Here is a 72,089-nt window from a genome sequence, read left to right as displayed (position 1 = left end):
AAGATGTGGAGGGAGGCTTGTGCAGGGATCACATCCTAATTAGGGGTGATTCAATGGTAGTGACGATAGCTAGGTCCAAGACTGACCAGGGAGCTATGGGAAACAGTGTTGTTGTCCAGCGCGTGCGAGGGTCCCCCACGTGCCCAATAATGTGTATAGAGGAATACTTGGTACTGAGGGCGGATACATGGGGGGGGGAGTTTGCTGAGGCACATCGATGGCACCCCACTGACGAGGTTTCAGTTCCAGAGGGTGCTAGCACTGACAATCGCTGCGGCGGGCATGGACCCGTGCAATTTTGGGACCCACTCCTTTAGGATAGGGGCTGCTACTGAGGCTACAGCCAGGGGTCAGAGTGCAGAGGAAGTGAAACAGTTGGGACGATGGTCCTCGAATTGCTTCAAAAGGTATGTGCGATTGCACATGTTGTGAAGTCAAGTGACATGCACTCACGCTTGTTGTCTTCTGTTTGATTTACAGTTTCGTGAGCATGTCATGCGGGGCGGAATTTGCAGTCGACCCAGTACCAGGGGACCAGCGGTCATGGATCACCGTCTGAGGAGAGAGTGGTTTGGGTCGTGGGCCACTCATACGTGAGGCGGGCCGAGGACGTATTCAAAGCAGGTGACGCGACTCGCGCAGCTGGGGAATATGGGTACAGAGTCGCTTTCCACGGAAGGGGCGGGCTGTGTATTGACCAATTCGAATCTTTTGTTGAGGGTCTTTTAGGGTGGCAGAGGTCACCGCCATCTGTAGTCATAGTACACCTGGGGGGCAATGACTTGGTGACACTGGGTAGACGAGTATTGCTCGAGCAAGTTTTGTCGTCCGTTAGCTGGTTGGCAAAAAGAATCCCGGGGTGCACGATTGCCTGGTCCCACATGATTCCCAGGAAGGTATGGCGGGGGGGGCCTTTCGGTGTCAGCACTGAACCATTCGGTGAAGAAGGTTAACAACAAAATTGGTAGATGTTTCGCTCTGCGCAGTTGCATAGCATTCCTCATGGGTGTATTCAGGGTGATCACATGTATCTGAATGATGGGGTTCACCTGTCCCGGGAGGGGAATGTTTCACTCATAGGAGACTTCATAGCATGGCTAAGGGGTTTGAGGAAGCATGACCTTTAGGAGGAGTTTGGGGGGGCCGGATAGCCGGTCAACTATCCGGCCTGTGGCGGTAAGGTCATGATCGGTGAGCAGTAATTTCAAGGTCCCTAGAGGGGGGCGCCACCCACTATGGATGGGAGCGCCCGGGGGGAGGCGGCCATTGGCCCCTCCCACTGGGAGGCGGCACCCACTAAGGATGGGTCGCCTAAGGGGAGACGGCCATAGGCCCCTTCCAGGGGAGGAGGCGGCTATATGCCCCTCCTACGAATGTCCCGTGGCCCGGTTATCAGCGACGCCGGATATGATAGAGAGTGTGGGGATGGGGGTGGAGTCCACGCTGTCCTTCCTACAGATACCTCACACGGGAGCTCGGACGACCTTTAAGATGGCGTGGAGCGGAAAGGGGGGCCCCCAACCAGACAAGGGAAATTAGAGTTGGCAAGGAGGGTACAGTCCTCTGCGCGGCCGCCACTCACACCGTGAGGGCGAGAGTTTTGGTAGTAGGGATCTGACACCGGTTAAGACCTTGCCGTTGGCCCATTAATGCTAGGATGTACAATTTTAATTTAGAATGTATGCATTTGCAGGATGTTAGACTCGGCTAGGAAACCTTTGTATTAGAGATTTGTTAAGGTTAGCCAAAGAACATGTCTTCATCGAAATGTAATAAATGAAAATTGTACATGATTATGAAACTTTTATTTAATGTTTTAAATTTTGTTTCATATTTTAATAAATACGGCCGGGAGGGTGACTACCTCCCGCCTTCCAAAAGTTCAGAACTGCGTCCGACTTCCCATCCTTGGGGATTGTGTTGGGAGGAGGGTGACGGGCATCCCGGCCATATGATTATACTTTTTACGGAGGCCCAAAAAGGAAAGGCTCCATCTTCATGGCAAGATTCAGTAATCACTGTCTTTCTTAAAAAAGATAAATCCCCTTTATCCCCGTCTTCATTTCGACCTATTTCATTGATCAACGGGGATAGCAAGATATATTCTAAGATTTTAGCTTCACGCCTTTCTAGAATTATCACACCGCTTCCAACATGGGTGTATTCCCGCACACAATACAGCTGATCATATCCGTCGTTTGATTACATTTTTAGACTGGGCTCAGGCAACTGGCTCCACTATTGGTATAACCCTGTTGGATGCTGAGAAAGCATTCGACAGGGTTGCCTGGGCATATATGTGGGACATCTTAACTAGAAAGGGATTCGGTCCAGGTATCTTAACAGCCTTCAAAACTATGTATCAATACCCTAATACTGCCATCCGTCTGAATGGTCAACCATCCTCGTAGTTTTCAATCACTCGTGGCACGCGGCAAGGGTGTCCGTACTCACCGTTACTTTTTGCTTTCTATATTGATCCTTTTTTTAACCGTTTAAATTTTGCTGCAAATATAAAACCAATACATTTAGCCCACACAGATTATCATACCCTTGCCTGCGCGGATGATATTGTTGTAGTTACAACAGATATTGAAGCTGCATTCCCAGCTATTAACGGCTTATCGGTACAGTTCGGGTCCTTTTCAGGGTATAAATTGAACTTATCAAAAACTCAGACTTTGTATGTGGAGATAACCCGCCCAGTACTATACCAACTGTCCCAGAAGTTACATATCTGAGAATTAAGATCTCACTCCCAGTCTCCAATATCCCGGAATTAAATATCAAGCCTGCAGTGGTTAAAGTCAATACGATATTGGAAAGACTTGTCCATCTTCATTTATCTTTACATGGCAGGGCGAACGTACTGAAGATGTTGATACTACGTACATTTTTATATATGTTTCGTACAATCCCTATTGAATTCCCTCTTGCTTTTTTAAAAAAAATTAGAGAGGGTAACCTCCAGATTTTTGTGGGGTTATAAACGGCAACGCAGAGCCTATAAAAAAATGATTCTCCCTAAAGAGTGCGGCGGGTGGAATATTCTTACTTTTTGTTCTACTATATTGCTGCAACTCTACAACCTATCAGCCTACTTATAATTGGGGACAAAGCGCGAATCCCTTCTTGCAATGCTCCATCAATCTATGAATTAGCTATGGGCGAAGAGATGAAATGATGTCTCTTGACGCTAGTGGAACCCAGCTACTTCAAGAAGACTAAATTTAAGATCCTAAAAGCGGCATACGCAGTGTGCAAATTAGTCAGGCGACATTTGGGCATATCACAGTTAAATGTATATACACCTTTCACCACACCTGATTTATTACCTTATATTTTTCGAGATCAGGTTGCTAGTAGGTGGGGTACCAAAGGGATTTGTAGCTTAGGGGATTTGTTTAAAGAGGGCCATTTAGTTTCTTTTCAAGATTTACAAACCAATTTTGCTTTGTTGAATAATGACTTTTTTAAATATCTTTAAATCTGTAGTTTTTTTACAGAAAACAGGACCTTCACTAGAACATCAAATGAATAAAATTACCCTTATTGAATATATGGGGAAAAAGACATCAATCGGCCTATTTTACTCCTGTCTGATTCAAGAACTTCCAGATGATTTGGAGAATTGTCATTTAAAATGGGTTACCAAGCTTGGGATACCTGAAATCAACATTCCTGAATCTATTATGTTAGCCAATCGAGTTCTTATAACAGGGATGATGAGATCACAATATTTTATGTCTATACATGATCTATATTATACCCCTAAGAAAATCTCCAAATGGAGCACGACAACAGGGACAAAAGGTAACAGGTGTGGTCAACCCGCCGCTGATGCGGTACATATGTTTTTTCAATGCCCTAAACTTTCTGAATTTCTTGGGTATAATTTTGGGGCCTACGATTAGTATTTGCATGGCTGTGATACGAGCTTGTATTACAAGAGATTGGATAAATCCCGACCCCCTCTCCTTTTTTAGTTGGCGTGAAAGACTACTACCAATGCATATTCTGGAATTGGCTATTTATAACACTAAGGGGGTAAAGAGGAGGTCTATGAGATTAAAGATATGGGCACCTATTACGGAATGGATCTAGGAAATGGTAATGTCTTAGGCTCGATATGTATCATTATTGATTTACTGTCTTTAATGAATTTACTCAATATTTTTGTAACAACTTGAAATATTTGATTTGTAACTGTTCTCTTTGTCATTCCTTGCATAAAATAAAAAAACGATAAATAAACAAATAAAAAAATAAGGGAATGCCTGCACTGTATTCCTCCTACTATCTGGGTTTGCATGCACAGAACATTTCTTACTATATGGGGATGCATCAAAGCATGCCCCCTACTATGCAGATATGCATGAACAGTAATGCAAAAAGCCAAATAGGCACTGTCTTTGAATCAAGGCATCCACAGGATCTTAATAATTATAGCAGTGATGATTTTTTACACATTAAAAATGTTGTGGTCTCGTACATTTTAAATATTATTTCATGTTCCACACAGACACACAGAGTGACAATGGTGCTTCATATAAGCTCTATACCTGAAAAAGGAGAAACATGTAATTTAGAACATACTTGACAAAGCTTGAAATTGCACATATACGGCAGCAATCTAAAAGCCGTAAGAGAGTACGATCAATCAGTTAATAGCACTAAGCCCAGCTACGAACAAAAACAACAATCCCACAAAACACTAGAAGATTATTCAACTACGAACGGACCTCCTCATGAAACCTAGCAAACCCTTCACATGGCAAACACAAAGAAATTATCTTCTGCTTTTCAGAACAAATCAAATTCACCCCAAAAATATCAGCCTCAACTCGGCCTCCTCTGACATACCTTGAGCACATCCCAAAAATATGGAATGTCTTCTCCCACGTCAGACAAGGCAAATTGTCCAGGTTGTACACCACCTAAAACTCACCAAATACCACTTTGATATTCTTTTAAACTCAAACATCAAAATCAATTTTCACCTTCTTTACCATGCGTGGTGGGAGATAATCAACACTTTCTTTCCCAGAGAATGTTGTAAAAAATGTCAAGCTAACTTTTATTCCTAAAAGCTCAAACATTGATCAGAAACAACATAAATCCCATCTCTAAAATACCACAGCTTGCATCAGTAAGAAAATCTCCCAGCAGACTATTGATCTGACTTTCACACTAGCAGTGGTGTTGAAAGGACCACTCTATGGATGCTACAGGATGTACACTACATCCGGGAAGAAGACATTTACTGCCCCTCATCCTTCTCAAAATCACAGTGGCTGGCTTTTGACATATCAATTCCAAGAGATTAATATCAACATTAAAGCATGCGTTTTCGAGGGCAAGACCTGTGCTGTTTTATATTCTTTATATCCAATAGTGAGGAGGTGCTAAAATGGTAAAGTACACCCGCAAAATAGCCTGGATACCATGCAGTTTTTTCAGGGCTCAGTCCTATCACCCACACTTGTCAACCCAAAGTGCTCTGTTCTACCGTTTCTATTCATCATTATGTGGATGACACAAAAAATCTACTTGACAACCTCTACCATCAATATCACACTATCCATTGTTCATGCTTGAAAAGCTTCAAACATGGATGTTGGACAACGTTCTGAAGTTCCCAAAAAAGTGGGTTCTGAATCACCATGCCCAGGCACAAAAAACTCTGGGGCATATTACCAACAACTAGCAATAATTATCACTATGCTGGTTTAGCGGCGATATTTTTATCGCCAAGCTGTGGCGATTTTTATCACTTAGGAACCTTGCTATTATCAAGGTATATCTCCTAAGCGATAAAAATCGGCCGAAATGCATGAATATCGCTGAAAAGTCAGCGATATTCATGCATTACCGAGCTAATGTTCTTAGCCATGTTATCCACCTACCATTGGATAACATGGCTAAGAACTGCTCAGGGGCAGGTGTTAGCTTTTGTAGATATTCGTGCTTACCAAAAGTTCGTAATAGGAGATAGCGATGTTAGCGACTGTTTCCAGTCGCTAACATCTTGGCAAGCCCACTTTGCATGTCATTACTGATAAATATCACTGACATGCAAAGCGGGGCCCAAGATGGTCGCTATCTCCTACTAGCTGTCGCTAACTGGTGTTAGCGACAGCTAGGTAATAGGGAGATCATTTTATCTCCGCTTTCTTGGCTTTTAAAGCCAAAAAAGCGGAGATAAACCCCCTTGATAATATGTCCCTCTGTTATCCCTCATTCATCAATGCACTAAAGGTAAATGGCTTAACCCTTACCATTGCTTCATCACTGTATTTTACTACCAGATCAGGAACACTGCAGAGGCTGGCAATCAGCACCTCCACTTCCTGTAATAGGATCATGTGTGTACTCATCCGTGACCACCTCTAAACCACGGCATACACACTTTTCATTTCTCACCTTGATTTTAGAGGCTGATAGCTTTGGTGTCCCAATGCAGCTGTCAGGGTCTATTTTCAGCCTGCACATTTTCTGTTTACCAGCATACATTTACTGCACATTGAGAGATAATTTCATCCAGTGAGAACACTTTTCTGGCCATGCATAAAATCAATGAGCATGGCAATTAGGAGCAAAGTCAAATCCTAAAAAGGGCTAGAAAATGACCAGTTTCTATCAACTATTGTAAGTGAGACTATGTCTTTCCAAAAGACAGTTACTACAAAAAAACAAGCATTGGTGAAGCCAATAAGTCTAGCTTATAAATGAGATATTTGCTTTGGGGGTGTGTTTTTGCTAGGCCTGGGCGGAGTTCGCGGAGTGGGGCTTCGCGGAGCTACGCGAAGTGGGCGAGAAACTACGCCCACCTCCGCACTCCGCGTAGCCCCACTCCGCAAACACCACTGGCCGCCAGCCCCGCCACCCGCCTCCCTCCCGCCCTCCCTAAATACTTTGAAATAAAAGAATCACATAATTTAAAAGCACTTACCTTGCCGCCGCTGCCCGCCGCGTCCCCGGGGCTTGCGATCTTCCGTCTTCCGTACTAATGCGCATGCGCGGGCGGCCGCGCATGCGCATTTTCTCGTGAAAATGCGCATGCGCGGCCGCCCGCGCATGCGCATTAGTACGGAAGACGGAAGACGGAAGTAAGTGAGCCCCGGGGACGCGGCGGGCAGCGGCGGCAAGGTAAGTGCTTTTAAATTATTTCATTTCTTTATTTCAAAGTATTTAGGGAGGGCGGGAGGGAGGCGGGTGGCGGCCAGCTACGCTCCGTCTGCGGAGTGCCGCCTGGCTCCGCCAACTCCGCAAAATGCGGAGTAGGCGGCACTACGCATACTCCGCAGACGGAGCGTAGCTGGCCGCCCACCCCTAGTTTTTGCCATGTTGTATTCCAGTGAGAGTGGTGTTCAGTATGGCTAAAAGTTAGTGATGTAGACTGTATTTGTTGGAGGAGAGTGCCGTAGAGTGGAGTAGGGAGAGTAGAATGACATGGAAATGAGTAGAGGGGAGTAGAATTCAGTGGATCAGTGGCAGAGAGTGCAGTGTCAGAGTGGAGTGGGATGAATTAGGGTGGAGTGGGTTAGAGTGGATTGAGCGAGTGGGGTGGGTTGAATTGGAGTAAATTGGAGTGGATTGGGGCAGGGTGGGTTGGATTGAGGGGAGTGCGATGGATTGGCGTGGGTGATGACATGGGGTGGATTGGATTGGAGTGGTTTGCAATGGGGTGAGGTGGATTGAAGTGCTGTAAATTAGATTGGTTTGGGGTGGGGTGGATTGGGTTGGGGAGGGGTGGATTGGATTAAAGTAGGATGGTTTATAATGAGGTGAATTTGATTGAAGTGGAGGGGGTGGTTTGTAATGGACTGGAGGGGTGTATTGGTTTAGAGTGGTGTGAATTGGAGTGGGGTGAATTGGACTGGAGTGGGGTGTAAAGAAGTGTGGAGGGCTAGATGAATTTGATTGAGTGGGATGGACTAAACTAGGGTGGGGTGAATTGGATTGGGGTACAGTGAGGTGAATTGGAGTAGAGTGGGGTAGATTAGACTCCATTGGAATGGAGTGGATTAGAGTGGAGTGGGATGGGTTTGTTTGGGGTGGGGTTGGTGGGGGAATTTGGGGTGGTAGACAAGAATGGATTGGATTTGAGTGGAGTGGGATGTATTGGATCAAGTGGGGTTGGCTGGAGTGGGGTGGAATGAAATGAGGTGGAATGGAGTAGGGTGGAATGAAGTGGGTGGAATGGAGTGGGGTGAATTTAAGTAAATTGATATGCAGGGGGTGGATCGGATTGGAGTGAGGTGGATTGAATTGAGTTGGGTGGATTGAATGGGGTAGGGTTAACCGTATTGGGGTGAGGTAGATGATATTGGGCTGGGGTAGGGTGGGATGTAATGGAGTGGGGTAGATTGGATTTGGCTGGATTGGGGTAGATTGGATTGCAGTGGGGCGGATTTGAGTAGGAAGGAAAGAACAAGGGAACCCTACTCACTCAGGAACCAGGGTGCATACTTTATATAAAAAAACAGAGGTTCCAGTGGAGCAATATTTTCAAATGCATTAGTCAAAACAGAGATTAAAAGCGATATTAGGTAAGGGTTTGGAGGGATGTTAAAGAGAGAGAGAGCTCAAAACACCAATGGTTGGCCTCCACTTTCACCATCTTGCTGCATGCTGCCAATCATCAGTGGGCATTGGCCTGGCCCATGTGACCCCGGCTACTTAGTCACCATGATGGCCGCTATAATTCAGGCTGGATGGCAGGGTAGGCGAGACAGCAGCGTCCGATCGAATAACCAAGTGTCCCCCAGTGTGATCGGGACCCTCCAGTCCTCCTTTGAAGAAGCAGACACCTCAATTTGAGGTAAGTCACGAATGGGCTACATGGCACTGTTTTGCCTTGATGCCATGGACAAGAAGATTGCCTGTCTAACAATATTTTAATCAGTCCCATGATTATTAGATGCGTTGGACTCCTTTCTTTCTAGCTCCTTTCTAAACCTTGACAGTTATCCTCTACCTTGACAAGAAAATTCAGTCACACTTGTGACACTGATAGTACCCCTGGTGACAAGGGGTGGTGGCCTGTCCGCCATCACTGGCAACTCTATGACACCCTGTCCAGAAGTTTTTTTTAACACAAGATTGCTCTTGTATTGGCTTTTTCCCTCACTGTGATACACAGAGCTCTTATGTTGCTTGTTTGTTTGTTTTTCTACCACCTTTGTCTCCTACTTTCTTAGGTGGAGTACTTTGCCGGCTTCAAGCAGGGAATGCTGGCATACATAACTAAGTCATCCTTGAGTAGTGGGGAGACTACCAGCCCCATCAGGGGGCTTCACTGATTGTTAGGGTCCTGAAGAAGTGCCACCCCACAGTTGGGCTTAGATGGCACAAAACATATTGACCGCATTGGACTAGCACAATCCTGGTACCTAAGGACCACAAGATAGCACCACTGTTTTTACCTAGTCCATATGTGATTAAAGTGATTGCCTGTGGGTTCCAGTGCCTATTTTAAGTCACTTTTTACACACTATAACTCACCACTCAAACTGCCCACTGAACTCTTAGCATTTACAGCATCCTCAGATCAAAAGACCTCTGCTAAATCAGCCACCAGGCCCGTCCGGCATTGCAGCGCCGGCCTGACGAGGAGAGCCCAATGATGAAGCATGACACCCCAACGGGTGTGTGAGGGCAATTTGATCTGAACTACAGATCTCCCAGCGACACATACTCTGGCCAATTAGCACAACGATGTGCGTCTGTCTAGCAGATGAACTACTCCCCCTTTCTGATTATTATGGTATCATATTTAATAATTATTATTTCACTCTATACTACATTTGTCTCTTCAGGAGGGAATTAATTTTTTTAATTTAAATGTCAGAAACATATTTTAATTTAATTCATTCCCATTATTTAACATTAAGGACCTGAATTGTACATCTTATTTCTTAGAACCTAGCACACTGGAAGATGTTACCAGGAAAGACCTGAAAAACCCGTGCTTAACCCATCTGAGAGAACTACGCCTCTCACAAGAAGCAATGAAATCCTCAAATGTACAGATTCTTTCTGTCCAGACTGTTTTGGGTATTCAGCCGTATTTATCTTTCCACGTAACTAATCATGAAAAGTATGTTTTGACTAGGTTTCGCTTTGATTCCTTTTTCCGCCTAGTTACTTTTCCAACAGTGAAGGACTGGTCGCATATTCTCATGAAATGCCCTTGCGATGGTACATCATCTCAATCCACAATCGATGTAACACTGTTCTGCAGATACTATGAGATTCCTCGCAAGCGCTGGATCATTCCTATACTCCGGAAATTGGGTTTGAGAACATGTCGGCCTGCCTATTTGGCTCTGCAGTTCCTGGATTCTCAACATATTACCAAATGTGTAGCTTGCTTTTTAAAATCATGTCTAAAAATCCGCTGCAAAAAATGAAGTTTTTTATTTACTTGTCCACCTGTTTGGTATCCCAATGAATTGTTTTTTCACCAATGGTTTTTAATGTTTAATAGTTTTTTATTGTTTTTTAATGTAACATACATCGAGTTCTTTACATGCACTGTAACATTTTATACTTGTACTTTTTATGGTTACGCTATATGCAACCGAATAAAAGTTTATGAACTGAACTGAACTGAACATTTGATTTCAAAATTAATTTAATAGTGCTGTAGCATTTTTTGTTTGACTTTTAAAGTGAACATACATTGACTTTATATTAACAAAAATAGGTTAAACATTTTTTTTTTGAAATAACACATTTTTTTAAATTTTCTCTATGCTTTACTATAGAGAGACTCCGCAGTCGGAGAGGAGTTCTCTGGCAGAAACAAGGCTTCCTAGGACAACTTGTCAACCCTGGCATTTCCTCTAAATTCAGTCTCAAAATCAGTTGAATAAATGAACACAGGTACAGCAAGGTATGTGTGTGCAATAGTGTTAGAACCTATTACAGACCCTGGAGGCTAATTGTGAATATCTGCTTGTCATCTCCTAAGCCACCAGTCCATGTTACTGCTCCAGTTTGTTAAGTGAACACCTCTTCACTAGAGATTTAACAACCATCCAAGATCTTGTGTTATTAAACACAATTACCACCATCCTCTGTGGACCCTCCACTCCCTCTCTTGGAATCACTGGGTGGTATAATAGAGCACAAGGCACCTTATAGAGAAAGAAATGACCGCTCTGTGAGGCAGAACAGCTACATTGTATTAGGAAAATACTTTTTAGGCTGAGAGTGTGACAGCTTTGCATTGATATTTTCAGCTTCAATATGACAGCCCCTCACTGAAGAAAATATTCTTTCCGCTAATAATTGATAAATACACATGAACTTACATAAAGACTCTCATACTAATACTAACACACACACATGCAAATCATCCACTCAAACTTCTAATAATAACAAACAGTTCTATTCATTTGTACAGTACATTGACTCTCGTTTGGTAATAATGTATGAGAATTACCTGGAGTTGAATGTGATGATGCAATAATGTGATATGAGCAGACACATGGCCTTAGCAAGATATAAAACTAGCACCCCACCTTTAATGCCCCAAGTACACTTCCATATAGCAGTGTTTTAGATCACAAATTCATCAACGCAATGGACAAGACATTTCTTCCCACAAGCAGAGATATGACATTGATGGCCTTCATCAACAATCTTCCGGGCATTGGCACAGTCGTGCACCTGCTCTTGTGCTGCTTCATGCCAGTTCCTGTTGCCCACACCATGGTGCCCGGGTGCAAGCTCAAGAGAGGCAATGTGAGTGGATTTTCAAGAAATGGAGACATCTTGATTGGTGGGATTTTGCGGGTCCACTTTTCTGTGGTGCAGAAAGAGATCACCTTCCAAGAAGAACCTGAGCCAGCCCGGTGCCAGATGTAAGTCCATAACTTCTCACTAGTAAACAAAGTGTTTGCCTACTTGTTTCAACCAAACACAGGAAACCGTAGAGCCCTCAGTGCTCTGGTGAATTACAAGAGTGACAGTAACAAGGTAAGATGGTGGTGTATGGACCTAGCACTCTGCATGCTCAGCTGTCATGAATGTGAAATTCCGAAAGGTGTGTGAAATCCCAAAACTTTGGGGAAACCAGGGGTTAAGTAGGTCTCTCTATTCAGGGTACTTAAATAAGCATATCAACAAAACTTAAAAAATGATAATAATTTAACTAGACAACATTGCTATCAAGGGATGTGCAGGAGGTTGCCACAGCAAGCACGCTCCAACAATATATATGGTTTAATTGCAGGTTGTTACCTTTAGAAATGCACTATAGTATAAGAAAAGCAACACAAAACAGGAAAGACCAGTCAGAACTTTATCATGCAGTCATGTATGCAATATAGTGTGCCGCTTGAGGTTTACTGGCTTGTGATGGAAATAAAACAAGTCCCTTCAAATGCTTGATGCTAGCTTTAATAGCAAAATAGGGGGTAGTTTAAACACACTGACTAGTAACAAGCATTGGCAGAGCCCATATGGTACATCTCTGAGAAATCTATTGGTTTTGTTGATGTATTTTTCAACATGTTGCACAGCAGCATGCAACATGACTTAAAAGGAAAAGAAAGCACTATGATGCGGTCAACATTGGCCACGTCAAGCATTTTGTTTTACTTTAAGCCCTGTTACACAGCAGAACAGCTCGGGCTGCTGAGCAACAGTCCAAAAATACATTGGCCAAACCAATAGTTTCATTGAGGTAAAAGCTATTACCTTCGCCAGTGCTGTTTTTAGGTCTCGGCTAGACTACGCAGATGCTGTGTTGAAGAGAAGTCTTGTGTTCTACCCGTGGGCTTTCAGGCCCCCATCTCAATAATTGGTCAAATTCAGCATTGCTCTCATTTTCTTTGATGACATTTGTCATGGCCCCCCCATAGCACATGGACCAAGTACATGTCTCCTTCAACTGCTCCCAGTTTGCGGAGCTATTTGTTTCTTTGTTTTCAAGCTCTCCATAGGAGTACTTTTGTTTCCAGGCTGTCTCCCTTGTACACATACACACATACCACAACAATTCATGCAAATGTACATAAACAAATGCATTTCTCAAAAAGTTGTTAAAACACTTGTTCATTTTTTTTTGCACGGCCCAACTGTATTGAAGCGCTCCGAGCATTTTAATGCTCACCAGTTACATGACAGATTCATTTCTGTCACTTATTCTGCTTCAATTAAGGTTTTTTCCCTGTCATTGTTTGGCCATCTCCCCATCCCCTCTGGCATCCCTGCTTGACCCATCATTGCTGCTGCTTTTTCTTTTTTTTGCACGATCTGATGGTATTGGAGCGCCTGTTCCATTCTTCCTCTTGCAATAGTGTTTACACGAGACAATGGTATTGGCGTGCTTTTTAGTGCTTACCAATTTCATTACACAATAAATACATTGTGTCATAGGTAGAGGGGATCTTAAGGAATTTGCGCCAGAATCACAAACTGTTCCGCTGACCCAGGGATTTGAACCTGGTTCTCAAGTTCCCATGTCAGAAGTGTTGGCCTTCACACCACATCTTTGCTTCACTTCTAAGCTCCTCAACTGTTTCTCACTGTCCCTTCCACATTGTTTCAGCAGGATCCTCTCAACACTGAACAAACATTGGCAAAGCCAATAGATCTCAGCAATGCCCACGCTTTTGGCCTTGTCAATGTGCATGTCTTTTAGGCATGTTGTCTAGCAGCACATCTGCTGTTCAGCATGGCTGAAAGTCACTGAAAATAAGTGCTCTTATGCAGTCAGCACAGTCCACATCATAGCGATTTTTTGTGTTAGTAGGGGCGGGATAACTATTCAACATAGCGGGGTAAGAGAGTCAGCATTGGTTCAATATCCTGTGATTTTGTGCATTCAGTAACTTTGAGCCATGCTGAAGCGGACATGCTGCTAGAGATCATGGCAACATTCACATTGGCATGGCCAATGGATTAGCTCGAACATTTGTGTGACGTTTGCATTTTTCATAATCCCTATAACTTCAGTGATGTAACATTGATAGCAGCATTCTCTCTCTGAAAATGGTACCAGCACCACTGTTGAAGTGTGCCAGGAGTAGCCATAAAGATCCAAAACATGCAGTAGGCAGCCACACATGCACAGCACTAGGAAAGAGGGGAATTGTGTCTTATCTTTGAAAATATGACACAATTTTGCCCTTTCCCATTTACGCACATCACTTGCTTTTTTGAGTTGCATCAGATTTTTGTAAATATGCCCCACAATCCTATGATTTTTGTGACTTCAGAAAGAAGTGCCCTAAATATTTTAAGCAATAGGCCTTTTCCATCTATTCACCTAGGATCTGGAACAACATCCCCATGACAATCACGATAGCCCTAATGCTACTTCCATTTAAGAAAGAGTTGAAGACACTCCTCTTTAAAGAACACTATATCACAATGCATTAACCATCCACAACACAGCTACTTCTCATATCACTCTTCACTTTATGCCTGTCTTTGTCCCAGTAAAGTGCTTAACTACTTTTTGGCTAGGTTTACCCCATAGAAATACCCTTCATACAGATACATAAATACACACTTTAAGATAATATACTACAATAACGGTAATAGGGGCATGTTATATCTAGTCTTTTCCATATTGTACATACAGCAATAACATGTTTCAAACAGTACATATCTGGAGGCATGCTGAACAGTGAGCGAAGGCGTAGAGCACAGGAGTATTTTGGTGATTTGAGGCTTATGAAATCAGAGATACATTCTCGATCAAAGTTGAGTTCCTTAAGGGTAAATCTGAGTTGTTTGCAAGATTAATATATGGAGAGGGAGATAATAGGGTCACCCCTGAAAATCTACTGTTATAAGATGTAGTTAATGGGTTGGATGGCATGGAAGTTGTTAAGATCTAGAACGGTAATCCTCTATCGGAGTTGTCACTAATTGCAGCCAAAGGGTGCCCCAGTCACCACTAACTGGCCATCTCCAACTTCTTCTGTTTAAAGGTATGTACTATCAGCTTTCATTCAGCATATTAGGTGTTAGTGATGACAGACTTTAATGTGGTATCTCCCCAAACCTTTTGTCTTCTCCCCTCTTGTTTGCTGAAGTTCGCTTTTGTTGGCTTTAGGACCCAGTACAAGTTATCTCTGCTAACCATGCTCAAGTGCGTGTGCTCATTCCTAAAGACATGGCAAAATTGGCATACTCCTAATTGGCACATTTAATTTACTTGTAAGTCCCTAGCAAAGTGGTACAACATGTACCCAATGGCCTGTAAGGCAAATGCTACTAGTGGGCCTGTAGCACTTATTGTGCCATCCATTTAAGTGGTCCTTTAAACCATGTCTAAGGCCTTCCTTTTCAGGCTTTGTGCAGTTTTAAAATGTCAGCTCAACCAGGAAAAATAAATCTTTTGTCAAGTTTAAACCTTCATTTCTAATACAAATAAGTCACCCATAAGGTAAACCCTAAACATCCCATTGGGCCAGGTGCAGTGCATTTAACAAGTTGCAAATGTACTTTGAGGTCTTACATGTCTTGGTAATGACAAACTTTTAAATTCAACTTTCACTACTGAAAGGCCTACCTCTCCCATAGAAAACGTTGGGTTACCTTATAACATTTAATAATAGCTGACTTTTGATTGGGTATAGGCAGAAATGTCATGTTTGTTCTCAAACAAACTGTAATTTAAAATGCTCTTTAATGGTATAGTCGGATTGTAAGTCAAAGTACTCAAAATGTCACTTTTAGAAAGTTCATGTAAATGAATTGAGAATGCACTCCTTTCCCTGTATTGATTCATTCATCGATGTTCTATCGTCCTGTAGTGTGTGCGATCAGATACTGTGATCCATCCAAGCTCACAGCTCAGACTTCAAGTATAGCTTAGGGCCCACATCTCGCACCCCATCTGTCGCACTGCGTAATATGGAACTTTTCCCCTTTTTTAATCCGAAGTCATCATATTTTTATAATTGTTATCATTGAATGTCCATCGTAAACCAAATCCTTCTTACAACACTCATCCAGACTCAATAAGCCACTGCGGAGACAGCGTCATGCCACCTTTTGTATTTATTGTGATTTTTAAATGCTTCAAAAGAATACTGAGTGACCATCCAGGCTTTTCACAACAACACGTATATCCAAAAGGTGGGGTGTACATCAGAGAAGGTTCATCATATCTTGCCCAATACATTTCCAGTCTATGGATGAAATTGAGCATTATGCATGAATCAGCTCAACAGTTATCAATTAGAGTAATGGGTGAGTCCAATTTTTTTTGGTTGAGAAAAAATATGATAGCTTCTTTCGTCTATGGTAAATAACATACATTCAAGAAGAATTGTGAGCAATTTTCTGTATGCTGCTGGAGCAGAAGAAACAGTAACTTACTAACTTGCTTTGATTTATAGCATATGTTGGTATTGTAGACATGGATACTGTATAGGAGTTAAACATGATTTCAACAATGGCCTTTTCTTCGGTAAGTTGGCATTTCATAACTGCTGAATATATGACATGCTGGTAAACACATGTCTCTGCATATTCCAGGTTTGGACTCCAGTATTACCAGATGATGCAGTCTATGCTGTTTGCCATTGAAGAGATTAACAACAACCCAAACCTTTTACCCAACATTACCCTGGGATTCCAGATCTATGACACTTGTGCGATGATCCAGCGATCACTGAAGGGCACTCTATGGATTCTATCAGGACATGAGGAGCCGATTCCAAACTTTCATTGCCGGAGGAGTTCACCACCAGCAGCTATCATTGGGGAGTCCAGTTCCACACACTCAATTAGTATTGCACGCATAATGGGTCTATACAGATATCCACAGGTAAGACATTGAGATTATTACACATCGTTTAAATTGATTCATTGTGGAGTGCAGTTATATCACAACAATAGTAAGGCTTCTATGGAAAAAAATCTCAGTATATAAAGCACTAGTTTTCAAGATATAAGTTCCAGGTGGCTTAAAGTCCTAATCCTGGAAGACGTGGAACAGAGAGATACAAGAAATATATTAAATGTGCACTTGTTCCACCTCTGGGTCCTGAAGCAGAAACACTCATTCTTTAGAGCATTGAGCACACAGAAACAAACTCTGCATGCTTTGAGTCCTAGAGTAAACTCACAAAAGTAGTAGCATCCCTGCCTAGTGCTGAACATTAAGGGTTAGTGTAACGTACTTTAGTGCATGTCCTGCACCACTGCACTAAAATACACTGGCATGCTCCTCTTCATGGCCCGAGATGCTTTGCTCTCACTGCAGCATGCGTAAAGCATGCACTTGTCTTATTAATCACATTTTTTAGAGTGCCCCAGGCAGTGTGAGTAAAGTCTAGAAAAGAGGTGACTATAGTTTCCCTGAAAATTAGCACTGGGTCCAGGTTTTACAATGTATCTCTTCCTTGGAATCTGGCCCTCTGTGCTGTGTAGTGCAGTGCATTGCTGGATGTCATGAGTATGCTCTATCTTGTACAGACAGGATGGTAGTGTGCAACACCAGAAAGATCACAGTGGCTTACAAACAGCACATAGCTGTTCCCCTGAGCAGCGTGGAGGACTCCGAAAGCCTCCTTGATTTCAGGGCCAGTTTGGTGGTGAGCGCTGCACCCAGGACCAGAGTCCTGCCAAGTACCCAGCAAGGCCCGAGGCCCGTGGCAGGGAAACATCCTTTACGACGCAACTTGTACAACGCAGTACCTTTACAACGCGGTATTTACAACGACATCCATTACAACGCATTGGGCTGGGGGGCGCTCTAGGATAGGGAATAAGTTTAATTTACTATCCAACACCTTCCCTAGTGTCCACGGGGACTGGAGTTGGAATAGTAAATTAAACTATTCACTATCCAGCACCCCAAAGCACTATGCGTTGTAAAGATTTTCGTTATAAATACCGCGTTGTAAAGGCATGCGTGGTAAAAGTATGCGTTGTAACGTCATACATCCCCCTTGCAAGCTTGAGGCAGGCCAGGTGAAACTTTCAGACTGAGAAGGACAATCATACAATGGAAGTTTGGCTGGGGCTCCCAAACAGCAGCAGGGACTTAGTTAGCCAGTGCAGCTCATATCAATTTCTCAACAATGACTCTAAACCTTTAAGGGAATACATTTTAGCAATGCAGTCTGAGCCTCTGTTTACAGCACGCCTGTTGATCCTTTGTTTCTGTAGTTTGTTTCCCATGGAACATGTGACTCTTGCATAGTGAATAATGTGAACTGAATCACCTCTAGGTGTTTGGGTATGTTGAGGTTATTGACCGCTGAGGGTGACAGGGTACAACTGAAAGCTCTATATTTGACATGGAAAGCAATCATAGTTTCTCACTGTGGCAATGGATGATGGTGCTCAGACCACATCCTCATCCAGTTCTTGGCCTCTCTGCCGAGAACACAGATCGACTGTCATATATGTGCCAGTCATAATTAATATTTTACATTACAGTGTGTAAAACAGTTACACACTTGTCAAACATATACAGAACAAAGGAAAAGAAGATGGTGTGTTTACAGGTGAAGACGGAATATGGGTACGAATGTGGTGAAATATGCATAAAGCAAGTAAGTACCAAAGGAGACCAGAAATAGGTAGATCATGTTCTTTCTATTTTAAATGGAGGTTAGTTGTTGTTCATTGTGTTATATGTCTGGATACAATAACTTAAAAATCCCAGGGAGTCACCCAGGTTCTGGCAAATTACCTGGATTGACAAATTCCCTGCATGATGCGGACTGGGAGGCTGCAATCAAAGCAGGATGGCTGCAATGACTCAATCATTCACCCCAGTGTGGGGTTGGTTTGCGTAGTTTTTTTAGGGCGGCTTTTAGGTTCCATTTGTTTACTTACTGCAAACTTTCTAGACATAATGTTGTGACCATGTAATGCACAGGTAAGATAAAGGTCTGAAACATAGATGATGTAGCCACCAAATAAATATATAGAGTGTACCATTGGCACTTCGGGGCATACACTTATCCATGGCATGATGGTCTTCCTTTTGGCATGTTGGGGGCAGGTGACAGTTTCCTGGATCACATCCCAGAAAGACATTAAGCACACATTGCCACATCCAGACATGATCTTCCCTCGCTCAAAACAGAACAAAGACAATGAAGGGCACATAAACAAAAACATTGAAACCCTTGCTATCAGCAGTTACAAAACTAGAGCAGTGCATAGGACCGGAGGAGTTGTATCTCAACATCCCACCTTCTGACTTAAGTCTGACGAAGTAGAGCATCTTGACACCAGCATTGTTCAGCACAGAAGCCCCTTTCAGGCCACTATGCACCATTTTTGTTCAAATTGCACAGTTCCCCTGCTGTTGAGAAAGTGCCTGAGCTACAAAGTACATTGGAAGAAGAGTGAACCAAGGCCAACTGAGTATACATGCTGGTCCTACAGGATTCTGGGTACTTCTGCCTTCCAATTGAATTGCAGCTTATATGCACTCACTTGGTGTTTGACTGGTTCGATTTGCAGTAAATAAAGGCTAAGAACAAAGGCATGATCATGATACATTCTGAGGTAAAAAATAAAAACAAATAGGCACCATGACATCTGCATCCATGCATCCAGGATCTGGAGCAACATATCCTTATCTATCAGAACTGCCCGAACCCTGTTCCAATTTGGGAGAGAGCTGAAGACACATCTCCTTTAATAGCTGTAGTTCATGATGAATTAACAGTTCTCATTTGCTCTAAGACCCTAGCAACCTCGTCAATCACACATTCACTGTGTCTTTGCCTTTGACTGCTCTGAGCGAAGATTGGGTAGGGTAGGTAAGCACAGGCTAATTTATGGTTCCATCTGACTTACCCTGTCTAGAATTGTGATTCCTGCTTTGACACAGTGCATATCTCTGCCAACCAGAACCCTGCTTCTAAAAGAAGTCATGATAATTGCCAATTTTTTTTTTAAAACTTTATTTTTATCACAACAATGATTGGCTTGTATTCACTTTGGGCTTCCTATGTAACACAATCCTACTAAAATCAGCAAGGTAGCCCAAAAAATAAGCTAAACTGTATAATTGAAGTTTCAGATTACTATATGAACAGCTAAAAGACACATTTATGGCCACATGATTATGTAAACCAATAAATATATACATAAAAAATACAATAGTTAAAAAGGAAGAATCACATTAAATCTGATTGCTACTCTTTAGTTAGAGTTAGGATTGAAAACAATAGGAATTCCTTGGATATTTAGTCCCTAATACCTTTCCACCCATTTAACAAATTACCAGAAAACTTTCCAGACTTTAGCATTTCTACATTTTGAAATTATGTACATTTTTGTGGTGAATCCCTAAAAGGTGAAAAGATAAAAAGGGTCCAAAAACTTGTTTTCCGACCAATGCACTTTCCGTAGACGACTGTGTTTGATGTAGCGTGAAAATGGCTAAATGGATTTGTAAAAATCTTTGCAGGATTATACATTATGGTACAGAGATGAGGCTTTTGGGTACTGCAGTTGACACCTTAGCCGCGGCCGTTATTTTGCGGCAGTGCAGGGGTTTCGCGGAGCGGGCGGGGCCGCGTCGGTCGTTGGATGTTCGCAGCACCAGCGAGGTAGTACTCGCGATGGGCAATGGCCTACGGCAGCAGGGAAGGGGTTAAGTATGGTAAATATTTTTAAATTACAAGGCATGTAAACTTAATGATGTCTATCGCAGTTTTACTTGTTTGCAATTTCACAACATTTTGTGAAACTACCCCGGCACATGGCTGTAAAATTTTTTAAAAATATAGAAAAAATGGAAATAGATTTCCATACCTAATTCTACTTTAATAAAATGGTAATATATAGGGACCTATCCCTTACCTATATCTAAGGTCCTAACACGTGTGATAAAAAAAATATGGCTCCCTCTTCATTCTCTAAAAACGGCAATTACTCAAATATATACTGGCTTGTCATCGCCGTGTACCCCAGTACATTGCAAAGTTATCACGGCATAACATGGCCCAATATATAAATAAGGCCAAGCTGTATTATTAGATTGCAGAACTTTTGCGTCACACATGATTCTGCATGGGCAACACCATACTTAAGTCCAATTTACAAATGAAATCAAGGCCACCATGCATGCCATGCATTAATACATTTGGAGAAATGCAAGGCAGTGCAATTGGCTCTTTTGCGTTACTCTGCATGTCAGAATGTACACTGCTGCTAAATTTCACACACATATGTAAGCCACACCACTGTAACCTCTCCACTATCTGCTGTTCCACTCTATGCCTCTCCTCTGTAACATACGTCACTCTATGTCACTCCACTCTACACTATTGCACTCTATGCAATGCCACAGTATACCACTATACTCTACACTCTACCCTCTTACACTGTACCCACCTCTACTTTATGCTAGTCCAGTCCTTGTTGCTCCACTCTACGCCTATCCACTGGACACTACTCCACTATGGTCTATTCCACTCTACACCATTGTACTGTATGCCACTACACTCTACTCTATTCCACTGTATGCCACTCCCCTCCACAACAATCCACTGCATGCTATTCCACTGTTTGCCACTCCCTTCTACAACACTCCACTGCATGCTATTCCACTGTATGCCACTCCACTATACGCTACACAACTCCTGTGTATGGCACTTCACCCTACATCATTTCATTATTTGCTATTTCATTGGAAGTCACTCCAATGTACTCTACTCCACAGTATGCTAATACAATCTACCACATGCCACTGTACTCCACTCTAGTCTACACGACTCCATTATACCTCGCTCTACTGTACTCTACTCAACTACACATTATGACACTCTACGCTTTTCCACTGTACAACACTCCACTCTACGCTATTACACTGTATACAGCTCTACTCTATGGCAGTCCACTGTACACTATTGCACTGGATGCAACTCAACTTTACACCTCTTTAATGTACACCACTCCACTGTATGCCACTCCACTATATGCTACTCTACTCTACACCAATGTACAACTCTCCACTCTACTCTATGCCACTCCATTCTAAGCTAGTCCAGTGGATGCTACCCACTCTATGCCATGAGACTATATACTATTTCACTCTATCCCACTCCACTGTATACCACGACAGCCTCAACCACTCTACTGTACGCCACTCCACTTTACGTTATTCAACTCCAAGCTATTCCAATGTGCGATATTGCATTGTTATTTTTTGCCACTCCACTGTACTCTACTCTACGCTATTCCACTGTACTCCACTCCACTATATGCTAGTCCTGTCTACATCACTCCACAACATGACAATTGTCCACTCTGTATACCTCCACTCTATAAAAGTGAACCACAATTCATGGCACTCTACGGCATTCTACTCTACTCCATCCCTGTACATTCCACTCTCGGGTTCTATACTCCATTCTATGCCTGCACATTCTAATGTACAACAATCTGTTCCACTATACAATTTTTTTTTATATGACACAAAACTCTACTCTACTGTACGAGACACCACTCCAATTTAAAACAGCGTACTACCTATGCTACACCTGTACACAACACTCCATGGCACTATACTCTATGACACACCAATATACTCTGTTGTACTTTACTCAACACTACATTACACCACTCCACTCAACTCTAGTTCTCTGTATGAGACTTTCCCTTATTGGCCACGAATATCAATAACGTTTTTTAACACTTTCTCATCTTGAGATAGAATTATGCCCAAGTGGGCAAAAAGCGCTTGTGGCTAATTGTATCAATAAAGTTCTTCATTTCACATGGGCAAGATTGCGTGCTGTTTCCTTGTTACATGGTTTTTGAAGTTGATACTAATTACTGGCCAATATATAGACTTATTTGGATATGTTTTTCCTTCTGGAGAAGTGAAGAACTTTATTGACACAAGTAGCCATAAGGGCTTTTGCCCACTTGGGCAGAATTTCTATCTCAAGATGAGAAAGTGTGGTGAAAAACACTTGTGAAATGAAGAACTTTATTGATACAATTAGCCACAAGCGCTTTTTGCCCACTTGGGCATAATTCTATCTCAAGATGAGAAAGTGTTAAAAAACTTTATTGATATTCGTGGCCACGGACAAGTGTGTTGACAAAATATCATCTATAAGGAACCAACAATGCGTTAATTCATTGCTTTGTACTTTGCCTCCTGAATTAATTTTGTTTCAGAAGCACAGTTTAGCAGAACAAGGAAAGATACACATTTCGGCAAGTTAGCAAAACTTAAGTGCTAACGATAGTCTTTTGTTTATGCTTATTTTTGTTGTGCTCACATGTTTGTCTATTTAAACCAATTGAATTACACACATCTTGACTCATGACCAAGGGAAGGCTTTCCCGAAACGCGTCGAGTTGTTACTTTGTTGCCGATGGATTTTGCCAAATAAAATCACTTTGATGCAAGTTGGTGTTCGAGCTTTCATACTACCCTTGAGGAGCAAGGAACTTGGAGTGTGATATATATATATATATATATATATATATATATATATATATATATATATATATATATATATATATATATATATATATATATATATATATATATATATATATATATTACCTACTGGCGATAGCCAGTAGGTATATATAGTTAGAATTTTTTCTCTATGGGACTTCTGAAAATTCTATGTCTAATAACTTTGGCGTTTGTGGACGGAATCGGCTGAAATTTTCAGGAAAATGGCACATTTTGATTCTGAGCAGCCCCTGAAAATTTGGTGGAGTTTCGTCAAGGGGGGGCTGAGAAAAAAGGGGGGTCTCAAAACGCGTTTTTCCCATTCATTTTTCCATAGGGCGGTTGGACTCACTTTTAGCTCGAACGGCTGAATGGATTTGCACGAAACTTGGCAAAATTGTAGGGACTGTTAGCCCGATGTGCCTTTGCTAGGTCTCAATATATGTGCTCCAGTAGTTTTTGAGAAATTAACGTTCAAACCAAGATATATATCTGTAACAGCGCTCTGGGCAGCGATCCGGTCCGCTTACTTTTCGCTTATCGGAACTTTGCGCGCAGAAAGCTGATTGGCTCTCCGGTGTCTGTCAACATTCTAAACAGTCCAGAGCGGACGCCATCTTGTCTCTCGGTAGGATCGAGAGAGAAGAAGAGGTGGAAAACGAAAGGGGAATTTAATGAAAGGGGGCAATGTATCCCCCTCTTGACCCCCTAGGAATGTTGTTGGGGTTATTAAAGGGTCCCGTGGGGAAAATAAAAAAAAAATGATTTTTCACGGTAGAAGCGCGGCCGCGAACTGGTAGCGAAACGGGAATTCGCCATTTTGTGCTTCGTTAATTAAATTACTAGTTATAAGTGGGTGCGGGAGACGTATCCTAATCCCCTATGTTTCCTGAGGGTGGCTGAGGAGGCTGATATATGTTGATACATCTCTTCCAGCGGCTGTGCGTGAGCTTTTTTTTTTTTTTGCTGCGTGACAGTCCGGAGCGGCCGCCATCTTGTCTCTCGGTAGGATCGAGAGAGAAGAAAAGGTGAAAAACTAAGGGGGAATTTAATGAAAGGGGGCAAGGTATCCCCCTCTTGACCCCCTAGGAATGTTGTTGGGGTTATTAAAGGGTCCCGTGGGGAAAATAAAAAAAAAATGATTTTTCACGGTAGAAGCGCTTCACGGGCCGCGAACTGGGCCGCAAACTGGTAGCGAAACGGGAATTCGCCATTTTGTGCTTCGTTAATTAAAGTACTAGGTATAAGGGGGTGCGGGAGACGTATCCTAATCCCCTATGTTTCCTGAGGGTGGCTGAGGAGGCTGATATATGTTGATACATCTCTTCCAGCGGCTGCGCCATCTTGCCTTTTTTCGAATGCCACAATTTTGTCGTGCACGGCAGCCATTTTAGATGCCAGGCTGGTCCCAGGCTATCACCTAACCCTGCGGATGTAGTTTATGGCCCCAGCTGTAGAGAATTCAGACATGCCAATCCTCCTGATTCAGGCGTGTGACTACTGATTTCAGTGCTAGTCTCCCGCCTCCCGATTTCTGCAAGCAAAAACCCGGGGGCATATTACGAACAACTAGCGATAATTTTTGTCTCTAACTTGTTTAGAGACAAAAATTATCGCCGCACATCGGCGATTTTTATCGCAGATAAACCTTGCTATTATCGCAGAAAAGTCAGCGATATTCATGTATTATCGACCTAATGCTCTTAGCCATGTTATCCACCTCCCATTGGATAACATGGCTAAGAACTGCTCAGGGCAGGTGTTAGATTTTGGAGATATTCGCGCTTAGCGCGAATATCTCCAAAAGTTGGTAATAGAAGGTAGCGATGTTAGGGACTGTTTCCAGTCGCTAACATCTTGGCACGCCACTTTGCATGTCATTAGTGATAAGTATCACTGACATGCAAAGCGGGGCCCAAGATGGTCGCTATCTCCTTTTAGCTGTCACTAACTGGTGTTAGCGACAGCTTGGTAATAGGGAGATAATTTTATCTCCGCTTTCATGGCTTTTAAAGCCAAAAAAGCGGAGATAAACCCCCTTGATAATATGCCCCACGATTCCTTGGGGGTTTCAGCTGACAGGGCTTGGTATTGTGTTACATGGTAATTTTTCCATGAAACGTCAGAGGGTCGATGCAGGGGTTCTAGAAGAGGTGATAAACCATTTAAGCCTCATGAACAAGCGCATGGTCTTTTAAAGATTTGTGAAGTACTCGGGGCGGCGGTGTGTGTGTGCCCTCTTTCAGGAGCGGGCGGGGGGGCACTGCCAGCAACTTGCCAGGTCAGGTAGTGTTCAACACGTGCATCACCCTTTCTCTGCTTGCTATTGCGCTCCATGCTTCGGAAAGGTAAGAAAAAGAACGTGCATTTGAGTTTGAAATGTCCGATCCTGCAGCAGCACACTTCCAAAGCCCACACATGACAATAACCCGATTCAAGGCCCCATTCACCCGTTTTTAAAAAAATAGATAACACTCCAACAAAGTAAGGTTATAAAACTTTATTAACTACTAACTTTAACGAACGGAACAAAAACTAAAAACATTTAAACATTTCTCAACACAAAAAGCAACAATGGTTAGAAGCTGTCTTTTGTGCGAATAGTCCCAAGGCAGCACAACGTGCAGAGTTCTGGACGGCACCCAGGTGATGTCGCCTGGGTGCCGCACTGGTTTAGGGATCCTACAATGCTGCTCCGAAAATTGGCGTGGGGCGTCCCGGGTGGGGCGGGGGGAGGCCTCGTCAGTAGCGGTCTGTTGTGCGAATAGTCCCAAGGCAGCACAACGTGCAGAGTTCTGGACGGCACCCAGGTGATGTCGCCTGGGTGCCGCACTGGTTTAGGGATCCTACAATGCAGTACAGAAAAACAGCGTGGGGCGTCCCGGGTGGTGCAGGGGGAGGCCTCGTCAGTAGCGGTCTGTGTCCAGTGTCACATGGCTGACACAACATGTACGTCAGGCACCCAGGTGATGTCCAGTAAACTGCCGCACTGGTTTTGGTATCCTACAATGCTGCTCCGAAAATTGGCGTGCGGCGGCCCGGGGGGGGGGCGTGGGGGAGCCGGCGTGAACGGGCCTTCCCAGGTGGCGGCCATCTAGCTGAGTTGCGCTCGCTCTTGCGGCCACAGCGTCTCGCTCACCATGTTGTTGAGTTGCTCCCACTCTTGCAGTGCAGCGATAGGCGGCTGCCACATGGCTCTTAAAATGGCGGACAGCTCCTCGGTTTTGGGCCTGGTCCACTGAAATGGCCCTGGGACACTTTGGAACTCGGACGCTTGCCTGCTAGGGCTTGGGCTCCATTCTCGAAAAGCGTCCCCTCAGCCGTGAAGATTGTATAAAAGTCTTGGGGGCCCCCGACTCCCGCAGGCTTCCGGTGGGGAGCGGCTGCCATGATTGCTCGCGGAATGACCACGACGGAGCCACGAGATGGTGGTGCTCTCATGCTGACGCCAGCTTCAGTCTGAATGATCCAGAAACAAGGTGGGGCTTTCATCGTTTGGGAAAAAAAAAATGTTCTAAACCAATGAAAAGTGTTATTTTTAGGTCATATGACCAAGCCTTCCATCTTTAGGAAACCAAAAGTAAAATGAACCAATGAAAAGTTTTATAAACAAGTCACATGACCTGTTATGCGGCATAGGGCTACAAAAAGCGTAGAAAATCCGTTGGCACGTGAGGCGGCGTCAGTAGCGGACCGATGTGCGAATAGGCCGAAGGCAGCACAACGGGCCGAGATCCGGATGGTACCGAGGTGGTGTCCAGCAAATTGCCGCACTGGTGTGGCCATCCTACAATGCTGCGCCGAAAGACGGCGTGTCCAGCTGAGTTGCGGTCACTGTTGCGGTACAGTGACTCGAACGCGCCGAGATCCGGATGGCACCGAGGTGGTGTCCAGCAAATTGCCGCACTGGTGTGGCCATCCTACAATGCTGCGCCGAAAGACGGCGTGTCCAGCTGAATTGCGGTCACTGTTGCGGTACAGTGACTCGAAAGCGCCGAGATCCGGATGGCACCGAGGTGGTGTCCAGCAAATTGCCGCACTGGTGTGGCCATCCTACAATGCTGCGCCGAAAGACGGCGTGTCCAGCTGAATTGCGGTCACTGTTGCGGTACAGTGACTCGAACGCGCCGAGATCCGGATGGCACCGAGGTGGTGTCCAGCAAATTGCCGCACTGGTGTGGCCATCCTACAATGCTGCGCCGAAAGACGGCGTGTCCAGCTGAGTTGCGGTCACTGTTGCGGTACAGTGAGTCGAACGCGCCGAGATCTGGATGGCCCCGATGTTGTGTCCAGCAAGTTGCCGCACTGGTGTGGCCATCCTACAATGCTGCGCCGAAAGTCGGCGTGGGGTGCCCCGTTGGCTTATGAGGTGATGTCAGTAGTGAACCGATGTGTGAATAGGTCGGAACCAGCACAAGGCACCAAGATCCGAATGGCAAGTCCTGGATGTTGAGTGCCTCAGTTGAGAGTTCTGAGCAGTGCTTGTAAGACTGTCTGAAGCTTATTTGCACCTGCTGCAGCTTCACTAGGTCCGGCGGAACTTTTTTCCTTTTCCTTTCTGCTTCTTTTCCTACAATGCGTTTCATCTGAAGACACGACCAGGTCCCTGAATGTGTGCAGGGGGACGCTATTGATTGAATGAAAATGGCGGCTTGACACAAAGCTGACTCAAGCGTTACTGTTGGTGCTATACAGACAAAAATTGGTTTTCAGTTTGTACATTCTTCAGGTTTTTTTTTTCCATCCAAGTCTGATTGAGAGTTTGTAGAAAAATGGCTTCAGATTTTCCACATACTACTCTTCAACATTCTTCCTAAATGTAACAATGTGAAACTCACTAGGAGAACGGCTGTTTCTGTTTCCTTTCAAAATGCTGCCACCAATATTTTCTGAATGGAAGACACCATCTTGTAGCATAAAGGGCCGAAAGGGGTTCTGGTCTGGCCGATGGTTGGTGGAGACATTTTGACTATATCTTGGACCTGCCCGGCCTCGCCCAAAATAGCGCCGGTATAAATGGGACTCGTAACTCCTTGCCCGCAAATGTATATCTAGAAAATGTTATTGTAAGTGGCCCTGTTGTATTTTAATTACAAAATGTACGTCCACCGATTCCGCAACTGTTAGACACCTTTGTTCTTGTCACCTAATGGCCCGCTCGTTACGTTCTTCTACAGTGTAAATGTCTCCTCATCATATACGATTTCAGTTTGCTCCGTGGCCGGCCCACGTGGTTATAGGCCCGTATTTGTATACTGACATTTTCACAATAAAGGTTTTTAAAACAAAACACGGTAGTAGTATTTACATTTGTAAAGTTTTTACTTTTAGTGACTGTTTTCGAATCAGTAAAAGGCAAGTGAAATAAAGCAGTCCAATTACATGACGGATAAAAGGTATAATATGTAGGAACGCAGTAAAGATAAATGGTCAAGGGCAGTTGTGTTTTTCATGTCTGCAACATAAAGTGATCGATAAGAATCTGATAATCAGGCGTATCGGCGACTAAGACAGCAGGCCGAATCTCTTTTACTCAACGGCTCCGTCATGGAAGGAAGAAACGCCCTTTTTCTCGAAAAAGGAATATATTTTACTTGCAAGACAGTTGTAAATTTTCCGGGAAAGTACATTAGCCTGGAATATTATAACATATGTTTGAAAAAAAAATATTGTTCGAAAATAATAAAAAGCATAATTTTTAGGTCATATGACCAAGCTTTTCATCATTAAATTAACAAAAGTAAAATGAACCAATGAAAAGTTTTATTAACAAGTCACATGACCTGTTATGCTTACGTTACGCGCTGCGCGCCGCGCCTCGGATCACTTCCGGGTGCGCTAACGCGGCGTGTCATAAAACGCATTACGCGACAACGTAGGTCAAGAATATAGTCTAAATGTCTCCACCAACCAGCGTTCGGAACACAACCCCTTTCAGCAGTCCAAAAAGTTCTGTTAAATGACAACAGAGGGGACAGGCAACAAGAACCATCAGTCAAAGAGGGGAGGGCAAGTTCTTCTCTTCCGGGTCATGTTGGGGCGCTACCGGAACTGATCGAATTGGTAGTCTACAGTGTTTCTGGATGTTTCAGACTAAAGCTGGCGTCAGCATGAGACCACTACCATCTCGTAGCTCCGTCGTGGCCATTCCACGAGCAATCATGGCAGCCGCTCCCCACCAGAAGCCTGCGGGAGTCGGAGGCCCCCAAGACTTTTGTAGAATCTTCACGGCTGAGGGGACGCTTTTCGAGAATGGGACCCAAGCCCTAGCAGACAAGCGTTCCAAGGTGTCCCAGGGTCATTTTAGTGGGCCAGGCCCAAAACCGAAGAGCCGGCCGCCATTTTGAGAGTCCTGTGGCAGCCGCCTATCGCTGCACCGCAAGAGCGGGCGCATCTCAACTACATGGTGAGCGAGACGCTGTAGTCGCAAGAGCGGCCGGTAAACAGCTGAATGGCGGAAGAGGCACAGTGTAGCTAAAGCGGGCGGAATGGCAACTAAAACGATAAAGGGGCGCCCCACTACAGCTTGTCTTCAGGTCAAACGGATTGTGGGACAAGGTCCAGAATTGAAGAGTCATCAAAAGGCAAAAAGTTCCGCCGGACCCCGGGAGCCGGCCGCCTATGTCGGGGGCGATCTCAGGCTACACCAGTGCTATAAGACTTGGGGAGGGTGTCGGATCCAAGCGTCTTCTCCGAGTCCATGGCCATCACACCGCCCCTCAGGGGCCTCCGTCAACCTGTTTAGGAAGGTAACATATCACATTGTTTTCAAATGCAGTCAGGTCCACAAACGACACTCACTTACTTTGAGAATAGTGAAGCTGCAGTAGGTGGAAATAAGCTTCAGACAGTGTTACAAGCGCTGCTCAGAACTCTGAACTATGGCACCCAACATCCAGAACTTATGCTATTTGAGAATGGCAGTGACATCGAAGCATCTCAGGGACCAAAACCATTAACGTACTTTCACGTATGAAAATCTTACTTGGGGAGGGGGCAGAAGCGAAGCGCCCCCTCCCAGTCAGCGCCACCACACCGTATGTTGAAAATCTGAAGCCATCGTTCTACAAAGTCAACCAAACTTGGATTGAAAAATCTAGAAAAATGTACAAACTGAAAACCAGTTTTGGTCTGCATAGCATCAGTAGCAACGCTTGAGTCAGCTTTGTGTCAAGCCGCCATTTTGATTCAACAAAGCACAGGCATTGAAAAAGGCTGAAATTCAGAACTCTAAACTATGGCACCCAACATCCAGGAGCTTGTCATCCGGATCTTGGAGCCTTGTGCTGTTTTCGATCTATTCACACATCGGTCCACTACTGACATCATCTTATAAACCAACGTTATGTAAATAGTTTTTTAATAAAATGTTTTACCCTGTTTCTTTGCTGGTGTGTTGTCTATATTTTTAATATTTGCATAGGGTTTGTCGTTATTTTGTGCGGGATGGGTGATGGAGCCGAGCTGTCTTGCAGCCCTCATGGTGTGGAGCTCAGTTCATCTCACTATTTTCGTATTTCTCATGAAGGGTTGTTCCTAATATTTCTATTTTAGCGAGGTCAAAAAGAGATCCAATTAGTGGCCTACTGATTTTGCTCGATTACTTTTATTTTTTTACACGATTTTTCACTATCTGCAAAGACTAAACAGAGTATTGCGACTTTGTGCTTCTTTGTAAATAGAGAATGATCCAAAGAGAACCAATTCTAAAACAGTAAATGCTTGGACAACAATCAATCAAATGGAGAGACAAGGAGGCACGACGGATTACAACGGGGGTAAAGGCCTGCGTTAACTACCCTTCAGTATCTGCAAAGAGAGAGTACTACTAAGACAAAATAGGGGAGGGGGGGGGGTGCAGCGTTCAAAGCACATCAGCGTGCATAAATACGAAAATGTTTTTATCTATCACGTACTTGACATTTTAAATCTTTTCATATTTGCTGTCAAAAAACCAATGAAATTCACAGAAAAAACCATAGGTTATAGTGGATATATAGTTAGGAATTTGCATATAGAAACCCTTGAAAATTCAATGAAAAAACCATTGGTTTTAGGCCATATATAGTTAGGAATTAGCATTTACAAAACCTTATTTTACTCGCATAAAACCATTGAAATTCCATATATAGTTAGAAGCGCTAACTATATATCGCGCACCCGCAATCCACTGCTGATGATGTCACATATTACATCATTCATGACATGGTCAGTGACATCACTGATGACATCACTGATGACATCTGAAATGACATCACTGATGACAACTCAAATGACATCACTGATGACATCTCAAATGACATCACTGATGACAACTCAAATGACATCACTGATGACATCTCATTTGTCATCACTGATCACATCACTTATGTGATAATACAATGAACCTCTTCAGACTCTAATATAACCTTACATACACTCAGTATAAACAGACACTCACAGACTGTCACTCATCCATGGAGTTACTCACACACCTAGTCAGTCATGCAAAGAATCAATCACACCTCCATTTCCTCAACTATAAAGTTATACACATCTTACTTATTCAAACATATAATAACACATATTTATTCTCTTATATAATCCCTGATACAAGCTCACAGTGATCGATACAGCCACTCACACATTCACTGGCTCTTATGTTCAGTTATTTATATATCTCAACTCTCACATGTATTGTGTTTTACATACGTACTTACTTGCACATGTAGCAATGAGAAATCCATTCACTCACCAACACACCCATGCATAGTCAACCGCCCATATAGCTGTTTCCACATGCACTCTTGAACTCATACTCCTAGTGAATCAACTGCTTACACATCTATGCACAGAGTCACGCACCTCCCAGCCACCCACACACACACTCAGCCTCCCATTGAAATACTTGAGCAACCAATCAATAACCCATATGGCCACTCTTATAGCTACTGATCAACACATGCAGCAGCTTACACAACAACAAACATACTGATGCACAAATTAAGACAGTTTAGTCACTAACCCATGCACTCAGTGAGACACATTTAATCACTCACTCATACAGTCAGTCATGCACCTACTAAATTCTTCATCCAGACAGTTATACATCCACTCATTCTTCAATATGTGAAACATATTTAAACTTTACAGACACATACAATCACTGGATGTTGTGATCAGTGATGTCATCAGTGATGTCATTTCAGATGTCATCAGTGATGTCATCAGTGATGTCACTGACCATGTCATGAATGATGTAATATGTGACATCATCAGCAGTGGATTGCGGGTGCGCGATATATAGTTAGCGCTTCTAACTATATATGGAATTTCAATGGTTTTATGCGAGTAAAATAAGGTTTTGTAAATGCTAATTCCTAACTATATATGGCCTAAAACCAATGGTTTTTTCATTGAATATATATATATATAACCTACTGGCGGTCGCCAGTAGGTATATATAGTTAGGACCTAGTTACCATAGGAAATTCCGAACATTCTATTGGGAATACCTTTGGCGCCGATTGAGGGATCTGCCTGTAATTTTCCTTAAATTTGCCTTGCTGGCGCTCCGCTCCTTCCCTGAAAGTTTCGGGGGATTCATCAAGCGGGGGCCGAGAAAAAAGGGGGGTCCCAAAATGTGTTTTCCCCATGTTAATTTCCATGGGGACATTCTGACAAGGCTACAGCTCGAACGGCTGAACGGAATTACACCAGATTTGGCAAAATGGTAGGGACTGGTATGCAGCAGTGCCTTTTGTATGTTTGGTGTAAATCCTTCTAGTAGTTTTTGAAAAAATGTAATGTGAAATGTAGCCCAATGCAATTTTCCATAGGACCTTTAGACATGGCTACAGCCCGAACGGCTGAATGGAATTACACAAAACTTGGCAAAATGGTAGGGACTGGTATGCAGTAGTGCCTTTTTTATATTTGGTGAAAATCGCTCCAGTAGTTGTTGAGAAAATTAAATTTCCCCAAATTATATATCTATGGGTGGGACACCGTGAGTGCACGTAAGCTTACCGTACTCTGTACCTTCCGAGTATGAGCTGCATGCTGATTGGCTGCCACTGTCTGTCAACACGCCAAAACAGAAATTGTTGGCAGCCATCTTGTGCCTCGGTAGACTGAGGCACAGGAAAGCAGAAAAACAAACGTGTAGAACTCAAAAAGGGGGCAGGGTAGAAGCACCCTAACCCCGTAGGCCTGATCAGGGAGTCCCACAAGGCTCCCTCAGGCCCCCAATTTATTTTTATTTTTTCAGAAAATCGCGAGGGTGCGCGCACCGTACAGAGTACAGTAAGCTTACAGTAAGCTTACTGTAAGCTTACTGTACTCTGTACGGTGAGCATATCATGTCATGAATGATGTAATATGTGACATCATCAGCAGTGAATTGCGGGTGTGTGAAATAGTTAGTACAACTAACTATATAGGAGCAATTTCAATGGTTTTTTAAATGCTAATTCCTAGCTATATAAGGCCTGAAACCTATGTTTTTTTCAGTGAATTTCAAAGGTTTTTTATATGCTGATTCCTAACTATATAAGGCCTGAAACCTATGTTTTTTTCAGTGAATTTGCAAGGGTTTTTAAATGCTAATTCCTAACTATATAAGGCCTGAAACCTATGGTTTTTGCAGTCAATATATATATATATATATTATATATATATATAGCCTCTGACATGGAGCAGAGGTGCTGGATCTGAAGACACACGCAGACTGGGGCTCAATCTATGAGCTTGAATTACCCACAGTAAAGAAAGATGCAACAAGAATGAAATGGATGCAAATAATAATTTTTTCCGACCACAACTCCCACAAAGCAGCACGCAGTCTCATCACGAGCAGCCCATCAGAGGGCGTGTTATCAAGCTTGAAAAGGGACTGTGGTTGGATATTGCACGTTGCTTTCCTTTACCATCAGCCTCTGAGGAATTCGAAACGCGTAAGGCTACGATGGTAGCTGGACTGTGAAAATAGGGAGCAGCGGCTGGTTCCTTTTTACCTGTTTATTGGAGCTGAGGCTTGGAGCCCTTCACCTCTCCTCGAGTGCACCTCGCACGACGACACCAAGCTGGGAGCAGTAATATATATATATGTATTTTTTGTACTCTAATAATGTGCAGAGTTTTACAGTGTATCCAATAATAACGAGAGAATATGCTGTTTTTTATTGTGTAACATATATAATATACAGGCATTCATGCCGCAATTATTTATTGTGGAAAGTTTAGAAACTTTGATAGTATCTTTTCTGTTTCTAACCCACGTGATGGCACATTGCACTTTAAAAGGGTGATCAGCCCTCGTGACGTTGTCATGTGATCAAGGCTATCTCTAGCCGAAACGCGTCATGGCGGACTGGTGCGGGCTAAAATACTAAAATAAAAATATTTGCACCAAACTACGGGTCTTGCTGGTTCCTGTGTCTTCAGATCGGCTGAGTGCTGTGAGTTGTCTAAGGAGCGCCACGTACCTCGTATCTCGGCTGGGAAGCTTCCCTGGCTTGTTGCGAGACCCCTCCTCGTGCTGGGCGAAGTTGCAGCAAGAAGCAACCTTCCTTTCAGGAAATTTCGCAAGCTCCGTGTACGGAGAAGCTGCCACGCCCCAGGGTTCACTGGATCTGAATGCTGCCGCGATCGTGAGGAAAACCCGGAAGTGGTTCGGAGGTTTCGAAACCAGCGTCGGTTGGTCCGGACTTTCTGAGCCTGCTGAGTGAGTACCAGGAGCGGCTGCTAATCGGACCATACGATTGCCCTGTGAGGAGTTCCAGAAGCGCTACTTTCACGGACTACCGGTAGGACGTGCTTTTGAGTGTGCTTGTTGTTTCTATTGCCCGAGAACACCATGTCCGCGGACACGTTAAGGGGGCGCATGGAGGCGTCTAAGGGAATGTTCACGGACCACCCGGCTGGGGAGTCCGTCGTGCGTCCCAGTTCCATTGCTGCACCGGAGCATTGCCCCGGGCTAAAAGAACTGTTCAAAAAACTGGAGAAATGTAGCAAAAGTGAGCAGTCGAAGTGGTGGGAGCACACATCGCTGTCGGGTTACCTAGAAGTGGGACGGGTGCCAAGGGGCCTGCGAATCCTATTAGCCCCATCATATGAGAAACCGGACCCGCAGATGCTAACCGACTGGGCGCAGTGCAACTTAGAAAATTCGAAACGCTTGATGGGGATCCTGATACAATACGCTGAAAGCGATAGGGTCAAATTGTTGGAAGAAATCGACACCATTAACGCTGAAATTGATAAATTTCCCCCATCTGCCGAGATAACTAAATATAGAGAAGAAATGGCAGTAAGGCTCAAACGCGAGGAGGAAATTATAAAGAAGAGGAAGGCATACAAGTTCCAGCGTGACCGGCTGGACTACGAAAATGGCCAAATCTTCACGTTTGCCAAACGATATGACAAAATCAAGCAGCGCCATGGTAAGGAACTTTCCAACACTGCCGCCACCACTAAGGCTGACAAGAACGCAATTTCAACAACACGACAAGAGGAAGTATCTTCTGTTTCTGGTGAGAGTTCACAGTACGAGAGTGAGTCTGAAACGGAAATCAGACGTCAACAAATGTCGGGGTTTTGCAAATTTACCCCAGGGGAGGAAATGGAGATGGTAACCCAAGACCGAAAACTTACCCTCCGCTCTGGGACACAATCGGCCGGCGCCAGCGCAAAAATAGGAAACGCGCAGAAAGGCGGGCCTGCAACAAACGCCGCAAATGTAACTGGCAAACCGCGAAAACAGCGCGCGAAAAAGCAGTGGAACAAACCACCGGTAGCCCAACAACAGTAGCTACCCTTGAACCTCCACATGTAAACTCGCAGGCGGTTATCAACCTTTCAGATGTGAACCTTTCACCTGGGGAAATTTCTATACTCTCGTTGGGATTATCGTATAGTCCAAAAGCCAATTTTGACTATGCAACCACAAAAATTGATGTTTTTAAGTTTGTCCGGAAGCTGAAGTTACGTAAACACTTCGCATCCCGGACTAGCTCCAGCGGGAATCTTGCAAATATCAGTGAGGTGACTGCACCTACCACCAATCTAACTGGTAGTGAGGCTGATACTACTGTGTTGGGTGCAGCATTAACGCAAGAACTTTTGGAACTGCATCAAGTTGAATTTGGTACCAACACCGAGAGTCAAGAGGCACTGGGGGGCGAACCTTTGCCAACATCTTGTGCAACTAATTTCAAATTAAAATCGAAATTTTGCCCTCTGATGCTTAAGGATAATATAGATATCTTCCACGATCGTGTTGTTTCACAACTCAAGGAACTACAAATCAGAACTGCAAACCAAACCAAACGATATGACCACAGAGACAAGGAATACCATATGTTAATCAAAAAACTGAAAGCCAACAAGAACCTGGTGATTAGACAATCAGACAAAGGGGGTAACGTGGTCCTTTGGCCACGTAAAATGTACCTAGAGGAAGCCCACAAACAACTCAACGACAAGGAGTGTTATCGTCGTATCTCCATGCAAGAGGCATCTAATTCGAGGAACGATATTTACCTCAAATTATCCGCTTGGAGAAGCAAGGGCCTCATCACAATGGATGAATATAAGTTCCTGAAAAAAGACCATCCGGTGACTCCGGTGATATATTTCATCCCTAAGGTGCACAAAAGCATGCATAAACCCCCTGGCAGGCCCATAATATCTGCTTGCAACAGTTTACTGGAAAATATGAGCAGGTATATTGACTTTTTTCTCCAGGAACATGTGAAGGGCCTACCGTCTTTTATTCTTGATACCAGTGACTTGTTGAGTAAGATTCAAGACTTTATTTGGAGCCCCAATTATATCCTTGTATCGATGGATGTAACCTCACTGTATACCAGCATATTTCACATTGATGGTTTGAGGGCTGTGCAGCATTTCTTGGAAAAACATAATCAGGGTTTCCATGATCACTCCAAAATGTTGCTAGATATGATCAATATATGTCTTGAGAACAACATCTTTCTTTTTGCCAATCAGCTGTTTATCCAGACCAGGGGAGTGGCAATGGGGGCCTGCTTCTCTCCCAGTTACGCCTGTCTTCACATGGGGTACTGGGAGGAGCAGGTCCTGAGGAAGCAATATGCCACCGTCATGAATACCAAAGTTAAACTTTGGTTAAGATACATAGATGACCTGGTTTTCATATGGGATGGATCTGAGTCAGAGGTAACCTTGTTTATAGAGGAATTGAATAACAACAACCTGAACATACAATTCACCAATACTGTGAGTAAAGAATCCATTGTATTCCTAGATGTGGAACTATATGTTTGTGACAAAAAATTGCATACTAGACTATTCCGTAAACCAACGGCAGGAAACACATTGCTACATGCTGGAAGTCATCACCCAGCACACCTGATACGTAGCATCCCTTATGGGGAGATGCTGCGTATCAGACGAATTTGTAGCAGTGAGGATGAATGCCGACTGGCACAATTAGCATGCAGGGCCAGATTTGTTGAGCGGGGCTATAAAACAGATACGATAGATAAGGCCACTATTAGAGCTAATAGGATGGATAGAATTGCACTCCTGGGCTCAGGAAAGGCACAAACTAATTCTGTAACTGACAACACCAACAGTGAGACCAGACTGATTATGGCTTACAATAAACAACACAAATGTATCCATAAAATAATTAAGGATAACTGGTCTTTAGTCTCCTGTGATCCTGTAATAGGACCACTTATCAGCAGAAATCCTAGCATTACCTATCGCAAAGCCCACTCCATGAAAGATAGTCTAGTATCAAGCAGTCCTGAAGTGGTTTCTGGCACATGGCTAAGTGACAGTAAAGGCTTTAAAAGATGCTCAAGCTGCAAAGCTTGTAAGCACGGCATCAGTAAGACTGAGGTATCCACTCCTCTCTCACCCTTTCCAATAAAAATCCAACAACAACTAAATTGCAAGTCAGAATTTGTTGTATATGTCTTGGAGTGCCCATGCGGCTTAAGATATGTTGGCAGCACTAGGCCACAAGTGCATAAGCGCATACTTCAACATCTGCGAGCGATTACTCATGCAGATCAGGCTTACCCAGTAGCCAGGCACTTCGAGAGTAACCATGGAAAGGATGCGTCTTTACTGAAATATTTTGCGATAGACTGTGTTCCTCCCCAAAGGAGAGGCGGTGATAGAGAGTCACTTTTAAGAAAACTGGAGACTCGCTATATAATCCTTTTAGTATCTAAGGTACCGTCTGGTCTTAACACAGGGGAGGATTGCCACACCTATCTATGATTCTGTTCTTTAATATGCAAGACCTGTTAAATGTGCCATCTATGAAAATGTTAGTTGAGTTGTTTAAGACAAGTAACTGCATCTCTAGTAATTGCATTCTCATTAGAAACTGTGGATTTTCCATTCTGCACTGACACACTTTATCCCCTTTTTCCCTCCATGACCTACTGATACAATTTTTCAATGTTGATTTTAATTGATTATCATGCACTTGGTAGCACTTTTCATGCCATCACTTATGTTGCACATTAAGCCAATTTTGCACAATATCGGGTATATATCTCAGGCTAAGGGACTTGCCCACTGGGGCATTATTGCACTTTAGGTTCGATCCGTGATAATGTATACAAGGATCAAATGTGTAGATATATGAATTAATATTTTAGTTATATTTTATATGTATATAACTATTTATGAGCTTTTAACTTTTATATCAATTTTAAAAGTTTATATTACCTGTGCCTGTGTTTGTACTTGTATTTAGACATGTATTTTTTGTACTCTAATAATGTGCAGAGTTTTACAGTGTATCCAATAATAACGAGAGAATATGCTGTTTTTTATTGTGTAACATATATAATATACAGGCATTCATGCCGCAATTATTTATTGTGGAAAGTTTAGAAACTTTGATAGTATCTTTTCTGTTTCTAACCCACGTGATGGCACATTGCACTTTAAAAGGGTGATCAGCCCTCGTGACGTTGTCATGTGATCAAGGCTATCTCTAGCCGAAACGCGTCATGGCGGACTGGTGCGGGCTAAAATACTAAAATAAAAATATTTGCACCAAACTACGGGTCTTGCTGGTTCCTGTGTCTTCAGATCGGCTGAGTGCTGTGAGTTGTCTAAGGAGCGCCACGTACCTCGTATCTCGGCTGGGAAGCTTCCCTGGCTTGTTGCGAGACCCCTCCTCGTGCTGGGCGAAGTTGCAGCAAGAAGCAACCTTCCTTTCAGGAAATTTCGCAAGCTCCGTGTACGGAGAAGCTGCCACGCCCCAGGGTTCACTGGATCTGAATGCTGCCGCGATCGTGAGGAAAACCCGGAAGTGGTTCGGAGGTTTCGAAACCAGCGTCGGTTGGTCCGGACTTTCTGAGCCTGCTGAGTGAGTACCAGGAGCGGCTGCTAATCGGACCATACGATTGCCCTGTGAGGAGTTCCAGAAGCGCTACTTTCACGGACTACCGGTAGGACGTGCTTTTGAGTGTGCTTGTTGTTTCTATTGCCCGAGAACACCATGTCCGCGGACACGTTAAGGGGGCGCATGGAGGCGTCTAAGGGAATGTTCACGGACCACCCGGCTGGGCATTGCTGCACCGGAGCATTGCCCCGGGCTAAAAGAACTGTTCAAAAAACTGGAGAAATGTAGCAAAAGTGAGCAGTCGAAGTGGTGGGAGCACACATCGCTGTCGGGTTACCTAGAAGTGGGACGGGTGCCAAGGGGCCTGCGAATCCTATTAGCCCCATCATATGAGAAACCGGACCCGCAGATGCTAACCGACTGGGCGCAGTGCAACTTAGAAAATTCGAAACGCTTGATGGGGATCCTGATACAATACGCTGAAAGCGATAGGGTCAAATTGTTGGAAGAAATCGACACCATTAACGCTGAAATTGATAAATTTCCCCCATCTGCCGAGATAACTAAATATAGAGAAGAAATGGCAGTAAGGCTCAAACGCGAGGAGGAAATTATAAAGAAGAGGAAGGCATACAAGTTCCAGCGTGACCGGCTGGACTACGAAAATGGCCAAATCTTCACGTTTGCCAAACGATATGACAAAATCAAGCAGCGCCATGGTAAGGAACTTTCCAACACTGCCGCCACCACTAAGGCTGACAAGAACGCAATTTCAACAACACGACAAGAGGAAGTATCTTCTGTTTCTGGTGAGAGTTCACAGTACGAGAGTGAGTCTGAAACGGAAATCAGACGTCAACAAATGTCGGGGGTTTGCAAATTTACCCCAGGGGAGGAAATGGAGATGGTAACCCAAGACCGAAAACTTACCCTCCGCTCTGGGACACAATCGGCCGGCGCCAGCGCAAAAATAGGAAACGCGCAGAAAGGCGGGCCTGCAACAAACGCCGCAAATGTAACTGGCAAACCGCGAAAACAGCGCGCGAAAAAGCAGTGGAACAAACCACCGGTAGCCCAACAACAGTAGCTACCCTTGAACCTCCACATGTAAACTCGCAGGCGGTTATCAACCTTTCAGATGTGAACCTTTCACCTGGGGAAATTTCTATACTCTCGTTGGGATTATCGTATAGTCCAAAAGCCAATTTTGACTATGCAACCACAAAAATTGATGTTTTTAAGTTTGTCCGGAAGCTGAAGTTACGTAAACACTTCGCATCCTGGACTAGCTCCAGCGGGAATCTTGCAAATATCAGTGAGGTGACTGCACCTACCACCAATCTAACTGGTAGTGAGGCTGATACTACTGTGTTGGGTGCAGCATTAACGCAAGAACTTTTGGAACTGCATCAAGTTGAATTTGGTACCAACACCGAGAGTCAAGAGGCACTGGGGGGCGAACCTTTGCCAACATCTTGTGCAACTAATTTCAACTATTTATGAGCTTTTAACTTTTATATCAATTTTAAAAGTTTATATTACCTGTGCCTGTGTTTGTACTTGTATTTAGACATGTATTTTTTGTACTCTAATAATGTGCAGAGTTTTACAGTGTATCCAATAATAACGAGAGAATATGCTGTTTTTTATTGTGTAACATATATAATATACAGGCATTCATGCCGCAATTATTTATTGTGGAAAGTTTAGAAACTTTGATAGTATCTTTTCTGTTTCTAACCCACGTGATGGCACATTGCACTTTAAAAGGGTGATCAGCCCTCGTGACGTTGTCATGTGATCAAGGCTATCTCTAGCCGAAACGCGTCATGGCGGACTGGTGCGGGCTAAAATACTAAAATAAAAATATTTGCACCAAACTACGGGTCTTGCTGGTTCCTGTGTCTTCAGATCGGCTGAATGCTGTGAGTTGTCTAAGGAGCGCCACGTACCTCATATATATATATATATATATATATATATAGGTTTATACTTAGTTGTTGTTAAATCTTCAGTGGTTTAGACTAGGTGGTGATTAAGGAGTAGTTGGTTAGACTGTGGTGGTTCAAGAAGTGGTAGTTGTTCCATTATACAATCGTGCACTGACCCTTAAGTGCACACTGTCCTTATAGTACAGCGCATGGCTCAATTATAATTTATTACCATTGTTTTAATGAACCATTGGGTTTCACCTCACTGATTCAAAATCACAATCTGGACACCAAAGTGGTAAAATACTGACCTTACTGTGTACATATTGTAACACGTATGGTATTATTATTATTAAAAACCTTTCATTGAAGATTTTTTTTATATTTATTTAATAAAAATGTATTTCACACCTTTTAGTATAATAAACCTAAATACACGCACACACACCCACCCACACACAAACACACATATCTCTCTCTCTCTCTCTCTCTCTCTCTCTCTCTCTCTATGTACATATATATATATATATATATATATATATATATATATATATATATATATATATATATATATATATATATATATATATATATATATATATATATATATATATATATATATATACTAATATAATAAAGAGAGAGCCCAAACCTTTGAGGCGGGTAATCTCAGGAACCACAGCACCAATCACAATACCCAATACAGCATTGGAAAGGGCAGTTGCAGCAGAAGGACATAGGCTATGCAGACACACACCATATACACTTAAAAGGTAAAATAACCGTGCCAGCAAAGTAGTCCCTTGTGGGCGTGTCTGTGTTGTGTTGTGTTAAAGGGAAGGGGTCCCAGTAGGAGAGACGTATAAGTAAAGAGAATTTAGGACAAAGTAAAAGGAGATAAATGCATCTATAATGTTTTATTCACATTATAGGAAAAAAATGGTTGACAAAAATCCAATATACAATACAAATTCGTAGTAGTGCCCCTAGGGGGAAAGGGGGGGACGTGCAGTCGTGAGGGTGGTGTGAGGGGGGAATTGGTGACAATAAAAACACGTATTATTCAAACAATGTCATAGATTCAGTGTCAATTGGACAACATACAGATATTGAATCAGCTAGTAAGTTTCAGAAGACACATGCCCCTAAATCCGTATTATACACAATTGGGGTAGGAGGAGGCTGTGTGCGAGCTGGGAAGTCGACGTTTCGACCCAATGAACGCAGGACGCATTAAAATCCTTGCAAGAGGGTCTTCATCAGGACGGGAGGAAAGAGGCGGGGCGGGCAACCTAAATTAAGTGAATATTTAGGGTTTAGTACATTATTTAATGAACGGGGTACTCAAAGAGTTACATGAGGATGTACACACAAGGCCAGACTAACCTGTATCAATCAGTGTTGCTGAGTTAAATTCAATTGTTAGGGTCTATATAAACTGTTCATCCTGAATGAGGAGATTTAAGAAATAAAACAGCCCATTAGTATTAGAAAAAGGGCGTGCTCATGTTAAGAGCTGGTGAGGAGAAGATATCTGGGAACTTACTTGAAGGATTACAACACATATCCCACAAGGGTAGCGAGGAATGAAACGATCCGGGTGCTGGATTGGGGACCACTCCAAAAATCTGCACGAAAGAGTACATATTTCACAATTGAAAATAGGGCCGTTGTAAAAATCACTGAAGGTCAGGAATTAATATTAGCATAATGGCGTAAATCGGTAATGCTTACCGATTGTAGGGAAGTCAATCTCTTGTCCCCGTGGAAAGGATTAATCGGATTCCGTGACCTAATACACAGAAGTGAGCGCGTTATTTATAGGGCTGTTGAAGGGCCAGGGTACTGTAGATCGGGAGATTGAGAGCTATGCGGAAAGAAGCTTACCGGTCTAGCGCAGTTCAATCGGAGCGTAACCTCTGCCTCGGCTGTCTCGAGGAGAACGCCGGGCTTCCTGGTTTCTCCGTTGTCATGGTACCGGAGAGGTCACGTGACAAATGGCAGCGAGAGAAGACTAAGGAGTCTGTTCTCTTGCTAACCCGGGGGGTTGGGAGAGATATTAAATTGTTTAACTAAAGCCATGATGGATTGAATATGAACGGTAAAGTCTTCCAGTTATTAAGTGGGCCAATATGGTGGGGGTAATCAAGGGCATTTTGAAAAAATTGTCCGAGAAATCTCACCGTGTCAAAGTAGTCACGTCCCAGAGAATGGACCATGTATAAATTACGCGTGGAACCATTATTAACATACAAATTTGTCAGAGCAGTGCTAAAATATTCATGGCAGTTTAAAGAGAAACATGTTTCAGAAATCACAATATGGTTGCGCGTGGTATAGGTGCGCTAGGCAATAGTCAGCATTGAACTGCGAACCTATCGCATGATGGTTAAGGCAGTATAGACCATGCAATAAATTGTCAGAGTGTGGAGTTAAATTACCAAACAGCTATTGTGGTTCATTTATGTTCATAATACAGATTAGACAATCAGAGGGGCAATGCACAGTTACCATCTGGGTAAATAGAACAATTTTAAACAAACCGTATTCATCATATAATCAAAATATGGTAGCGCGTGGGTGTTAATGGGCTAAGCTGTGGTTAGCATTGAATACTGCGAACCTATCACATGATGGTTAAAGCAGTTTGAACAGTATAGAAAATCATCAGAATGTGGAGTTGAATTGACGAACAGTGGCTGGTATATAGAACAATTTTACATAAACCATATTCATCATGATGTAAAAGTCGTATATATTTTGCAGATATGCATGCATATCACATAATAGAGAGACAGTTCAAATACCAAAACGACTGTGCCCTATCACAAGAACCCTAGACAGGATAGATTAGAGGTTCAGAAATTAGGGTAAGGTGGCAAGCTGGGAGAAAGAGCTATCATGTTCATTCAAACCACATTGGATAGAGTTGAAAAAGAACATCCATTTAAGTTCTCTGATGTTCAGTATATTTGAGATGTCACCGCCCCTCGGGCCCAAGGAGGCTTTTTCAATTACAATCCATCTCAGGCTCTCAGGAGGGTGTGAGGCTGATCTGAAGTGGTCAACAAGGGGAGCCCCTGATACTTCACACCTTATTCTGCTCATATGTTGTAGGATGCGCTGTTTTATTTTCTGCTGAGTTTGACCGATGTAAATAAGGTCACAAGGACAAATAATAGCATATATCACTGTCGATGTGTTGCAGTTGGTTAGTGATTTCAGTTGAATCTTACTCTGGTTGTGATGGAATTCTTTAGTTTGCAGTGTACTGCTGCACGCCTTGCACTGCCCGCATCTGAAGTGGCCTACTGTAGGTTGAAGGTTCCAAAGTGTTCTTATGGTAGGTTCCTCCTTGGTGGGAAGGAGTGAGCGGACAACATGGTCTCTGATACTTCTCGATTTCTTGAAGGCATGGAGAGGTTTTTCAGGATGTTCAATGTCATCAGCAACCAGTTGCCAATGGTTGTTGACAATTTTCTTGATCTGATTACTCTTCGTGGAGAAGGTGGTGACGCATACAATGCGGTCCAGTGAACTGGTGGAGGGATCCTTTACTTTCAGGAGTTCTTCGCGAGGGTAGAACCAGGCTCTCTTGCGGGCCTTTGTGATCAGTCTTTTGGGGTAGCCCCGTGATCTCAGGCGGTCCGTTAGGTCTTCTGATTGGTCAAAGTAATGCTCCTTCGTGGAGCAGTTTCTGCGAATTCGCAAGAACTGCCCGAAGGGCAGGTTGTCTCTCAAAGCCCGGGGGTGGTGGCTGCTGTATTGAAGTAAGGAGTTCCTTTCCGAAGGTTTCCTATAGAGGGTGGTTAGTAGTCGACCTTCATGGTGATAGATGGTGATATCAAGGAAGTCGATATTGTTGTGATCAGACTTGATAGTGAATTGTAGATGTGGGGACTGTTGGTTGAGCCAGTTATGGAATTCATTAAATGCGGTCACATCGCCGTTCCAAATTATGAGGATGTCATCTATGTATCGAACCCATATATCTAGATGATGATGAAATGGGTTCCTAGTGTTTAGTACATTGTTGTCCTCAAAGGCTGCCATATACAGAATGGCTACATCCGGGGCGAAGGGAGCTCCCATTGCCACCCCTTTGGTTTGTAAGAAGAATTCATTCTTGAAAGTGAAGACATTTTTCGTCATAGCAATGCGGAGAAGAGCTATAATAAATTCTGTTGGGACCCACCTGGGTGACGGTCTTGAGTCTAAGTGCCGAGTTGTGACTGCTAATGCCTCTTCCTGTGGAATGCAGGTATAAAGCGATACCACGTCGCAGGTTGCCAGCAGTTGTGTTGATGGATTGAATGGTAGGTTCTCAACCAGGTTGATGGTTTGCAGGGTATCCCGCAGGTATGTTTGGGTCGATTCTGCCAGAGGTTTTAAGAAGAAATCAATATATTGTCCAAGTGGTTCTAGTATGGAGCCACAGCCTGAGACAATCGGGCGACCTGGAGGATTGGTCATGTCCTTATGTATCTTAGGCAGTGTATAGATAGTTGCCAGGCGAGGATGTCGTTGATTGAGGAAATCAAATTCAGTTTTGGAAAGAAAACCTAGGTCTAAGCCTAGTTGGGTAATCTCCAGAATCTCGCGTGCAATAGCCTGTGAGGGGTCAGACCGCAGTTTCTGGTAACTGATACCATCCAATAATTGTCTCTGGATTTCAGACTCATATTTTTGGACATCTTGAATTACAATCGCTCCCCCTTTGTCGGCGGGTTTAATAACAACATCTCTATTGTTTGCCAATGATTGGAGGGCGGTTTTTTCGATTTTACTGGTGTTATACTTGGTATATGTTTGGTTGAGAAGAGTAGAGTTCACATCTCTCCATACAACGGCCTCATATGCTAAGATTTTATTAGTCATGGTGCACGATGGAGGCACAAAAGTGGATGGGATCCTTAAGCCGGTGTGTGAAGGGTTTCTGTATGGGCCAGCATTTCTGAAGAAGTATTTGAGTCTCAGTTTTCTGAAGAATTTAAACAATTCTGTGCGAACTGTAAAGGGGTCGGGTCTGCTGGTAGGGACATAGGATAGCCCTTTGCTCAAAGCCCGTACCTCATGCTCATTCAGTGTGTACTGTGAGATATTGACGACAGGATTGTTGGCAACTGCGTCCCTTACCAACGGTAGGTCTTGTTCCGTGTTGTTCGTTCTCCATGTTGTTCTTGTTGAAACTGGACCTGTTTGGGCGCTTGGCCGCGACCGTTGTCCCAATTGGTGTTGCTCTGGTTCTGTCCCCGAGACTGGCCTCTGTTCGAATAATTCCCTCTGCCTCTTGGGGGGCGCCATGGTGCGGGTCTTGATCCTAAAAAAGGAGCGTATTGCGGTGATTGATAGCTGTAGTCCGGATAGTTATATTGGCGGCTATGGGCGGCAAAATCCTGTTCGCCTTCGGAGCTGTACGAAGAATCAGAGAAGGTGGTGTAATTTCTTCTGCCACGGAAAGCACCCACGCGCTACCATATTTTGATTATATGATGAATACGGTTTGTTTAAAATTGTTCTATTTACCCAGATGGTAACTGTGCATTGCCCCTCTGATTGTCTAATCTGTATTATGAACATAAATGAACCACAATAGCTGTTTGGTAATTTAACTCCACACTCTGACAATTTATTGCATGGTCTATACTGCCTTAACCATCATGCGATAGGTTCGCAGTTCAATGCTGACTATTGCCTAGCGCACCTATACCACGCGCAACCATATTGTGATTTCTGAAACATGTTTCTCTTTAAACTGCCATGAATATTTTAGCACTGCTCTGACAAATTTGTATGTTAATAATGGTTCCACGCGTAATTTATACATGGTCCATTCTCTGGGACGTGACTACTTTGACACGGTGAGATTTCTCGGACAATTTTTTCAAAATGCCCTTGATTACCCCCACCATATTGGCCCACTTAATAACTGGAAGACTTTACCGTTCATATTCAATCCATCATGGCTTTAGTTAAACAATTTAATATCTCTCCCAACCCCCCGGGTTAGCAAGAGAACAGACTCCTTAGTCTTCTCTCGCTGCCATTTGTCACGTGACCTCTCCGGTACCATGACAACGGAGAAACCAGGAAGCCCGGCGTTCTCCTCGAGACAGCCGAGGCAGAGGTTACGCTCCGATTGAACTGCGCTAGACCGGTAAGCTTCTTTCCGCATAGCTCTCAATCTCCCGATCTACAGTACCCTGGCCCTTCAACAGCCCTATAAATAACGCGCTCACTTCTGTGTATTAGGTCACGGAATCCGATTAATCCTTTCCACGGGGACAAGAGATTGACTTCCCTACAATCGGTAAGCATTACCGATTTACGCCATTATGCTAATATTAATTCCTGACCTTCAGTGATTTTTACAACGGCCCTATTTTCAATTGTGAAATATGTACTCTTTCGTGCAGATTTTTGGAGTGGTCCCCAATCCAGCACCCGGATCGTTTCATTCCTCGCTACCCTTGTGGGATATGTGTTGTAATCCTTCAAGTAAGTTCCCAGATATCTTCTCCTCACCAGCTCTTAACATGAGCACGCCCTTTTTCTAATACTAATGGGCTGTTTTATTTCTTAAATCTCCTCATTCAGGATGAACAGTTTATATAGACCCTAACAATTGAATTTAACTCAGCAACACTGATTGATACAGGTTAGTCTGGCCTTGTGTGTACATCCTCATGTAACTCTTTGAGTACCCCGTTCATTAAATAATGTACTAAACCCTAAATATTCACTTAATTTAGGTTGCCCGCCCCGCCTCTTTCCTCCCGTCCTGATGAAGACCCTCTTGCAAGGATTTTAATGCGTCCTGCGTTCATTGGGTCGAAACGTCGACTTCCCAGCTCGCACACAGCCTCCTCCTACCCCAATTGTGTATAATACGGATTTAGGGGCATGTGTCTTCTGAAACTTACTAGCTGATTCAATATCTGTATGTTGTCCAATTGACACTGAATCTATGACATTGTTTGAATAATACGTGTTTTTATTGTCACCAATTCCCCCCTCACACCACCCTCACGACTGCACGTCCCCCCCTTTCCCCCTAGGGGCACTACTACGAATTTGTATTGTATATTGGATTTTTGTCAACCATTTTTTTCCTATAATGTGAATAAAACATTATAGATGCATTTATCTCCTTTTACTTTGTCCTAAATTCTCTTTACTTATACGTCTCTCCTACTGGGACCCCTTCCCTTTAACGCTAAATACCCAGGTCCCAGTGATTCCTTTGGGTTAACCCTCTCTCTTATACCATGTGTTGTGTTGTGGGCATGTGCTGGGGGGGCTTGACAAACGCTGGGGGCGTGTGGTACATTCCGCCCTTCATGCCATGTCTCATATTGTGTGTTAATCCCACCCTGCTCCCTTTAAATACCCCTGCACCCCATAATATTAACCCACCCTTACTCCTTAAAATACCCCAGCACCCTTAAACACTAACCCATCTTAACACTATAAATATACCCTGTACCCCAAAACCCAAACCTATCCCTAAACCCTAAAAATACCCATGTACCCCAAAACCCAAACCTAGCCCTGAACCCTATAAATACCCCTGTACCTCAAAACCCAAACCTACCCCATAACCCTAAAAATACCCCTGTACCCCAAAACCCAAACCTAGCCCTGAACCCTAAAAATACCACTGTACCCAAAACCCAAACCTACCCCTGAACCCTAAAATACCCCTGTACCCCAAAAACCCAAACCTAGCCCTGAACCCTTAAAATACCCCTGTACCCCAAACCTACCGCTGAACCCTATAAATACCCCTGTACCCCAAAACCCAAACCTAGCCCTGACCCCTAAAAATACCCCTGTACCCCAAAACCCAAACCTAGCCCTGAACCCTAAAAATACCACTGTACCCAAATCCCAAACCTACCCCTGAAGCCTAAAATACCCCTGTACCCCAAAACCCAAACCTAGTCCTGAACCCTAAAAATACCCCTGTACCCCAAAACCCAAACCTAGCCCTAAACCCTTAAAATACCCCTGTACCCCAAAACCCAAACCTACCCCTGAACCCTAAAAATACCCCTCTACCCCATAAACCAAACCTAGCCCTAAACCCTAAAAATACCCCTGTACCCCAAAATCCATACCTATCCCTAAACCCTAAAACTACCCCTGTAACCCATAGCCCAAAACTATATCTGAACCCTTAAAATACCCAAACACCCCAAAAAATATACCTCAGTACCCCAAAACATATATCCCTATAACCATACTTACCTTATCCAAACATTAAAAAAAACATGCTTTTACCATCCATGCATTTACAACGAATTTCGTTGTAAATGTATGCGTGGTAAACGCATATAAAATGTAATGTCCTGCATTATAAGGGCATTGCGGAGTCATGGTACTTTCGTAATGAAAGTATGCGGAGTGATGGTATGCAGAAAGAAAGTTGCGGAATAATGGGTGTTTAACCTCCCCCGGTAAGTACATTGGTGGCACGGCGGGCCACATCTCCAGCAACATACTCATATTTTTCACCACCCATTTGAAAAATGCACAGGTCTCTCTCATTGATGGCCAGCACCGACATACACTTTTAGACACCTCCCGCCACAAGTTCTAGAATTGCGAACTTTAGAGCTGGGGAGCTACGTTTGAATCTCGGCATCAACTCAACATCCTGTGATTCCAGGCAAATCGCTTTGTCTCCCCGTGCCTACCATAAATGAAAGTGTTCTTCTTTAATGTAAATTGTGCTCATGCCATTTGTCGAGTTCGTGCTATATAAAATTGCAAGGAAAAATAAAGTAGGGAAACTCGAGTTCACACACTACTGAACGCGCACTCTTAAGTGCATCAGCAGTGCACTGTGAATCGGAGCCTTTCACAGGCCTGTCACAGATAAGAAATGCTATCAAAACGAAATCCTATAAAACAATATACTACTGGCCGGCAGCAATTCATACGCGGACAACGTCGGGACGGGCTGCTAGTATATATATATATATATATATTCCATAACACTCGTTCACTTAGTCTCCAAAAGAACAATGTCCAGGCCAACAGCTCTGTTCAAAACATCTTGTGTTTATTCACAACACACTCGACGCGTTTGGGGAACTGAATTCCCTTGTTCACGAGTGAACAAGGGAATTCAGTTCCCAAAACGCGTAGAGTGCATTGTGAATAAACACAAGATGTTTTGAACAGAGCTGTTGGCCTGGACATCGTTCTTTTGGAGACTGAGTGAACGAGTGTTGTGGAATACGGGGGGGTGGGGATCCCGTCCCGGCCCGCCGCTGCCAGCGGCCATCCTTGCTTCTTCGCCGCCTTTTGGTGGATATATATATATATATATATATATATATATATATATATATATATATATATATATATATATATATATATATATATATATATATATATATATCCATCAAAGATGCCTGAAGCATTTGATAGGGCACTCAACGTCACCCCAGCCATCCGGCATATGATGCAGCTCACCGTGATTCTCCCACTTAGCTATCGTTTTCGCATCGCACATCGCATGTCCTCGCAGCAGCCCCTCCCAACTCGTGCTGCTGCAATGCCTGATGGGGCATGTAGTCACCGTATTGCAAGCATTAATTTCCTTTGAGTAAGTTCAGTAATTGTTTATTATTAAAAGCGCATTGAATTCCTTGAGTAGAATGGGGATCCTCATTGACAATCTTGTTTTGTGCACATTTGGGGCGATGTGCTGACGGCGAAGAAAAGTTCCTCTCCCAGCCTCTCCTTGTTCTAGATGGTGCCCTATCCATGGCAGGGATGAGCCGTGCAACAACATGAACCATCAAAGACGCCCAAAGCATTTGGCAGGGCACTCAACGTTACCCCAGCCATCGGGCATATGATGCAGCTCGCCGTGATTTGGGAGGGGCTGCTGCGGGGACATGTGATGATAATAAAGACAGAGAAAGGAACTAATACGAGCCTCAGTGTTGTTTTGAGCTGCCCAGGAAGAAGGGGCCGCTGTGACCTGAAACGTGTCGGCAAAAATGATAACTAAGTTGGAGAATCATGGCGAGCTGCATCATATGCTAGGGGATTGCCTCCTCTGGTGTCTGTGATGTCTTGTTCTACAACAGCATTCTCCAACCTTTTGTGTAACAAGTGTGTAAAAAGTGCTAATTATCGTCAATGGAACACATTAAGACCTACTAACATGTTTAATGTTATAATAGTGACTACATAAAACAAGATTACATTAGTGGCAACCATATACTACCAGAGATCACATCAGTGCATCAGATATGGTCGCAATCAGAAATGAATAATGTGTTTGTCAATATGGAATCCCTCTACATAGGTAATACATAACAACAATAGATGCAGTGCCTCTGACACCAAGGTAATAACATTTGTAAAAAGCCTTCCCAGTCCCACATTATTTATCAATCAAATATCAGATAAAATATATTTTGGAAATTCAGCTATTTGTTTCCAAATGTCAGCTTAGGAGTTCTGAAAGTGTATATTTTGTTATCAACTATACACTCTAAATTGTCGAATATGTATATTGATTCAACAAAGTAAAAGCTTCTAATTTATTGGGTTCCACACAGGAGGGCTATAACTGATTACTATGGAGCTACCAGCTCACAAGTTATTCTTTGGAGAACCCTTTTCAACAATCATTGACAGAGAGAGAGAGAGAGAGAGAGAGAGAGGGAGAGAGAGAGAGAGAGAGAGAGAGAGAGAGGAGGGGGTGGGGGAGGGGGACAGAGAGCAAGAGAGAGAAACAAATGCAATCCTGAACTCAACCTCCTGTGTGTTCCTCCTCTGCTCCATATCCCTGGTAGATTTGAGTTCATTCAAGTTTTGGGCACAGCTCCTTTTTGGTAGGCAGTGTGGATTAGCAAAGGGGCCTTCTCATCTAAACCAAAGAAACATATGCAGCAAAGTCAAGCAATATGCAATACATTAAGTAAACATTTGAAAATATTGGAAGATATTAGACCTTGACCCTGATTTGCCGGATTGAATTCCAGCCTTTCCAAGTATTTCTTATGAGACACCTCAGTCTTTTGGAGAGATTGTACTACACAGTCACTTTTAAGATAAAATAAATAACGATTGGTTGAAGAATAAAACACCACATTTTGTCTGAAGTAGGTGTAAACATTTTTTTAGGATCAATAAATGTAGTAAGGTTCAATGCTGTGAATGTGAAGCCTTTCAAGATTATACATTTTATTAATTGCCTGACTGAATGTAATGTATGTGCTATGATTAGTCATTGTAGATAGATGAAAATTGGGAGAGCCATTAGCCCAATGAAAGTTCAGATACTTGAAAACATGCAAGCAATATGAAAATGTGGACGCCAGTCACTTGGTTTTCATCCACTTTTCTGAAAGATTGGATAGTAGAAATGAATCTTTAAATGTGGTGCAGCTTTATAAAGAAGCTGTAAATGCAAAAGGAGGTAACAGAGAGTTAAGTCTGTTAAAAATTGAGTCCTGATTAATATGTCTTCTGTATACGATCATACAAAAAAAATCCAACACAGGAGAAGGTGTCCATGTTTTGTTGATTATCTTTAAGATAGTGAATGGTATTGATCAATCATTTTGAAATGAAGGAATGCCCCATCAAGGTAATATTGAATAACTATTGAGGTTTACTTTGTCTCAGATTGTTTTAGGGATTATTGCTTTATATGTATATGCTTGTGATGAAACTTTAGGTTTAAAGTATTTTATTGCAATAGGAAAAGAAAAAGGGACAACATTACAGACAAATAACCACAGGTGCACCCCTCAAATCAGTGTGTACAATTCAACAGATGCGTGAAGGCAGTTCATTCAGTGCGATGGGCACGTTCGTGCCAAAGTCACATGGCTAGCGCACCTGTGGGTGGGAACAAAACAAAAGGAAGGAAAAAGACAAACCCCCCCCCAACCAACTACCCCCCCAACCCCCCAACTCCCCCCCCCACCCCCTGTACTGTGCCATCAACCTTCCGCCTTCTCACTGTGGCAGCATGGTGTCCATCCCTTCCTCTAGCTGCCTACTTGGCCAGCTCAGGCTGGCGGATCTGGCGGCGGCGTCAGCCGTAACAATCTGAGATATCTAGGGCAAGTGATTTCCTTGAATTCTGATCTTAACAATGTGTGAAATGGCGCCCACAGCTCTTCAAAAGTGTCCACCTCCCCCGCCACCACCAGGGACAGCTTTTCCATGCCTAGGACATGCCACAATCTTTGTAGCCAGCCAACAACAGTAGGAGGTGTGGTAGTGCGCCAGTGAATGAGTATGTTCTGTACTGCCGATCCTAGGGCGATCGCTATCTGCCTACCTCTCTTAGACCTTAGTGGGTACATTAAACCATTTGGCAAGCCCAGTAGAACATAGGCGGGGAAGCGGGGTAATTCAATCTCAAAGCACTGGTCAATCTCATTCAGTACCTCCTCCCAGTAAGGAGTCAGCAGGGGACAGCCCCATAGTATATGAGTGAGTGTGCCAGTCTGGCCGCAGTTGCGCCAGCATGTCTTGGGTATTGAGTGGTCCATTTCATGTAGTTTCTTGGGGGTGCGATACCAATAAGTCGTAATTTTTGTGAAAGTCTCCGTGAGCCCAGTGTGGTAGGCAGAGTGTCGCGCCCAGTAAGAAATGTGGTCCCAATCAGTGTGGCTCAACGCTCGTCCAAGTTCTCGTTCCCACCGCTCCCTCCCGGGATTGTAGATGTGAAAGGGGGGAGGTTGCAACATCTTGTAAAGGTCAGAAATAAGCTTGGGGTCCGATGAGCGAGTTACCAGCCAACGCTCATATGCTGTGAGCTTCCGGTCCGCCGATGCTCGCACCTGCGGCTGTAGCGTGGCGCGCCTGCATATATCGCATGCGCTCCGTCTCGGGAAGGCCGTAGTCCCACTGCAAGTCCTGGAAGGAAACCGCACCCTCCGGGCCATACATATGAAATAAGGCGGAGCAGCAGGCCGCTCGCCAGAGTTCATAGGCTCCCGGCTCCATACCTGGGCCAAAGTCCGGGTTACCAACTATTGGCCTGAAAGGAGAGGGAAAAGTGGTAAGGTCATGCTTGGTGGACACGGAGTCCCACACTCGGAGCGGGACCCGTGTTACAAAGGACGCATAGAGGTTGGGGGGCAGTGGGCCCTCCCCAGGAATGGCACCTCCTGTAGTGTCCTGCCCGCCACCGCCTGGTCCTGAAACAACCAGTGTTTGTCCGATTCCCACCGGCTCCATTCCACTAAGTAGCGCAGTTGAGCAGCTTGAAAGTACTTATGCAGGTCCGGTATCCCAAGGCCACCAGACTCAGGCGCCAGCGTGGCTATGGTTCTCTCGATCCTAGGCTTACGGCCCTGCCACACAAAGCGTGTGATAGCAGACTGAGTCTGTGCTAGCCATCCCTTGGGGGGTTGCAGCGGGAGAGCTCGAAATAGGTACAGGACTTGCGGCAGGAGGGTCATTTTCACAGCGGCCACTCTCCCCAGCAACGACAATGTGCCCCTGTCCCAGCGGGCCAGTTCCTCTTTGATCTTTGTACTTAAAGCCGTATAGTTGGCCGTGACCATAGCAGGAAGAGAGGGCGCTAGAGAATCCCCAAATAGGGTACCCGGTCCTTAGACCAGCTCAGAGGAAAAAGCCTCTGTAAGTCAGTCCTGGTGGCGCCGGACAGCGAAATGTCAAGGGCGGCCGACTTCCCAAGGTTTACCTTGAAACCCGCTACGGTCGCAAAGGTTTCCAGTTCTGCAATACAAGCAGGCAATGACCTCCTAGGATCGTCGAGCGTCAATATCACGTCGTCCGTGTAGAGACTAAGGGCGTGATGGAACTCCCCCATACGGACACCTGTGACGTTGGGGTTCTGGCAAACTCTTTGTGCGAACGGCTCCATATAAATAGCGAAAAGCAATGGTGACAGTGGGCACCCTTGTCTGGTGGCTCTCTCTATTGGGAAGTGCTGCGAGCTGCGTCCGTTCACCCTCACTACCGCGGATGGGAATCGATAGCAATTGAACACCAGGTGCCTGAACTTCTCGCCTATGCCAAATTTGCCCAAGACCTTCTACAAATAGGGCCAATGCACTCTATCAAACGCCTTCTCCGCGTCAATGGAAAGGAGCATGCGTTCCCCGGGTATCCGCGAGGCCTTCTCCAGTATATGGGTCACCCTTTTAGTGTTGTCGACAGTCTGCCGGCCCGGTACAAACCCGGCCTGATCCGGATCAACCATACCCAGGAGGTGGAGTGCCAGACGTGCCGCTAGGATACTGGTGAAAATCTTCAGGTCTGTATTCAAAAGTGAAATCGGTCGGTAGGACCCGCAAGCAGTCTGATCCTTGCCCGGTTTTGGAATCACTGATACCGTAGCCTGAAGGAATTCCGGGGGGATAGCGCCCGGCTCATAGAACGTGTTAAATAGGTGCGTCAAAAATGGTGCGAGATCCTGACAAAAGGTCTTATAGAAGAGAGGGATAAAACCGTCAGGTCCCGGGGCCTTCCCGTTTTTGAGTCGGGAGATCGCCGTGACCACCTCCTCAATCCGAATCTCCCGCTCAAGATGTTGGGCCTGATCCGGCGTCAGGGACGGGAGCGACACCGACTCTAGATAGTCTGCTTCAGCTCGCGCTGAGAGGGGAACGCCGGCGTAGAGGTCAGCATAGTAACCACCAAAAACTTCCGCGATCCGTCCATCCTCCGTGACCGTCCCTCCAGTGGGGACCGCTAGTTCCCTCACCCGATGCTGCTGGTGCTGTACCCTGAGTTTGCGCGCCAGAAGCCGGCCGCACCTGTCTCCGCCGGTGTAGTACTTATGTTTCAGGCGAAGTACTGCGTACTCCGCTCTGTCCATGTCAAGCGCGGACAGGAGTTTCCTGGCGGCCTTCAGTTGCCTCCAGACACGAGGGGCTCCCGTCCGTTGATGCACCTGTTCTAGCTCCCGCACCTGGCGGGTAAGTTCATCCTTCTTAAGCTGGCGATCTTTGTTCTCCGCCGAGGAGATGGCAATAAACTCACCACGGAGCACAGCCTTCAAGGCGGCCCATTGCGTCGCGCGGGTGGTGTCGTCGTTGTCATTAATACGTTGAAATTCCTCTATGGATTCACGGATCTGTTTCACCACCGATTGCTTGTGCAGCAGAGTGTCCCTGAGGCGCCAGACCCCTCTCGAGGGAGACACCGGAGGCAGTCGGAAAGTGCCTTCCACCGGGGCATGATCTGAGAGAGACAGGACCCCCATGTCGGCGCTCGAGGCCAGTTCGTACATCGGGCCCGTCACCAAGAGATGATCTAACCTTGCATATGATTTGTGGGCGTGGGAATAATAGGAGTATGCGCGGGTCGCGGGGTGGAGGCGGCGCCACTTGTCGTGCATATCAAGCTCCTCCAAACGGGTACGAACCGAGCCCGAAAGCTCTCCCGATTGTAGGCGCCTCTGCACCGACCTGTCCAGGGATGCATCAAAGACCACATTCAAGTCCCCCCCAATCACAATGTGTCTATCAGGAGTGGACGTCACGTCTTCCAGTGCCCTGTGTAGAAACTGATCCTGATGATCATTGGGGCTATATATGGAGCCTATAGTAAACACCAGACCTCCTGCCTTGATTCTATACGCCAAGAGCCTCCCCTTCTGTTCCGCTACCTTTTGCAGAACCTCCCCCTTGAACCTCCTAGATATCATGAGCGCTACCCCTGCCGTCTTGGAAGCGCAGGAAGAGAAAAGCTGCGTGGGGAACTTTGGGGTCCGCAGCCTGTGACAGTCATTAGCCAGCAGATGGGTCTCCTGCAGAAGACAAATGTCTGCCTGTGAGTCCTCCAGGAGGGACAGTACAGCCCGTCGTTTAACCGGGTTATTCAGCCCCTTCACATTCAAGGTAACAATCTTAAGGGCCATCAGTGAGGGGAATACCAGAAACGCTCACCAAGGCGGGCAAGGCCCACCGGACGAAACTCAAAGGCCACAGCAAGCGGCTCCAGCGCACAGTGAAAGCAAACCACCCCGCAGCACAGTACAGTCTCCGAACCCCCAACTGTGTGAACCCCCCCTTCCCTGGAACCCCACACTCCCCCCTCCTCCCCTGCCTCCCAGTGAACCCCCAAACCCCAAACTTGCCCGTCCAACTCCCCTGCCCACCCCCCTCTCCCCAAACCATTCAAAATACGCCATTGTCCCAGTCCGGTCCTTAGCGGACAAGGCTGTGGAAAGTCGTTTGAGTGAACGTCCAGCCACCACCACCAGCACCCCCGCCACCCCCCACCCCTGGAACCCCCGCACCTGCGATGAAGATAGGCTACTGCAGATTCCCCCCGGAGCAAGTTCAGGCCGTCAAGGCCACATTGCCATTCGCCGTAGTCCTGGAGGCCTCCTGTATGGCGCTAGACATTTCTGCCCGAATTGTAGGCGAGTCAGGCCTCGCGGGCGGCGGGGATCGCCGTTCCCCGACCAGCTGCCAGCCATCTCGCGTGCTCCGTCTGCGACGAGGCGCCGGGGTGTCCGTGTCCGATGCAGTGATTCCTAGCACCCCGCATACATCTTGGAGGGACCGGAGCTGGTGCAAAGTGCCATTCCATTGAAAAATCAGGCGGAAGGGATGCCCCCACGAGTACTGCGTGTCGTGTTCCCTCAAGAAGTCCGTAGCAATCTAAAAGGCCTTCCGTTTCTGCAGTGTTATCGCGGACAGGTCCTGGTAGAGAGCCACCGGGTGGTCTCTGAAGCGGAAAGGCTGTTGCCGCCGTGCCTCACGGAGAATCCGCTCCTTCAAGGGGAAATCTGGTAAGAAGGCCAAAATGTCCGGAGGAGGCGCCGAAGCCCTGCGAGGCCGGCCAACTCTGTGTGCTCTGTCGATCCGAATCGGGAAGTCTTCAGACTCTCCCAGTATCTCACGGAACAGGGCTCCTAAGTAGGCGGCCGCGTCTTCACCCTCCTCGTTGGATGGAACTCCTCGGACCCTGATGTTGTTCCGCCTGGACCTGTTTTCAAGTTCTTCGGCACGGGCTTGTAGATCGATCTGTTGGTCCCTCAGCCTCAGGACCTCCTGTTGCAGGTGGGTGATTTCCTCGTCCCTGGAGTGGCCAGCCGCCTCCACAGTGTTCACTCACTCTCCCAGGGAGTCCACCTCTCTCCGGACTTCCCGGACCTCCCCGGCCACCTCCTGCTTCAAGGCCTGAAAGTCCTCCCTCAAAGAGCTGAACAGGGACTCCAGGAACGATCTAGTCACCGGGGGTTCCCCACCTTCAGCACCCCGTGAGCTAGTTGGGGGGCTCGGGTGGGCTGGTTCCTGTCTTGCCTTGGAGCGCCTCGTCCCAGCATGTCCGGCAAAGTTCGATCGCCCTTCCTCTGCCTCCTGGCATTCGACATTGCGGAGAGGCGGGGATCACGAAAGCCCGCGGGCCGTGGTGAGGAGGTGCTACAGGCCGGGGCCGCGGTCCAGCAGTGGGTGGCAGGTCACACAGCTCGTGCCGACGTGGGATCACTCCCAGTGAGGTGCCCTCGCACACCTCGGATGAGGGTCGATGCAACCGCTCCGCACCCGTCCAAAATGGCCGCTCATTCCGGCTCGGGGAACTAGCGCCGAACTGGCGTAGTCTCAACTCCCAGACTTTGTGTTGCGCTGCCCGATGCGGAGGTCAGGGTCTACCAGTACATCTAGGGCCTCTCCAAACAGTCTCTCCAGTGATCGCCCCCAAAACCACATCCGATGATTCCGGCTAGGCCCATTTCCGGGGATCGTGGCAGTCTTTCCCCACTGGTCCACTCGAGTATCGCACAGCCGGGGGCCAAGCTCGCAGATTGTGCGGCAGCCGGAGCCGGAGGTCGCGAAGGGGATCGAGGGCGCCGGGGGGCCTGGCAGCGCCCAGCAGCGGTCAGAGGAGGGGTTCCGGGCCTGGCCACGTGGTGCAGGCCCCGCGGCCTTCCCGATCCCTGGGCTTGCGTCGTTACTTCCTGTCGTCTCCGCCTCCGCTTCCACCGTCAATGCAGCTCCGCTCCGCCGAGGAAGGCCGCCCCAGCACCCACCGGGGACGATTGCGGTATCGAGTCGTGCGCAATCTGTTGGTCCGCCCCGTGCTACAGGCTCCCCTCGTCGGGATACCAAGGCCTCGGGATCGGGGGGTCCCCGGGCCTCTCGGCAAGTCCTCTGGCGGCCACTGCCTCGGCTGGTTCTCTAGCGGCTCTGCCGCCGCGGCAGGGTAACTAAGGGCTGCGGACTGTTCCACACCACCACGGGGAGCACTGGGTGCGTTTTCCGCTCGATCCGGGGGAGATCAGCGGTGTGGAGCGGTGCAGGGTTTCCAGGGGCTCGGGAGCTCACAGCAAGTGCGTCCTCTCAGCCCGCCATCTTGGCCACGCCCCCGTGATGAAACTTTAGGATGTAGTCCTTTTTGGGATTTCGATTATAGTACAGTGCTGCATCACAGGTAAAAGGGGTTACATAAATTTGTTAGACAATATGGCTTCTGTACTGTACTTTGAACAAGCCGAATGAATGGCTCAAATAATATTTAACTCTTTGCAATGTTGCACTATCAGCAGTTTGTCTTTTTCTTTATCGCTAATTTATTATAATGGATTCCAAAGACATGCATCAATTTGTACTTAAGCTGGAGTTCCTCCACTGCTCTAATTAATATGCCTGCCTCACCTTCAGTTGATATTACCACTTGCAGTACCTTGTCAAAGTTTCTTCTTTTGTGTTTTCTGTAAGGTATCTAGTTTGAGTATAGGTTTAGGATACAGTTATTTTTTAGACTGTGTGCATTTGAAGTAATCTTGTGTTAAACTGTGTGTTGTATTTTTCTACTTTCGGAAAGGTCAGTTCTCTTTCAACAAGTCCAATACTAAGTGACCGGAACCAATTCCCTTCCTTTTTCCGCACCATCCCTAGTGATGAATTCCAGTCCAGAGGACTTGCCCAATTAGTAACACATTTTGGATGGACTTGGGTGGGCATTGTAGCCACAGATGACACCTATGGGCAGCTGGGTAGTCAAATTGTGCAACAAGCTATAACCAAGAATGGGGATTGTGTGGCCTTCACTGAGAACATTCTTTTAAGCAGAGTGGACAAAAATGCTTTTCATATTGCCCAAGTTATCAAAAACTCAGCAGCCACTGCCGTTGTTATCTTTTCCTCTATTGCGTTCCTGATTCCTCTCTTAGATGAGCTGGTGAGACAAAATGTAACTGGGAAGACCTGGATTGCCAGCGAAGCCTGGTCAGCATCTTTACTCTTCCCATTTGAGAAATACTCAGAAATCCTAGCCAGCACCATAGGATTTGCGATGTACAGTGGAGATATGGTGGGCTTTCAAGAGTTCTTTATGAGAATCCACCCCTCTAAAACTCCAGAGGACATCTTTGTTAGAAGGTTCTGGGAAGAAGCCTTTGTCTGTCAGTGGTCAGTTGAGGACTCATTCGCGATGAAGGACAATGAAACCAAGAAATGCACTGGGGATGAGAAACTAGAAAGCCTTTCAATCAGCAGCCCTGTGGACGTTAGAGCCTCCCACAATATCTACAGAGCAGTTTATGCCACAGCACTGGCTTTAAACGATCTGACAATGTGCATAAAGGGTGACGGCCCTTTCATTCAAAAGAGTTGTGCAAATATCTCAGACTTCCACCCATGGCAGGTATGTTTTAATTTATAGTATATTATAAGGAAATCTCATTTTTATGTGAGGAAGAGAAGAGGGAATAGCACATATAGTTCCACCACAATTATGTACACTTTTACCTATCCTGTGAAGAACACATGTGGCTTAGTTAGTCTGGGATCAGGCAACCAGAAATAGCATAGGCTTTAATAGTATAAGTATCTAATTTATTCAATTGGCATGACGTGGTTCAAATGACTATCAGCCATATTCATGAACCTGAATAGCGCTCGCAAATGGCCAGATTCTGTCAATCTGGACGTTTGCGAGTGCGATTTTTGCATTTGGGATTCATCATCCCAAATGCAAAAATCGCTATTTGCGAGCTCGCATATTTGCGAGGAATTGGATTTAAGGAATCTCTAATAGAGATTCCTTAAATGCAATTCATCACCCTATTAGAAATTGCGAAATCGCAATATTTGGTCGCAATTTACCACAAAATCTGACTTTGTGGTAAATTGCAATAAACGATTAAAAAGCACTTTTGTGCATTTTTTTCTTTTGCATGTTGCACACACACATGTCCTCTGGACATGTGTGTGCGCAACACCTGTTCAAATGTACATTTGAGGGGTGCTACAGGGTGTCCTTTGGACACCCCTGGCACCCTTCAAATCGCAATCTTATTTGCGATTAGCAAATTGCTAATCGCAAATATGGAATACTCCCCATTCATTCCTATGGGCCTTTTGGCCCATAGGAATGAATGGGGAGTTTTTCCTTATTTGCGATTAGCAATTTGCTAATCGCAAATAAGGAATCAGTAGGAATCGCAATAATTTTTGCTAATCCTACATGAATCCCGTTTTGTGAGTCCTTAATAGCGAATCGCTATAATTCGCTATTAGGGCCTCGCAAAACGGGAGATTGATGAATATGGCTGATAGTCACCTCCCCTACAACTTTTACCTGAGTGACTTTCCCTCTGAGCTGGGTTAAAGACTCTATTTTCCTCAGTTTTACAAAAAAACTAAAATTATGATAAGGAGCAGCCAGTCATTTTAAATTGCCCAATATCTTGGGAAATGTTCAATATAAAAAATTGGCCTTGTATGTCAGAATACTGTGGATGTAAATATCACTCTACAAAAATGTGGTGACTAAAATAGCCACTACTAAAACATCATAAATGTAAGTAAATACAGAGCAGTATACATTTGCTATGATGAACTTTACATTTCCATCACTTGATGATGTATATATCCTCAAGGTACATTTCTGGGGCAGGCTAATACATATAAGCAGTATGGGGTGTCCTGGTTCTGTCAAGGGGAGTCTCAGTTAATGTTTTTGTACGCTGGTTCATTTTAGGGTGCTGAGTAGGAATTACAGTCTCCGGCTCTATGATGTAAGATTAGTCCAAGTAAAAGCTCTATGCTGCATGGTAATCCACAGGCTATGCTTGCGATTGAATATGGGATTGAAGCCATATTCAGATTTTCATAGAAAGAGTATAAGAGGAGATCAGCATTATGCTGGGAAAACCATCTGTGACTGTCAATAATTATATATGTTAGGGCATATTTGCTGATGTATAATTCTGATGAATATTTGTCTCAAGACTAATTCCTGTTTGCTGTGAGAGCTAAACAAAGATTTAAAACAATTGATGCATGCTAGTTTAACTGTTATGTTTGCATCTATTTTGCCCAGGGAAAATATACTGTATTCCAAGGATAAGAAGCAACTTTTGCAAAAAATTAAATTTTTTGCCCAAGATTTTGATCATGCCTATGTCTTTATGAACTTCAAATTCTCTGAACATATTATTGGTAGAAGCACCAAAGCTGGCACCATCTCTGTCTCAAATGAGATTGGAGCTGAAATGAGAAGTACTGTTGCTACTATTTTTAAACTTTTAATTTATGCTGCAATAGGATCTTACATTAGAGGTAGAAAAATTTGCTTGAGAAAAATTTAGGCACTGGCTTGTTTGAATATTTCAAGTGTGCTGCCTTATAAAATGTAATATTTGGAAGAAACTAGCTGAATGTATGTGTATAAGGGTATCTGTAAACAACAACCTGGGTGTAAAGCAAAGGAGCACTGAAAATGGACATGAGCCAAAACATCTCATAAGTATCCTTTACAAGGAGGTATAATGTTTGAGTGAAGATGTTCCTATTTAGAGAGAGTGTTCTGGAAAAAAGGTAGGTGTCTAGAAAAAAAGGTAGATCTTCATATAGATTCTGAGTTCCAAGCTCTCACAAATTGTGGGAATACATACTGGGACTTATTGTCATTGCATAGAGTTTTTCCATTTGGTTTTTTTAATTGTCCTCCTTTCTCTTTCAATATCTGAGCAATAAGTATATTATAATTCATCTTTGAACATCAGCCCTAGCATACTAAACTGCTATTTTCGACATACTAACCTTGGAATTTAGTTCTGTGGAAAACGAGAGCCACTACACTGTAAAAAGTGAGATAAGTAAATAATGAAAATCGAAGACAATATTTAAGTTGCAATGGGTGGAATGCCAGGATCCAGATGGAGTGAGCCTGTTATTTTGACAGTTGTTTAAATAATGTATATTTATTTAAGATGTGGTGTAGCATGTAATATACCAAAGGAAAGGAAAAGCACTTCACAGAGATTCGATATATAAACAAAAAGAAGATATTCACATAGTATATTGATGAGATAAGTTACTGATATATAAATATATACATCTTAAAATGTTCAATGTATTTACAACATGAAATTGAGCAGTGAAAGGGGATGTACGTTGTTACAACGCATGCTTTTAGCATGCATGCTGTGACAACGCAAGTTTTAAAACGCATTCCATGACAACGCATTACACTAAGGGGTGTTGGATAGTGAATATTTTAATTTACTATTCCAACACCAGTCCCCGTGGACACTAGGGAAGGTGTTGGATAGTAAATTAAAACTATTCCCTATCCTAGAGCGCCCCCCAGTGTAATGCGTTATAATGGAATGCGTTTTAAAGTCTGCGTTGTAATAGCACTGTGAGCTAAAAGTTGCTTCGTAAAGGACGTTTCCAGTGAAAGGTATGATTTGCATTGGTGCATCTGTCAGTAATGAAGAGGGGACGATGAGAGATATTTAACGGGGTCATACACCCACACTCCTCCAGAATCAATGAATCATACACACATAGGGGGTAGTTCCTCAGGGAAGGGACAAGGTTGGTCTTTTTTCTAATGGAATCAATAATCAAGCCATCCAGATCATGGGGAATCCGTGTGGTTAGATCAAAGTTCCTTCAAACACCTGGTAGCGTGTGATGCTCCATCATTGGAAGCTCCTCATCAGGCCGGCACCTCAATGCTTGTCCCTTCCCAGAGGAACTACTCCCTCTGTGTGTATGATACATTGGTGCATCTATCCATGGTTAAATGAACATTCTTTTCAATCAATTACATTGTTTGAAAACTACATTAGGACCTTTAGGACATGATCTATACACCAAAGCAAGTCAAGTTCACGGGTGTCTGAGTCGCGAAGAGAGGCAATTAGTTAAGTTAGACATTATTGCATGAATAATAGTTTTTTTCAGTTTGCTATTAAAGATTTAAAAGAACAGGTTTGTCCTTTTAATGGGTGGAACTGAATACCACAGGTCTGATGTGTATCCAGTGAAGGATTGGTTACAAAAATGTTTTCTTACTTCAGAAAATTAATTCCAACAGAAGTGTCTTTGCAATATGTAGTTGTCAGAGTCCACCTGATACATCAAGTTGGCTAGAGAAATAATTCAGTGTCTTAGAGTGGAGAGATTTATGAGTAATTCAGGGAAATATTCAGGATGATTGTCTGTCAGAATATCTAGGACACAAATATAGTGTGCCCAACATATATTGAGAAGGTAAGCACAAATAGGTAAGTAAAGATTTTTTATTCTCAAGTTCAAAATCTATGAATCTCTCTCTCGCTATATATATATTATATATATCTATTTATATATATATATATATATATATATATCTACATATATAATATATATATATATATATATATATATATATATATATATATATATATATATATATATATATATATATATATATATATATATATATATATATATATATATATATATATATATATATATATATATATGAAAACAAATCCCAGCCGCCCTCGACACGGCTTCTGTTGGTTGCGGACCTCTTTCTCCCTCCAACTGTAACTCCTTACTCCAGGAATTAGGACGCCATCACACGTAATATGGTGGGCAGTGCAGTTTTAATATTCTGCCATTTAACAAGCAAGTGCTCTCCCTATATATATATCAAGAAAGCAGAGGCCCATTACTGGAAAAACGGCATTTATTTCAACATCTTGCAGCGCAGATTCCTTCCATTCACCTAACGTTTCGGCCCCAATTGGCCTTGCTCACAGGTGGAAGGTGAGATTCAAACTGTCAAGTGCGCACTACATTTGTGCTTTATTGATTATAAAGCAGCCTTCAACCATGTAAAACGCAACAGATTGTGGTCCAAACTTTACAACTGGGGGCTCCCCCAACCCCTTCTAAACATTCCTGATAAGCCTGCATACTAACACCTGGGTCCAGATTAAGCTGGGCGATGGAACACACTTGTCGAGATGCATTCTAACGGACAAAGGGCTTAAGCAAGGTTGCGTTCTGGCCCCCACACTTTTCAATCTGTTTGTAGCTGACCTTGTACCGAGACCAAACGCCTGCAACTCGCATGCTCCAAAACGGGGAGGTATCTTAGTACCGTGTCTCCTATATGCAGACGATATAGTCTTGATCAGCAAAACGAGAGTAGGCCTTCAACATCTTATAAATGCAAATCATGATTACTCAAAGGAAAATGGCCTAACAATAAATCTCGACAAAACTAAAACCATCACTGTGAGTAAAAAAAGGGAAACGTCCTCAACTTGGTACTGGGGTAATACCCGTATAGAGAGTACGACGGAATACAAATATCTGGGTGTAAAGATCGACAAAGGAGGTCAAGTCCTTGCACAAAGAAACAGTATCAGGTGCAAAGGTATCGCTTTGGCAATCTCTTTAAAAACTTTGAACTCCAAATTAACTGGCCCGTCGATTCTGCCTATAGTCAAGGTGATTCGTGCAAAGTTATTGCCTGCAATAACTTATGGAAGTGAAGCTCAGAAAGGAAGAGACGCCAAATTACTGGACTCCACAGTTACAAATACGATTAGGATTATATTCAGTCTGCCCAAATACACGTCCCCTGCAAATAAGTCTTGAGTTTGGTATCCAGAAGCAATCACTGGCAAGACATGGGGCATATATCATAACGTGGGACAAAATTCGAAGAGCCGCTCCAGGGACATTAAATGCACAGCTGTGGAAAGAGATAAGCAGATATATTACCTCACCTGCAGCGGAATATCTCAAAGAAGGACTAAAAAAACTGGGATGAACCAGCTGTGGGAAACTTCCACTAGCCCCGGTATATTCAAGAAATTAACCTGGAAATCGGTCAAATATCTATCGTGGTTGGAGGATAAAGATTCACTTGCAAAAAGGTCTCACGGCTGGTTGACTTTGAATACGTACTGTGAGCCAGCAGTCCAGAAGTACTTTATCACAGTTTACGCCAAGTATTCAAAAATTAGGTTTATGAAGTTTAGACTTGGCTTGTTGCCTGGTACTCAACATTCTCCACCCTGGCTGAAGGAGAAGGCGGACCCTAGATGCCACCTACACGGATTAGCATCGGAAGACCTGTTGCATCTATTATGCTCCTGTAAACAACTCTCACAAGAACGTCAACAAATATTAAAAGCAAAATTCAACCAGCTGGGAATTCGAACAAGGAGACAAGCAGTTCTGGCATGCCTTGCTCCAAGTGATCCTCAACTAAACTGTGCCTTGGTAACATTTTTTACAGCATGCACCAAGAAATTGCCGGAAATTAAAAATACTGACTGAAAACTAACTTTTAATATTTATCTATGCATTTATAAACAAAGTATTATATCCAAGAATTACGAGATGTAAATAATTGCGATATGCATTTCGGAATATAACCTGCCTGAACAAGTGTCTGCCTATATCTGAACTTTTAATGTACAGTCTTTTTAATAGAATGTTTTATCTTTTTATAATTTTGGAGATTTTATGGGTTTGTAATGAAATATTTTTTTGTGTTGCAATGAATTTAACAAACTATGCAAAAATAAAATAAACTTGAAACTTGAAGACAGGTTGAGATGGGAAGCCAGCAGATGTCATGAACTATGTGGGTGACATGGTGGAATTTACTCATGGAACCGCTGATTGTAGAGCAACGTTAAGCAGAGAAAATGATGACTGGTCGACTCTTACAAGTACAAGGTATCTGTCAGATGAGGTTTTTGTAGGTGAGATGCTTTAAAATGTTAGCAAACCAAGAGGCCTAATTACCCTTGGTGAACGGTCCTCCATTGCACTAGAGGTCTCCATGTATTCAGAGCTGTGGTGGCTCCTCTGAACTGTGCATGGGCAGTTTATATTTTGCTGATCCCTCACCCTGCCTATGCTCCTGACGCACATGAGAGCTACTGAATAACAGATCACCTGGTCCTTCAACTGCTTTGTTCCGCCTTGGTACTCAGGCATCAACTTTGTCCTTAAAATCTGTGCTTGCTGCATCGCCTTCTCCGTGCTCACACACTGAGAGCTCTAAGACTGCCATCAAACGTATGAGAGGTGTATTTTTTTAATCAGGGCTTTGAGTTTTATATGTTTACCTTTCTTAACATACCAAGAAGGGGAGGTTTCATGTATATTTCGGAAATTTTGTAAAGCTATACTATTCTTTTACATTCACAATTCATATGAAGATTTCCATCATAGAATTAGAAGAATGGTGGTTCAAAAGTGCTCCCTTAATATAGCACGATATGTAGAGGAAGTCGCTGACCCTGCTTACACCCACTTTATTCCCAGCTTCTTTATTACATCAAGAAAGTGAGGTTGAGAGGAGAAGACACAGAAGCATTCTTTGATGAACATGGTAACCCCCCAGCTCGGTACGACATTGTAAACTGGCAGAGGGATCCCAAAGGGGCCATCAGGCATGTGAACGTGGGCAGCTATGACTCCAGCTCACCTACAAGGAAAACACTTATGATCAATTCCAGCACTATTCAATGGAACACAAAGCACACACAGGTAAGAATCAGCAAATTTCAAATGAAAATTTGTCACACCTCCTAACTTTATCATATTTGTTATCACCCATGTCTGGAAATCAAGGTGCTACTTTCCCCTACAATGATGTTGTGGTTCCTGAATAATACACACATTAGGGTGCTGTTTAGAGATTGGGGGTGTGGGAGATCGACATACTGTTCAGATGCAGAGAATACACTTTGCAGCTCAACACCTGGTCGTTTCATGAAGTGAACTTCAAGAGGGAAAAGCATGCTCATTAGTGTATGTTGGCCATGCAGTTCAGTGTGCAATACCACCATTGCTGCTGTCCATACAAATAGACGCCAAGTGAGCACTTTTGGGTGCCAATATCGTCTTAGACAATAGGACCTACTTGAGCAGTCAAAGGATGCATTGGTGCAAAAAAGTAACTTTCATATTTGAGAGGGATTCAATTCAGATTATTACCGGAGGGCACAAGTGAGTCTTAGAAGATTTGTCCTTCTGCTTTGTTCGAAAAAGCCCCACCAAACAAACATTACTATGAGGTTAACATGAGCCCCAAACCACCTCTCAAGCATATGTAATAAGTCAAAAAGAAATATATTCAAATGTCCTAGTCACATACATTTTGGCATTCTAAAGAGATTTTGAGCATGCCTCATGCAAAAAACTGATCAGTTGTGCCGCAGAGTTTTCGTGGAGGATCAACTATGGAGAATTTAATATCAAATAAATGTATTTTTAATGCAAGTAGATTTCAATCAGTTAAGTAACACACCTTTGCAAATTCAATGTGATATACTACTTTGGCTAGTTTGATGTTTTTAATAGATTCTACTTCACAAAAGGAGACCTGGTCACCGGACAGTCATACTTTGACTCAGGGAACAGAGTCAGATTCTTGGATCAGATTTGCCTCAGAATACTCTGATCTGCCCAAAATTTCCATCAAATCTCATGGTCTGTCATAGAAAGATATTGGGAGAGCATTCACCCTTGTTTTAGGCTACTATCTTATTGGAATAGTGTCCATTCCTTGATTGAGAAAGCCAAACAGGCAAAAATGCAACCATGAGGAATTTTTCCCTTTGTAACTATGGTTTTCAAAATCAAATGAACTTTGTAAGATAGTTATGCTAGGCATCAACTGTGACAGCTTACTTAACTCGTCTCATAGTATCACCATCGGTGTCCTCTTCTGCAATAGACTGTTAACCAGCATGATTTGCAATACACTTTTCTCATTATGAGTAGAGAAAATAAGTATATTTTTCAGTTTAATACCAGAGACTCACATTCTGCCCACAAGATTTATCCTTTTGGAGCTTTGCTATATTTTGTAGAAACTCTTTTTTGAGCATATCTCTGTTTTGCTGCAAAACCAATATTGATCACTGCTTCAGCCCGTCATATTCATTACGGTTAACCATTGCCCTGTTATCTCCTTCTAGGTGCCAGTCTCTGTGTGCTCTCCCATCTGTCCAAAAGGATTCAGAGAAGCAATCAAACCAGGATGGCCAGTTTGTTGTTTTCAATGCGTTCCATGCAGATTAGGGGAGATATCAAACCTAACAGGTATGACGCCCAGCCCAAGGGTGCCCTCTAGTTAAAATGTTATAAATGTTAAGGAAAAAACTCTTATGTACTTCTTCATGTTTCCTTGTCTAGATTCCAGTGAATGCTTTACATGCCCTGGGGATCAGTGGTCCAATGATGACAGAGATAAATGCATTCCAAAGAATACTGACTTTCTTTCCTATCAGGATTCCTTTGGCGCTACTTTGGCAGCAAGCAGCATTTTATCTTCAGTGATTCCTATTATCATTATGGCACTCTTTTTTTGCTACAGGAGCACACCCATCGTGAAAGCAAACAATACTAACCTCAGCTTCTTCCTGCTAATGTGCCTCACCTTGTGCTTTTTCTGCCCGCTGACTTTCATAGGTTGCCCCACAGAACAGAAATGCCTCCTGAGGCAGGCAGCCTTTGGCATTACCTTTGCACTTTGTGTCTCTTGCATTTTGGCCAAAACATTCATGGTGGTATTTGCCTTTAAAGCCACCAAACCAAACAGTAACTTAAGAAGATGGGTTGGACCTCAACTGTTGTATATGATCATTATTCCCGGTACTCTTGTTCAGGTAGTTCTCTGTGTCCTTTGGTTGGTGATCGCTCCCCCCTTCCCAGAATATAACATTCACATTCATCCTGGTCTGATAATAGTTGAGTGCAATGAAGGATCTCCCATTGCCTTCTGGTGCATGCTGGGATATCTTGGTTTTCTAGCCACTATCAGTTTCATTGTGGCCTTCTTGGCTAGAAAGCTGCCTGACAGCTTCAACGAAGCCAAATTCATCACCTTCAGCATGCTAGCTTTCCTCAGCGTATGGCTTTCATTTATTCCAGCCTATCTCAGCACTAGAGGCAAGTACATGGTGGCAATGGAGATATTCGCTATCTTATCTTCCAGCTTATCCTTAGTTTCCTGCTTATTCTTCCCCAAATGCTACATCATCATGTTTAATTCTGAGATAAACACAAAGGAATATCTGATGGGGCGGGATGCAGGTCAGAGTAAGAAGGTAAAAAGGATGTAAAGCAAGAAGCTTAAATATTGACAATTGATTCTCGGAGATGAAGGAATCTATGTTAAATGTGATTGATCTAGGAAGAAAAAAAAGTATAAAGTAGATTGTGCACTCCTATATTTTCAATTTACACATTCTCAACAAGTATAAACCCTTACACACTATTCGTTTTCTTTGCCTCTTAGGTTCTGCCTATCACGTGTTTGATAAACTAAGAATGGCCAAGTCTTGGCAACCTGGACAAGGCCTGCACCACCATTAACCAAATAAACAATATTAATTGTTACAACAGTGTTGCTTGACACAAATTATCACACCAAAACCAATAATTTCTCCCCAAAAAGTTTATATGGCAAATGCATAACTTCAGCTTGTGTACATGATTTTTATGTGTATTTACACAAACATCATAACAAAAAAACATGACAGTTGCAGAATGTACACTGTGCCCAATGCATTTCGAGATGGTGTGTCCCTCCTTCAAAATGACAACCTCTCATTTCAGCAAAGCACAATCCAAATGTTTAAAACCCTGTGAACATCCAGTGTCCCCAAGCTTTCTGTCCTTCAACTCGATGCTTCAATGTCATAAGTGAAACCCCAAGAAGTAGCAGTAACAAACGAGATGTGATGCATCGCTGCGTAAAAACAGCGATGTGTCACTTCTCAGTGCGCCCTCCCTGTGACATGATGGATGCATCATATTTAATGTATGACGCATCATGTCGCAAGGAAAGATAGATACGTCAGTATTACTGACATATCTGTGGGCGCAAAACTGATGCATTGCTGGAGTTTTGTAGGAAGTGTGACACAACTCCAGCAATGTTCCTTTTTATATGGGGCAACACAATGTTCTTATAGACAAACCCTAACCTTACTCTGTGTTGTCATTACTCTTCTACAGCAGATTCAGGCATAGGTAATCTTGTTTAAAATAAAAATATGAGTTAGTTAGTGAGAGTTTCTTTATTATTTAAACAATCTTTTTGATTTGATTTTCTTTCAATGATTGTACTGTTTGTTTTGGTTGATTATCTTTAGCCAAACAAT

General features: G+C 43.9%; 1 protein-coding gene across 1 annotated transcript; it reads left to right on the top strand.

The window, feature by feature from the left end:
- The first annotated feature begins 16,543 nt into the window (after positions 1-16,543).
- LOC147678573 (vomeronasal type-2 receptor 26-like) lies at positions 16,544-71,298 on the top strand. Its single transcript, XM_086945701.1, has 5 exons — positions 16,544-16,801; positions 68,239-68,463; positions 69,900-70,023; positions 70,117-71,022; positions 71,222-71,298. The coding sequence occupies exons 1-5, from the start codon at positions 16,544-16,546 to the stop codon at positions 71,296-71,298; spliced, it is 1,590 nt and encodes a 529-aa protein (XP_086801827.1).
- Positions 71,299-72,089: the final 791 nt, after the last annotated feature.

The sequence above is a fragment of the Lissotriton vulgaris genome, chromosome 12, assembly GCF_964263255.1.
Source record: "Lissotriton vulgaris chromosome 12, aLisVul1.2, whole genome shotgun sequence".
Lineage (NCBI taxonomy): Eukaryota > Metazoa > Chordata > Amphibia > Caudata > Salamandridae > Lissotriton > Lissotriton vulgaris.
Note: the sequence above shows the minus strand (reverse complement) of the source record. Positions and strands in the feature narration are given on the sequence as shown.

What these genes read in the sequence shown, in the direction of transcription:
- LOC147678573 (XM_086945701.1), top strand. Translation starts at nt 16,544, where the DNA reads ATGCTGTTTGCCATTGAAGAGATTAACAACAACCCAAACCTTTTACCC. An exon ending in GGAACACAAAGCACACACAG is followed by an intron (nt 68,464 to 69,899) that starts GTAAGAATCAGC and finishes ATCTCCTTCTAG; the next exon opens with GTGCCAGTCTCTGTGTGCTC. An exon ending in GGAGATATCAAACCTAACAG is followed by an intron (nt 70,024 to 70,116) that starts GTATGACGCCCA and finishes TTCCTTGTCTAG; the next exon opens with ATTCCAGTGAATGCTTTACA.